General features: G+C 41.2%; 1 pseudogene; it reads left to right on the top strand.

Moving 5' to 3' along the window:
- The first annotated feature begins 33,468 nt into the window (after positions 1-33,468).
- Positions 33,469-50,272, top strand: LOC120035878 (annotated as a pseudogene).
- Positions 50,273-72,089: the final 21,817 nt, after the last annotated feature.

Raw genomic sequence — 72,089 nt, forward strand, 5'->3', positions numbered from 1 at the left:
AATCTATCATCCCTTATTGATGTCACTAGTTAAATCCCCTTCAATCAGTGTAGATGAAGGGGAGGAGACAGGTTAAATAAGGCATTTTAGGCCTTAAGACAAATGAGACATGGCTTGTGTATGTGTGCCATTCAGACGGTGAATGGGGAAAACAAAATATTTAAGTGTCTTTGAACGGGGGATGGTAGTAGGTCCCAGGCACCGGTTTGTGTCAAGAACTGCAACGCTGCTGGGGTTTTCCAGCTCAACGGTTTCCCATGTGTACCAAGAATCATCCACCCCCCAAACAGTGGTGTTTAAGATGAGGCAGAACGATTAGTTTTTTCATGAGCATGGCCTTAATTCTACTACAGCATATTGGATGACTGTCATTCATATTCCATTCACCCTGTTCAATGTAACAGCAATAGGTTTAGGCTACTACAAGATACTAGAATTTTCCCTATACCCATCATGAGATTGCTACAACCTAGCCTATGAATTAAAGTTTAGAACGTAGGTGCACACAGGTCGAGATAGGTTTTTTAGGTGAGAGACAGTCTTGAAAACATGACCAACTAATTATCATGGTCCAAACACACCGAGACAGTCGTGAAGAGGGCACGACAACAACTTTTCCACCTCAGGAGACTGAAAAGATTTGGCATGGGTCTCCAGATCCTCAAAAAGACTTACAGCTGCACCATCGAGAGCATCCTGACCGGTTGCATCACCGCCTGGTATGGCAACTGCTCGGCATCTGACCGTAATGCACTACAGAGGGTAGTGAACATCACTGGGGCCAAGCTTCCAGCCATCCAGGACAATTATAAAGAAAGCCCCAAAAATTGTCAGATGCTCCAGTCACCCAAGTCATAGACTGTTTTCTCTGCTCCCGCACGTCAAGCGGTACCGGAGCACCAAGTCTAGAACCAAAAGGCTCCTTAACAGCTTCTACCCCCATAAGCCATAAGGCTGCTGAACAATTAATCAAATGGCCACCTGGACTATTTACATTGACCCTCCATTTGTTTTGTACACTGCTGCTACTTGCTGTTTATTATCTATGAAATGTCACTTCACCCCGACCTACATGTATAAATTACCTCGACTAACCTGTACCCCTGCACATTGACTCGGTACCAGTACCCCCTGTATATAGCCTTGTTATTGTTATTTTATTGCGTTACTTTTTATAATTTTTTTATTTTGGTCATTTGCTCATTTTCTTAAATCTTCCTGACCTGTACTGTTAGTTAAGGGCTTGTAAGCAATTCACTGTAAGGTCTACATTTGTTGTATTCGGCACATTTGACAAATAAAGTTTGATTATATTTGACAAATTCAGGTATGTTTATCCCGTTTTTTTCTGTTTAAGAAACGTTTGTCTCTAGAGAGTTGAAAACAGCAGGTCTGGGACAGGTAGCACCTCCGGTGAACAGGTCAGGGTTCCATAGCCGCAGGCAGAACAGTTGAAACTGGAGCAGCAGCACGGCCAGCTGGACTGGGGACAGCAAGGAGTCATCATGCCAGGTAGTCCTGAGGCATGGTCCTAGGGCTCAGGTCCTCCGAGAGAGAGAAAGAAAGAAAGAGAGAAAGAAAGAGAGAATTCGAGAGAGCATACTTAAATTCACACAGGACACCGGATAAGACAGGAGAAATACTCCAGATATAACAGACTGACCCCAGCCCCCCGACACATAAACTACTGCAGCATAAATACTGGAGGCTGAGACAGGAGGGGTCAGGAGACACTGTGGCCCCATCCGATGATACCCCCGGACAGGGCCAAACAGGCAGGATATAACCCCACCCACTTTGCCAACAAAGTGGGTGGGGTTATATCCACAGCCCTCACACCACTAGAGTGATATCTTCAACCACCAACTTACCATCCTGAGACAAGGCCGAGTATAGCCCACAAAGATCTTCGCCATGGCACAACCCAATGGGGGGTGCCAACCCATGAATAAGGCTGCACAGTATTGTCTCTTCTCGATGGCGGTTATGATATCGTTTAGTACCTTGAGCGGGGTTGAGGTGCACCCATGACCAGCTCGGAAACCATATTGCACAGCGGAGAAGGTTCATGCTGAAAGAGCTCTGATAGGTTGGAGGATGTCCTCCGGAAGTTGTCATAATTACTGTTTAAGTCTATGGAAGGGCTTGAGAACCATGAGCCTCCTAGGTTTTGTATTGAAGTCAATGTACCCAGAGGAGGACGCAAAATATATGTTTTATTCAATTATTTGGTGATGTGATTATATTTAGCATAGTTTTATCCAAAAATGATTTTATTTTAATGTTTTACCAATTTATTTTCTTCTGAAACTCACTGAAAATCCCTTCCCACAATTATGTCATGTTGGCTCGATGTCCTTTGGGTGCAGTGGAGGCTTCTCAGAGGAGGGAGGGGAAGACCATCCTTCTCTGAGCAGCCTCCACTGCACCCAAAGGACATCCAGCCAACATGACACAATTGTGCGAAGCATTTGACTCAACATGTGCCAGCATCCCTGTGGAAGGCTTTGGACACTTTGAAGAGTTCATGCCCCAACAAATTAAGGCTCTTCTGAGGGAAAAGGAGGAGGTTCCTAGTCCATATTAGGACGTTTATTTCTCTCCAAATGTTTGGTATGATCAGTGTATATATATATAAAGAAAATATTGCATGACCAAAAGCACAATTATATATATTTTTTAAATGAGACAAGAGTACGAGCATATATGTGTTCTCTCAAGAACTTTAAGTAGCCTGTATTTGATGTGATATACTCCTTTCGAGACAGGATTGTGTCACGGCACAGATCTGGGGAAGTGTACCAAAACATTTCTGCAGCATTGAAGGTCCCCATCATCTTAAAAGGAAGAAGTTTGAAACCACCAAGACCCTTCCTACTGCTGGCTGCCCGGCCAAACTGAACAATCGGGGGAGAAGGGCCTTGGTCAGGGAGGTAACCAAGAACCCAATGGTCACTCTGACAGAGCTCCTCTGTGGAGATGGGAGAACCTTCCAGAAGGACAATCCTCTCTGCATCACTCCACCAAGCAGGACATTATGGTAGAGTTGCCAGACGGAAGCCACTCCTCAGTAAAAGGCACATGAAAGCCAGCTTGGAGTTTGCCAAAAGGCACCTAAAGGACTATCAGACCATGAGTAACAAAATTCTCTGGTCTGATGAATGCCATGGGTCACGTCTGGAGGAAACCTGGCACCATTCCTACGGTGAAGCATGGGGTTGGCAGCATCATGCTGTGGGGATGTTTTTCAGCGACATGGACTGGGAGACTCGTCAGGATCGAGGGAAAGATGAACGGAGCAAAATACAGAGAGATAATTTTTGAAACTTGCTCCAGAGCACTCAGGACCTCAGACTGGGGCAAAGGTTAACCTTCCAATAGGACAACAACCCTACGCACAAAGCCAAGACAACGCAGGAGTGGCTTTGGGAGAGGTCTCTGAATGTCCTTGAGGGGCCCAGCCAGAGCCCGGATTTGAACCCGATTTAACATCTCTGGAGAGACCTGAAAATAGCTTTGTAGTGACCCTCCCCAGCCAACCTGACAGTTTGAGAGGATCTGCAGAGAAGAATGGGAGAAACATGAGGCTCCTGCTGCTGTTGTCCTCAAGGACAAATTGACAGATTTTTCACCTAGTTGTCTTTGGGATTCAAACCAGAGATCTTTCGGTTACTGGCCCAAAACTAGTAACCGCTAGGCTACCTGCAGCAGGAGCCCCATGTTGACAGGAGAGCCCACATTTATTTTCCCTCATTATGAACATTCATATTGGTCAACAGTCAACCTATTGTGTGTATTGAACATTCATATTGGACTGTAGCAGCTAGTTAACTGGCTACCGATCAACCTATTGTGTGTATTGAACATTCATATTGGACAGCCTTACCTATATAGTAGCACCACCACCCATCAGCCCATTCTCTTCTTGATGTCAAAGCTGCAGTGTATTGTTGGTATAGGAGTATTAAATTAATGAATAATCCTATTTATTTAAAGCCACACTAAGATGTCACCATACTATTCCTTTAAAGTCCCTCTGTCAGATATAAATCATCAGAGTGGGAAACCAACTGACATGGAAACAATGGAGCAAATGGATCACTATCAGAGGGGTGTATTATGACATCATATAGAACTACTCAGACATTCCAAATATCACTTGATTATCAGAGGGATGTATTATGACATCATATAGAACTACTCAGACATTCCAAATCAGGCTTCATCCATATCATGAAGGTGGATATTGATCCAACCATTTCCAAAGTAATGACGGGGTTGACGGAAACAGGATATGTCTGTACACTTTTATAAATGCCGACAGACAATTTGTTAGTTTGTTTTACATGGTTGGGTCTTTTTGTGTCAGTAAAAATTTAGAAACGAGAGATGGGTGTGGAAACTCCTTTATGCACAAATATTTATATAATAACCATCACATCTTAGTTAACTTGGAGTCACATGATGATATGTTGTGTGGTCCTCCCACTATGACTTGGAAACCCATGCAGTTTATTAGGCTACAGATTAAATAAGTCATGAACTTCACGGGGTGGTGAAACTACATGTGATGAGCTTGATGCTCCTTTCCAATACATTTTGAGGGTTATTCTGGTGACATGATGATCGATGCTTGGCTGCCATTTGACAAATAAAATAATATCTCTCTTATCCATAATAATCTCATCATGTAGGTAGCCTACCAGCACTGTATCTGTGAGCTGCTGACTACAGTGCACGGGACAAGAGCACGTTTTCTATATAACGCAAAAGTTGAAAATGCGATGGAAACCCATTTAACTTGTATTTTTCATACGGTATATGGGATTTTCACAGCAAAAGTTTTTTTTATTTGTCACACAAAGCCTTATATCTGCAATTAGTCTGTTTGAAAGAAACATTTCTGGTGGGAAAATACACATATTGTTTTGTAAATATTTAAGAATATTCACATGAAAATCTGTCGCAAGTTGCACGGAAACTTAGCTACTAAGGTGGATATTGATTCAATCCAGCCCACTGGGCACAGACGTCAGTTCAACATCTTGTTTCTCTTTACATTTCTTTGAGTCGTCAACTAAAGTGAATTCAACATGAAATCAACACAAAATGTCACCTGTCATTGGATTTAGCTTACAAGTTGGGTGAAAAATAAATAATGTTGATGTTCATGGATTTTTACAAATCCAATCAGTTTTCCACATTAATCAAACATCATCACATGGATTTGTTTTGTTGAAATGACGTGGAAACAAAGTTAATTCAACCAGTGAGAGGCTTGTAAATGCCCCCAAGAAAGTAAAACAAAGAAGTCTTCATTGAGACAATGATAAACAGCAATCCGTGGGAGAGTTGTGGTGGATACTATAAAATAAGGATCTGCTGGAGTCCAAGTCAAACCAAGATTCTTTATTTCTGAGCTCAGAGAGAATAACAGAGTTACACAGCGCAGTGTAGACAGTCTGAATTCCTGAAGCATTGGGTGATGAGCACATATCTTTATAGTTTCCTGTTCCTGGGAGGGACTTTATTCATACAAGGGCACAGGTGCAGCTGGTTTGCAACACAGGATGATACTCCCAAGAACAGGAGATTATAATAGGACAGTTTCACAAGGTTAGTCACATACTCAGTTATGTGGACACATACAATTAAAATGTTCCATTACATTATATTTTCATGTCATTAAATCATCAGTGGGCCAACAATGCAAATGTAAACAATGGAACAAATGCATCACATCCAAATATCACTGTATTATCTGTAGTGCTGGAAGAATGACACACTCAGATAAAAACACACATAGAGTTTAAGAAATGACCATTTAAACACATGGAATCTGATCTACTCTATAATCAAACTGAAATACTCCATATTACCTTCATGTTTTCTAATAAAAACATAAGAATATATGTTTGAGTATACTTTGTACAATTCAATTTTATATGGTAAAAACAGGTAAACACATTCTCAGTCAACAATATAAGACAATTGGAGCACTGTGTATGTTCTCTGATGAATTTTAAGTCAATGTGCTGTGAAATATCAATATTCACACTAGGAGAAGTAATTCTTCTCTCCTGTGTGGATTCTCACGTGACTTTTAAGTGACTGTGAAGAGTAATATGTCTTCCCACAATCTGAGCATTTGTAAGACTTGTTGTTGTTGTTTCAAGTAGTTTTTAACCCCAAAACTCTTTCCACACTGGGAACAGTGGTAAGGCTTCTCCCTTGTGTGTATTTTCTCATGTTGTTTCAGGTCCCATAACCGGTTACAACTCTTTCTACAGTGGGAGCACTGGTGTCGTCTTGCTGGTTTGGACGTCCCTGGCTCTGGTTCCTCTGAGTCTGGTCTTTCTCCTGCCAAAGACAGTGTTAAAAAAAAATTGAGACCTGAATGAAACCTCCACATGATAAAACGGCCTTGCTACGAGTGTAAATCCTAATCAGATCCCTAAATAGCCCGAGGCCAGTTTTAACAATCTTGGTTTGATTTTAAAACAAATGTTGTAGAGCTTCCTGGTAATTACTAATAATATGTTCCCATTACTTATTTTATTCATCCTGTTTTACAAGTCAGAACACAAAAAAACTAAACAGTTCTATGACACTCAAGACACAGACATCGCTGGATTCCTATCAAGCAGGTGGTTCTAAATATATAACCTTCATAGTTGTATGATACAGAATGTGACCTACACACTTCCTTAACTTCTCTAGGATAGGGGGCAGAGTTTTCACTTTGGAAAAAATAGCGTGCCCAATTTCATTTTCGTTCTACTCATCCCCAGAATATAAGATATACATATTATTAGTAGATTTGGATGGAAAACACTCTGAAGTTTCTAAAACTGTTTGAATCATGTCTGTGAGTATAACATAACTTATTTAGCAGGCGAAACCCAGAGGACAAACCATTCAGATTTTTTTTTTAGGTCACTCCCTTTTCAATGATAATCCAGATTTCTAAGGGACCTTCTTGCAGTTCCTATCGCTTCCACTGGATGTCAATGTCTTTAGAAATTGGTTGAGGTTTTTCCTTTGTGTAATGAAGAAGTACGGCCATCCAGAACGAGGGTAACTTGAAGTGTACTGTTAGATAGAGGCGCGTGACCAGAAAGCTAGCTACAGTTTGTTTTCCTCCTGTATTTGAACTACAGTTAACAACCTTTCTGCAATTCCTAGATTATTGTCCAATCACCGTATTGCGAATACTACTCACATGCAGAGAGGTATTGTTAGTAGTAATCTTGTCCCCATAAAATTGAGCTCTGTCAATAGCTCGAAAATGGTTTATTGCTCATCCAGTGCAGCTTCAGGTGCTACCTTGGATACTCCATCTGATATGAATTCCCGTAGCAATGGTATTGGAATAATTCATTTGAATGCTAGAAGCCTGATCCAAAAGTTGGACTTTATTGAAATTTTGGTCTCACAATCAAATGTTGACGTTCTGATTGTATCTGAATCGTGGCTGTGTGATTCTGTGCCAGATTCAGATGTTCAGTTGATTGGATACAATATTTATAGAACTGATAGAGTTGGTAGAGGTGGTGGTATTGCGATTTATGTTAAATGCTGCTTAAATGTTTCTGTGTCCATATCAACCTCTGTCTCAAAGCAATATGAATGTCTAGTTTTAAACGTGGTACTTGGTAATAATGCTCATTTAACTCTAGCAGGGGTATATCGCCCCCCCTCAGCTCCTCCTTGTACTCTATGCAAATTATCTGATATACTGTCTAATTATGCAAACTCTGAATTACTAATTTTGGGAGATTTTAACCTGGATTGGCTCTCACCAGTATCCGATAAATTAAAAGGCATTTGTACTGAGCTAAATCTAACTCAGCTGATAACTAAACCAACCCGTCCCAACTTTAAGAACCCAGTAAAATCCACTCTACTAGACATTATTCTAACAAATACCCCCCATAAATACACAGCCAGTGGGGTTTTTGCAAATGATATCAGTGACCACTGCCCTATTGCTTGTATTAGAGATACCAGGCTGAAACACTCTGATCCCTGTATAATCTCTAAGAGAAATTATAAACATTTCTCACAGCAAGCTTTTATCCTTGACTTATATCACTCTGAGCTTTTATCCACTTGCTGCTTTCTGGACCCGGTTTTAGCCCTTGCTTTTTTCTCTTCTATTGTTACCTCTATGTCTGATAAACATGCCCCGCTTAAGAATCACAGAGTAAGAAACCGAACCAGTTCTTGGTTCTCTCCTGAATTGTCAGGTCTTTTCCTGCAAAAGAATCGGGCCTGGGCCTTGGCGAGGAAAACAGGTACTCCAGCTGATTGGCTGTTTTTTAGGCAATTGAGAAATAAATGTACTGCAGCTGTCAAAAAGGCAAAATCAAATTACTTCCTTAATGCTATGACAGATTCTGCAGGAGATCCTGCAAAATTCTGGAAAACCGTTAATTCACTGAAACGGGGGAATTCTGCTGTTTCTCTTCCTAAGCAAATTACCTCAGACTTCTGTATTCTAACTGAAAAAAATGATATTTGTGATGCTTTTAATAAGCATTTCATCTCTGCTGGTTTTTTATTTGAAAGGAAAAGTGGACTTTGTGGTACTGGCCAGTTAGTTGATTCTTCGTCTTGCTTTTCAACCGTTACTCTGAAAAATGGTAACCCTGTTTTTAGTTTCCAGCAAATAACTGAAGCAGAGGTTCTAATTGCCCTGTGTGCCATTGATACTAAGAAATCCTTAGGCGCTGACAATTTAGACCCGTACTTACTTAAGTGTGCTGCACCTATTTTTGCTGGTTCAGTAACACACATTTTTAATCTAACATTAAGCACAGGAAATATCCCTAAGGTGTGGAAAGCAGCTTTTGTTCTGCCATTACATAAGGGAGGTGACGGTAGTGATTTGGATAACTATCGACCCATCTCTAGGCTCCCTTGTCTGGTAAAGATTCTAGAATCTATAGTCAACAAACAGTTACAATCTTTTCTTTCTGCTAACAGTATTCTTAGTACCAATCAATCTGGTTTTAGATCTAAACACAGTACCACATCGGCCACTATGCTTGTTGTAAATGATATTGCAAATGCCTTAGACGATAGAAAGCACTGTGCTGCGTTGTTTGTAGATTTGTCAAAAGCTTTTGACACTGTAGACCATGCTATCCTTTTGAGTAAGCTGTCATCTATAGGACTGGGCACTGATGCCTGCCGATGGTTTTATGACTATCTTAAAGATAGAACTCAAGCCGTCATGGTCGATGGGGTCAAGTCTGACCCCTTACAGTTACTTAAAGGGGTCCCTCAGGGTTCAATAATTGGCCCACTATTGTTCTCACTTTATATAAACAACATTGGTGATGATGTCAGATATTGTAAATTCCATTTATATGCAGATGACACAGTGATGTACTCTATTGCTCCAACAGCGGACCAAGCTTTAATGCAGTTGGAGTCTGATTTTAGGATACTACAGGGGTCTCTTTTACAGCTTAAACTTGTTTTAAACGCTAAGAAAACAAATGTCATGTTTTTTTCTAGGTCTAAACTCTCAGTTAGAAACACGTTTGTAATCACTAGCTTGGATGGTACTCAAATCAATAAGGTCTCTGCATATAAATACTTAGGGGTATGGTTAGATGATAGGCTTTCTTTTAAAAAACATGTTACTGAATTGGGAAAAAAGCTCAAATTCAAGATAGGATTCCTTTACAGAAACAGGGCTTGTCTGTCCTCTGTAAATAGGAAAAAAATTGTGCAGGCTACTTTTATGTCCGTTTTAGATTATGGTGATATTATCTATATGCATGCATCGGCAAACACATTAAAACCACTGGATGCTATTTACCATTGTGCACTCAGGTTTATCACGGGTGATAGTTACAGAACTCATCACTGTATCCTATATCAACATGTGGGTTGGGTCTCTCTATCTGTGAGGCGAGAGCAACATGCTCTCTTGTTTATTTATAAAGCACTTCTTTTAAAACTACCTCCATATATATCATCATTAATTTCCACAAGATGTACTAATTTTAAAACCAGATCACAGATGTGGATTACATTAGAGACTCCTGCGGTCTCCACAGAGTTGGGTAGGACTGCCATCAGTTCCTTTGCACCTTATTTATGGAACAAACTGCAGATCCAACTTAAGTTAGACACTCTGGTGTCCCTTGCCCATTTTAAAATGTTTATGGAGGATCAATATGATGTTGTCTGTGATTGTTTCTGTTGAATTGTGTATGTTTTGAAATGTTCTTGTCTGTATGTCTAAAACTGTACATGTCAACATGTTTACACAGGGCACAGCCGTAAAAGAGATCCAGGTCTCAGTCTGTTTTCCCTGTTAAAATAAAGATTTAAAAAAAACAAAAAGAAAACACAGATCATCCCGTCTTCAATTTTATCGATTATATACGTTAAAAAATACCTAAAGTTGTATTACAAAAGTAGTTTGAAATGTTTTTGCAAAGTTTACAGGTAACTTTTGAGATATTTTGTAGTCATGTTGCGCAAGTTGGAACCGGTGTTTTTCTGGATCAAACACGCCAAATAAATGGACATTATGGATATATATCGACGGAATTAATCGAACAAAAGGACCATTTGTGATGTTTATGGGACATATTGGAGTGCCAACAACAGAAGCTCGTCAAAGGTAAGGCATGAATTATATTTCTATTTCTGCGTTTTGTGTCGCGCCTGCAGGGTTGAAATATGCTACTCTCTCTTTGTTTACTGTGGTGCTATCCTCAGATAATAGCATCGTTTGCTTTCGCCGAAAAGCCTTTTTGAAATCTGACATGTTGGCTGGATTCACAACACGTGTAGCTTTAATTTGCTATCTTGCATGTGTGATTTCATGAAAATTAGATTTTATAGTAATTTTTTTGAATTTGGCGCTCTGCATTTTCCCTGGCTTTTGGCCCAGATATCCCAGAGAGGTTAAACAAATCAAAATATATATTAGATTCTTCAAAGTAGCCACCTGTCTTGTTTTGCACACTTTGTACAAAATAATAAAATGCAGTACTACAGGATATTTCTTAACGTAGCTCTTTATTAGCTAGCTATAACTGGCATGTTAACGTATCGCCAACCAGGATCAAACTGACCATCACCTAACCATTTGGGTGGTCTTAACCAATCATAGCACAGTATGATATGGCGGTAAAATGCATCCAATTATAATTCAGTATGTTTACACATATGAATATTACACCACCCTTTGCCTTTATGACAGCTTTGCACACTCTTGGCATTCTCTCAACCAGCTTCACCTGGAATACTTTTCCAACAGTCTTGTAGGAGTTCCCACATATGCTGAGAACTTGTAGGCTGCTATCCCTTCACCCTTGCAATCCAAACTCATCCCAAACCATCTCAATTTGGTTGAGGTCAGGGGATTGAGTAGGCCAGGTCATCTGATGCAGCCCTCCATCACTCTCCTTCTTGGTCAAATAGCTCTTACACAGCCTGGAGGTGTGTTGGGTCATTGTCCTGTTAAAAACCAAATGATAGTGGGACTAAGCCCAAACCAGATGGGATGGCATATCGCTGCAGAATGCTGTGGTAGCCATACTGGTTAAGTGTAACTTGAATTCTAAATAAATCACTGACATTGTCAACAGCAAAGCACCCGCTTTTCTCTTCCTCCATGCTTCACGGTGGGAACCACACATGCGGAGATCATGCGTTCACCGACTCCGCGTCTCACAAAGACATGACAATTGGAACCAAAAATCTCTAATTTGGACTCATCAGACCAAAGGACAGATATCCACCAGGCTAAAGTCCATGGCTCGTGTTTCTTGGCCCAAGCAAGTCTCTTCTTCTTATTGATGTCCTTTAGTAGTGGTTTCTTTGCAGCAATTCGACCATTAAGGCCTAATTTACGCAGTCTCCTCTGAACAGATGATGTTGAGATGTGTCTGTTACTTTAACTCTGTGAAGCATTTATTTGGGCTGCAATTTCTGAGGCTGTTAACTTTGACGAACTTATCCTCTGCATCAGAACTAACTCTGGGCCTTCCATTCCTGTGGTGGTTTTCATGAGAGCCAGTTTCATCATTGCGCTTGATGGTTTTTGCGACAGCACTTGAAGAAACTTTCAACGTCCTTAAAATGTTCCTGATTGACTGACCTTCATATCTTAAAGTAATCATTTCCCTTTGCTTATTTGAGCTGTTCTTGCAATAATATGGACTTGGTCTTTTACCAAATAGGGCTATCTTCAGTATACCACCCCTACCTTGTAACAACAACTGATTGGCTCAAAAGCATAGAGGAAAGAAATTCCACAAATTAACGTCTAACAAGGTACACCTATTAATTGAAATGCATTCCAGCTGACTACCTCATGAAGCTGGTTGAGAGAATGCCAAGAGCGTGCAACGCCGTCATCAAGGCAAAGGGTGGCTACTGTGAAGAATCTCAAATATAAAATATATTTTGATTTATGTAACACTTTTTTGGTTACTACATGATTCCATATGTGTTATTTCATAGTTTTGATGTCTTCACTATTATTCTACAATGCAGAAAATAGTAAAATGTAAGAAAAACCCTTGAATGAGAAGGTGTTCTAAAACTTTTGACCGGTTGTGTAGAATAATATATCTGTAGATCAGATGTTAATGAAGCAATACAGACCACATTGAAGTGTCTGGAGTTTAGTTTGTAAAGATAGGAGGGGTTGACTGGGACAGACAATTTAACATCCATAATGTTTTGAGAATTTTCTTTTGTAAAACATGAACCTTACATCAGATCACCTTGAGACTTTCTCTCTAAAGCTAACTTTCATCAAGGTTTTATATGGTCTATTGGTTTCTCTCTTTTCATTGGCAGAATCCTTTTTCAGTGTTATATTCATAACATCCATATCCACCAGTCTATCTTCCTGTCAACTAACAGAACTCTGCTGGTTGTCCTGGTAACAGATACCAGTGGGCAGATTTATTGTATTTGTTCAAACTGAACTACAGCACTTACTTTGATGTGTCAAATCTGATCCTTTCTTCTCTTCTCCTCCTCTCACAGTTCCACTCAGCCCCGTTGTTTTCCTGCAGTCCACCAGCAGCACAGACAACCTCTTCATACCCAGCAGTAAGGTGCTACCGGGAGAGGCACGACACAGGGACTTCGGGAGGGAGGAAGGGCTAGCGTTGTCCTTGTAATCATAAAGAGGGGACACAGACACATATCATTATGGATGCTGATGTCACTGTTGACATGAAGTGCTTTACAGAAAACCAGCCCAGACCCCGATAGAGCAAGCTGTATGCTAGACCAGACCAAGCTGTACCATCTGGTGTTCTGATCTGGAGAGACTCTTCTCTGCCTCGTCAGCATCAGGATGTTGTTGAGGCTCCCCAAAGGATCCACGATAGTCACGTCTCTCTCCTGTGTGAACGAGAACAGCAAACAGACGTAAACTTATGACCGTCTATTACAATCAAGAGGCATGAATATGTCTAAAATGGCCACTTTCATCATGATTTTGTCAAATATTGTTTGTGTTGCAAATGTACATTTCCAAAAAATGGGTGCCTTTTTTTAACAAAGACCTGCAGTGAGTTTCAGAATGTGTGGCAAGGAATAAGTTAGTCCTAAATATTTTAGATTACCTTAAATTACATGGCCTACTATGCTAATTCTGTAGCGGTATTGTTAGAGGGGGGTAAAGATAAAGATTTTGTTGGGGAGCCAGGCAGGTATTAACCCTAGTTATTAAAGTTAGTTATTACCTATTATAACATTATTAATATTATTAAATATTATAACACATCCTAGATCTGAATGAATGAAATATTCTTATTAAATACTTTTTTCTTTACATAGTTGAATGTGCTGACAACAAAATCACACACAAATTATCAATGGAAATCAAATTTATCAACCCATGGAGGTCTGGATTTGGAGTCACACTCAAAATTAAAGTGGAAAACCACACTACAGGCTGATCCAACTTTGATGTAATGTCCTTAAAACAAGTCAAAATGAGGCTCAGTAGTGTGTGTGGCCTCCATGTGCCTGTATGACCTCCCTACAACGCCTGGGCATGCTCCTGATGAGGTGGCGGATGGTCTCCTGAGGGATCTCCTCCCAGACCTGGACTAAAGCATCCGCCAACTCCTGGACAGTCTGTGGTGCAACGTGACGTTGGTGGATGGAGCGAGACATGATGTCCCAGATGTGCTCAATTGGATTCAGGTCTGGGGAACGGGCGGGCCAGTCCATAGCATCAATGCCTTCCTCTTGCAGGAACTGCTGACACACTCCAGCCACATGAGGTCCAGCATTGTCTTGCATTAGGAGGAACCCAGGGCCAACCGCACCAGCATATGGTCTCACAAGGGGTCTGAGGATCTCATCTCGGTACCTAATGGCAGTCAGGCTACCTCTGGCGAGCACATGGAGGGCTGTGCAGCCCCCCAAAGAAATGCCACCCCACACCATGACTGACCCACCGCCAAACCGGTCATGCTGGAGGATGTTGCAGGCAGCAGAACGTTCTCCACGGCGTCTCCAGACTCTGTCACGTCTGTCACATGTGCGTGTGAACCTGCTTTCATCATCTTTCATGAAGAGCACAGGGCGCCAGTGGCGAATTTGCCAATCTTGGTGTTCTCTGGCAAATGCCAAACGTCCTGCACGGTGTTGGGCTGTAAGCACAACCCCCACCTGTGGACGTCGGGCCCTCATACCACCCTCATGGAGTCTGTTTCTGACCGTTTGAGCAGACACATGCACATTTGTGGCCTGCTGGAGGTCATTTTGCAGGGCTCTGGCAGTGCTCCTCCTTGCACAAAGGCGGAGGTAGCGGTCCGGCTGCTGGGTTGTTGCCCTCCTACGGCCTCCTCCACGTCTCCTGATGTACTGGCCTGTCTCCTGGTAGCGCCTCCATGCTCTGGACACTACGCTGACAGACACAGCAAACCTTCTTGCCACAGCTCGGATTGATGTGCCATCGTGGATGAGCTGCACTACCTGAGCCACTTGTGTGGGTTGTAGACTCCGTCTCATGCTACCACTAGAGTGAAAGCACCACCAGCATTCAAAAGTGACCAAAACATCAGCCAGGAAGCATAGGAACTGAGAAGTGGTATGTGGTCACCACCTGCAGAACCACTCCTTTATTCCATTTGCACAACAGCATGTGAAATTTATTGTCAATCAGTGTTGCTTCCTAAGTGGACAGTTTGATTTCACAGAAGTGTGATTGACTTGGAGTTACATTGTGTTGTTTAAGTGTTCCCTTTATTTTTTTGAGCAGTGTATATATATACACTGATCATACCAAATATTTGTTGAGAAAAAAACGTCCTAATATGGACTAGGAACCTCCTCCTTTTCCCTCAGAAGAGCCTCAATTTGTCGGGGCATGAACTCTTCAAAGTGTCCAAAGCCTTCCACAGGGATGCTGGCACATGTTGACTCCAATGCTTCCCACAATTGTGTCATGTTGGCTGGATGTCCTTTGGGTGCAGTGAAGGCTCCTCAGGGAAGGATGGTCTTCCCCTTCCTCCTCTGAGGAGCCTCCACTGCACCCAAAGAACATCGAGCCAACATGACATAATTGTGGGAAGGGATTTTCAGTGAGTTTCAGAAGAAAATAAATTGGTAAAACATTCAAATAAAATAATTTTGGGATAAAACTATACTAAATATAATCACATCACCAAATAATTGAATAAAAAAATAATTGAATAAAACATACTATTTTGCGTCCTCCTCTGGGTACATTGACTTCAATACAAAACCTAGGAGGCTCATGGTTCTCAAGCCCTTCCATAGACTTAAACAGTAATTATGACAACTTCCGGAGGACATCCTCCAACCTATTAGAGCTCTTTCAGCATGAACCTTCTCCTCTGTGCAATGCGGTTTCCGAGCTGGTCATGGGTGCACCTCAACCACGCTCAAGGTACTAAACGATATCATAACCGCCATCGAAAAGAGACAATACTGTGCAGCCGTATTCATGGGTTGGCACCCCCCATTGGGTTGTGCCATGACGAAGATCTTTGTGGGCTATACTCGGCCTTGTCTCAGGATGGTAAGTTGGTGGTTGAAGATATCCCTCTAGTGGTGTGGGGGCTGTGCTTTGGCAAAGTGGGTGGGGTTATATCCTGCCTGTTTGGCCCTGTCCGGGGGTATCATCGGATGGGGCCACAGTGTCTCCTGACCCCTCCTGTCTTAGCCTCCAGTATTTATGCTGCAGTAGTTTATGTGTCGGGGGGCTGGGTCAGTCTGTTATATCTGGAGTATTTCTCCTGTCTCATCCGGTGTCCTGTGTGAATTTAAGTATGCTCTCTCTCTTTCTCTCTTTCTTTCTTTCTCTGTCACGATCGTCTTTAGGTGAAAGAGAGGACCAAGGCTCAGCGTGATATAAATACATCTTCTATTTATTTGAAGATGAAACGAACACGAACACTAATACAAACTAGACAAAACAACAAACGACCGTGAAGCTAACAAACGAAAATGCAGACACAAGCAACTAACGTCAAGACATAGACAATTACCCACAACCTACCTAATGCCTATGGCTGCCTTAAATATGGCTCCCAATCAGAGACAACGATAGACAGCTGTCTTTGATTGAGAACCAATCCCGTTAACCATAGACTTACATAAACACCTACACTGAACACAACCCCATTAACTCTACAAACCCCCCTAGACAATACAAACACCCTAGACTAGACAAAAACACACAAACATCCCCCATGTCACACCCTGACCTAACTAAAATAATACAGAAAATAAAGATAACTAAGGCCAGGGTGTGACACTCTCTCGAGGACTTGAGCCCTAGGACCATGCGTCAGGACTACCTGGCATGATGACTCCTTGCTGTCCCCAGTCCACCTGGCCGTGCTGCTGTTCCAGTTTCAACTGGTGTGCCTGCGGCTATGGAACCCTGACCTGTTCACAGAACGTGCTACCTGTCCCAAACCTGCTGTTTTCAACTCTCTAGAGACAAATGTTTCTTAAACAGAAAAAAACGGGATAAACATACCTGAATTTGTCAAATATAATCAAACTTTATTTGTCAAATGCGCCGAATACAACAAGTGTAGACCTTACAGTGAATTGCTTACTTACAAGCCCTTAACTAACAGTACAGTTCAAGAAGAGTTAAGAAAATGAGCAAATGACCAAAAGTAACAAATAATAAAAAGTAACACAATAAAATAACAATAACAAGGCTATATACAGGGGGTACTGGTACCGAGTCAATATGCGGGGGTACAGGTTAGTCGAGGTAATTTATACATGTAGGTCGGGGTGAAGTGACATTTCATAGATAATAAACAGCAAGTAGCAGCAGTGTACAAAACAAATGGAGGTTCAATGTAAATAGTCCAGGTGGCCATTTGATTAATTGTTCAGCAGCCTTATGGCTTATGGGGGTAGAAGCTGTTAAGGAGCCTTTTGGTTCTAGACTTGGTGCTCCGGTACCGCTTGACGTGCGGGAGCAGAGAAAACAGTCTATGACTTGGGTGACTGGAGCATCTGACAATTTTTGGGGCTTTCTTTATAATTGTCCTGGATGGCAGAAAGCTTGGCCCCAGTGATGTTCACTACCCTCTGTAGTGCACTACGGTCAGATGCCGAGCAGTTGCCATACCAGGCGGTGATGCAACCGGTCAGGATGCTCTCGATGGTGCAGCTGTAAGTCTTTTTTAGGATCTTTATTTTTATTTTATTTCACCTTTATTTAACCAGGTAGGCAAATTGAGAACACGTTCTCATTTACAATTGCGACCTGGCCAAGATAAAGCAAAGCAGTTCGACACATACAACAACACATAGTTACACATGGAGTAAAACAAACATACAGTCAATAATACAGTGAAAAATAAGTCTATATACAATATGAGCAAGTGAGGTGAGATAAGGGAGGTGAAGGCAAACAAAATATATATATAAATAAATAAAAATATAAAAAGGCCATGGTGGCGAAGTAAATACAATATAGCAAGAAAAAAGTAAAAAAAGTAGAGATAGTAGAGATAGAAAAAAGTAGAGATAGAAATAATGGGGTGCAAAGGAGCAAAATAAATAAATAAATAAATACAGTAGGTAAAGAGGTAGTTGTTTGGGCTAAATTATAGATGGGCTATGTACAGGTGCAGTAATCTATGAGCTGCTCTGACAGCTGGTGCTTAAAGCTAGTGAGGGAGATAAGTGTTTCCAGTTTCAGAGATTTTTGTAGTTCGTTCCAGTCATTGGCAGCAGAGAACTGGAAGGAGAGGCGGCCAAAGGAAGAATTGGTTTTGGGGGTGACCAGAGAGATATACCTGCTGGAGCGCGTGCTACAGGTAGGTGCTGCTATGGTGACCAGCGAGCTGAGATAAGGGGGGACTTTACCTAGCAGGGTCTTGTAGATGACCTGGAGCCAGTGGGTTTGACGACGAGTATGAAGCGAGGGCCAGCCAACGAGAGTGTACAGGTCGCAGTGGTGGGTAGTATATGGGGCTTTGGTGACAAAACGGATGGCACTGTGATAGACTGCATCCAATTTATTGAGTAGGGTTTTGGAGGCTATTTTGTAAATGACATCACCGAAGTCGAGGATTGGTAGGATGGTCAGTTTTACAAGGGTATGTTTGGCAGCATGAGTGAAGGATGCTTTGTTGCGGAATAGGAAGCCAATTCTAGATTTAACTTTGGATTGGAGATGTTTGATGTGAGTCTGGAAGGAGAGTTTACAGTCTAACCAGACACCTAGGTATTTGTAGTTGTCCACATATTCTAAGTCAGAGCCGTCCAGAGTAGTGATGTTGGACAGGCGGGCAGGTGCAGGCAGCGATCGGTTGAAGAGCATGCATTTAGTTTTACTTGTATTTAAGAGCAAATGGAGGCCACGGAAGGAGAGTTGTATGGCATTGAAGCTCGCCTGGAGGGTTGTTAACACAGTGTCAAAAGAAGGGCCAGAAGTATACAGAATAGTGTCGTCTGCGTAGAGATGGATCAGAGAATCACCAGCAGCAAGAGCGACATCATTGATGTATACAGAGAAGAGAGTCGGTCCAAGAATAGAACCCTGTGGCACCCCCATAGAGACTGCCAGAGGCCCGGACAACAGACCCTCCGATTTGACACACTGAACTCGATCAGAGAAGTAGTTGGTGAACCAGGCGAGGCAATCATTAGAGAAACCAAGGCTGTCGAGTCTGCCGATGAGGATGTGGTGGTTGACAGAGTCAAAAGCCTTGGCCAGGTCAATGAATACGGCTGCACAGTATTGTTTCCTATCGATGGCGGTTAAGATATCGTTTATGACCTTGAGCGTGGCTGAGGTGCACCCATGGCCAGCTCTGAAACCAGATTGCATAGTGGAGAAGGTATGGTGGGATTCGAAATGGTCGGTAATCTGTTTGTTGACTTGGCTTTCGAAGACCTTAGAAAGGCAGGGTAGGATAGATATAGGTCTGTAGCTGTTAGGGTCAAGAGTGTCCCCCCCTTTGAAGAGGGGGATAACCGCAGCTGCTTTCCAATCTTTGGGAATCTCAGACGACACGAAAGAGAGGTTGAAAAGGCTAGTAATAGGGGTGGCAACAATTTCAGCAGATAGTTTTAGAAAGAAAGGGTCCAGATTATCTAGCCCGGCTGATTTGTAAGGGTCCAGATTTTGCAGCTCTTTCAGAACATCAGCTGACTGTATTTGGGAGAAAGAGAAATGGGGAAGGCTTGGGCGAGTAGCAGAGGGGAGGGCAGTGCTGTTGACCGTGGTAGGGGCAGCCATGTGGAAAGCATGGCCAGCCGTAGAAAAATGCTTATTGAAATTCTCAATTATAGTGGATTTGTCGGTGGTGACAGTGTTTCCTATCTTCAGTGCAGTTGGAAGCTGGGAGGAGGTGTTCTTATTCTCCATGGACTTTACAGTGTCCCAGAACTTTTTTGAATTTGTGTTGCAGGAAGCAAATTTCTGCTTGAAAAAGCTAGCCTTGGCTTTTCTAACTGCCTGTGTATATTGGTTTCTAGCTTCCCTGAAAAGTTGCATATCACGGGGGCTGTTCGATGCTAATGCAGAACGCCATAGGATGTTTTTCTGTTGGTTAAGGGCAGTCAGGTCAGGAGAGAACCAAGGGCTATATCTGTTCCTGGTTCTAAATTTCTTGAATGGGGCATGCTTATTCAAGATGGTGAGGAAGGCATTTTTAAAAAATATCCAGGCATCCTCTACTGACGGGATGAGATCAATATCCTTCCAGGATACATCGGCCAGGTCGATCAGAAAGGCCTGCTCGCTGAAGTGTTTCAGGGAGCGTTTGATAGTGATGAGTGGAGGTCGTTTGACCGCTGACCCATTACGGATGCAGGCAATGAGGCAGTGATCGCTGAGATCTTGGTTGAAAACAGCAGAGGTGTATTTGGAGGGCAAGTTGGTTAGGATGATATCTATGAGGGTGCCCGTGTTTACGGAATTGGGGTGGTACCTGGTAGGTTCATTGATAATTTGTGTGAGATTGAGGGCATCAAGCTTAGATTGTAGGATGGCTGGGGTGTTAAGCATGTTCCAATTTAGGTCGCCTAGCAGCACGAGCTCTGAAGATAGATGGGGGGCAATCAGTTCACATATGGTGTCCAGAGCACAGCTGGGGGCAGAGGGTGGTCTATAGCAGGCGGCAACGGTGAGAGACTTGTTTTTAGAGAGGTGGATTTTTAAAAGTAGAAGTTCAAATTGTTTGGGAACAGACCTGGATAGTAAAACAGAACTCTGCAGGCAATCTTTGCAGTAGATTGCAACACCGCCCCCTTTGGCCGTTCTATCTTGTCTGAAAATCTTGTAGTTGGGGATGAAAATGTCAGAATTTTTGGTGGTCTTTCTAAGCCAGGATTCAGACACGGCTAAAACATCCGGGTTGGCAGAGTGAGCTAAAGCAGTGAACAAAACAAACTTAGGGAGGAGGCTTCTAATGTTAACATGCATGAAACCAAGGCTATTACGGTTACAGAAGTCATCAAAAGAGAGCGCCTGGGGAATAGGAGTGGAGCTAGGTACTGCAGGGCCTGGATTCACCTCTACATCACCAGAGGAACAGAGGAGGAGTAGGATAAGGGTACGGCTAAAAGCTATGAGAATTGGTCGTCTAGAGCATCTAGAACAGAGAGTAAAAGGACGTTTCTGGGGGCGATAAAATAGCTTCAAGGAATAATGTACAGACAAAGGTATGGTAGGATGTGAATACAGTGGAGGTAAACCTAGGTATTGAGTGATGATGAGAGAGATATTGTCTCTAGAAACATCATTGAAACCAGGTGATGTCATCGCATATGTGGGTGGTGGAAATGAAAGGTTGGATATGGTATAGTGAGCAGGGCTAGAGGCCCTACAGTGAAATAAGCCAATAAACACTAACCAGAACAGCAGTGGACAAGGCATATTTACATTAAGGAGAGGCATGCTTAATCGAGTGATCAATAAGGGTCCAGTGAGTAGAGGTTGGTTGGGGTCACGGCGATCCAGACAGCTGGCCGGGTAGATGGCTATCGGTAGCAAGATAGCATAGGATGGAGGTCTATTTTTAGACACCTCGTGCGTTTCCGTCGGTAGATTAGTGGGGTTCCGTGTCTTGTAGAGGGGATCAATCCAATTGGCAAAATAGATATAGTGACCCAAGAAAAAAAATAAAATAAAAAATAAATAAAAAAATAATAATAATAATTGTCCGAAATACTTATTAAGATAGCAGCCGATAAGACAGCTAACGATTAGCGGGCCCCAGGTGAGCGTTCAGGTAACGTCGCGACGGAGGTGCCAGTTGGATAACTCCCTCGGGCAGATAACGTCGGCAGTCAATTGTGAAGGCCCGGTGGGGCTCCGTATCTGCAGCAAAAAAAAAAAAAAACCCGGGTCCGGATAGGTGACTGTAGCCCAGGAATGGTTGATGGAACTCCTCAGCTGGCTAGCTCCGGAATAATTTAAGTTTGCTCCGGGATCGACGTAAGCCAATAGTCACACGGTTTGCAGCTAGCTAGCTGCGAAATCAAGGTGCAAATGTCCAGAGCCTGCGGCTGAAATCCGGGGAAACTGAGAGAAAAAAAAAGGCCCGGTATGCTCCGGTCCGAGTCGCGTTGCACAAAAGTGCCGGTAGATTATCGAGCTAAAGGAATAGCTGATGACCACAAAACGTGGGCAGCTGAAACACCAACGCTAGCCAGCAAGCCGGCTAACTTCTGGGCAGCTTCAAATTAGCTTTCGGCTAGCTTTCGGCTAACTTCTGGTTAGCTTTCTGGCTAACTTCTGATTAGCCCCTGGTTAGCTTCACTGTGGATTTTCAGATTTGAGGTAAATAATACTTTTTTGTTGTAATTGGTGAGGCGGGTTGCAGGAAAGCTTTTGTAGTTGAGTTCTTGGATAATAAAAAAATATAAAAGATATGCGAAGAAGGTGTAAATATATATATACAGGACAAGACAGTACGAGGACAAAAATGACGTCTGAACTGCTAAGCCATCTTGGAATCTGGAGACCCATGCCAAATCTTTTCAGTCTCCTGAGGTGGAAAAGTTGTTTTCGTGCCCTCTTCACGACTGTCTCGGTGTGTTTGGACCATGATAATCAGTTGGTGATGTCTTCAAGACTGTCTCTCACCTAAAAAACCTATCTCGACCTGTGTGCACCTACGTTCTAAACTTTCATTCATAGGCAGGTTGTAGCAATCTCATGATGGGTATAGGGAAAATGTTAGTATCATGTAGTAGCCGAAACCAATTGCTGTTACATTGAACAGGGTGAATGGAATATGAATGACAGTCATCCAATATGCTGTAATAGAATTAAGGCCATGCTCATGAAAAAACAAATCGTTCTGCCTCATCTTAAACACCACTGTTTGGGTGGTGGATGATTCTTGGTACACATGGGAAACCGTTGAGCTGGAAAACCTCAGCAGCGTTGCAGTTCTTGACACAAACCGGCGCCTGGGACCTACTACCATCCCCCGTTCAAAGACACTTTTTCTTTTTTTTCTTTTTTTTTTTTTTTTTTTTTTTTTTTTTTTTTGGGGGGTGGATCAGCTTAATATTGCGGAAAGAATGTTGCTTCCAATGTAATTGTCTGCATCATTTCCAATCCCCCATATTTTTTTGGGTAAATATATATATCCATTCACGTATGCATACATATACACATATATACATACACATACCTACATAGACATACATACTTTTTTAAAGAGTATACCTTTATTATTATTCCCCGCAAACCCTACCACCGATCCCCCAATTGGAGTAAACTGATAAACATTTCTGTTTTTACCTTCAATTTATACATCTTATACACATTTTACAGACACAGTCTACTTTATAATAGTTCTCTCTTGTTTGTTCTTAGTCCTTCCTCTATTTCTGTTGTCCATCCAGTTTGATTTCCACTTGTAACTGTGCTATTTCACAATAGCTCCGCACCTATACACATTTCACAGATCCCGTATGCCCTACATTGTTTATCTTGTTATTAGTCCCACCCTTCAGCTCCACTCAACCTTTCCCATCTATCTTCCAACATCATCCATTTCGGATTTTTATTTGCCATATATTTTTCAACTGTGCTGTGATGCTTCACAAAAGATTTGAATCTTCCTATTCTCATAGCTTCCACGGATTGTAAATTAAAAATAAACATTTTTGCTAAAATAATTATTATATTATTGATTGATTGACTATGGCTTTTCAAATCCCCCAGTATTGCTATCTGTAGCGTTAGTTCTACGCAAATGTTGCAATTCTTCAACCATTCCTGGACCTGTGACCAAAAACGAGCTACATGCGGACAATACCAAAATAAATGGTCTAATGACTCTGCCTCCTCACAGCAGAATCTACAGAGCTGGGAAGATTGTATCCCCCATATATATAACATTCTATTAGTTGCAAGAATTTTGTACAATAATTTAAATTGAAAAATTTGAAGTTTTGAATCCGGCGTTGTTTTGCGTATCAATTCATACACCATGTGCCATGGAATGGGTACATCGAAAATCTCTTCCCAACTATTTTGCAATTTATATGGCACAGCTGTAAGTTTTTTGATCCTTAAATGAAATTGGTATATGTTTTTATTTATCACACTTTTCTTTAACCATTTATGTTCTTTAATATAAGGCCGACATACAAGTTCCTTACTTTTATCCCCTTCCACCTGCCTCTTCCATTTTTGTGGTAATGCTGCAATTAATTGGTTGTAATTTTGGGTAGAGCAGACATTTCCATATGTCTGTGTTAGCTGCATGTGTGACATTACTCCACCAGTCCTATTTATGATATCATTCACAAAAATTATACCTTTTTTAAACATTTCTTCGATAAATACAGTTTTTTTATCAATTACTATATTTGAATTTAACCACAAGATTTGTTGTACTATTTGTTCCGTCCTTTCAGGTGGATTAAACTGAAATTGCAACCAACTTTCTAAGGCTTGCTTAAAAAATAAAGATATTTTGGAGATTATTTCCTTTTCAAGCAACCGAAAGTGAGCAGGTGTAATCTGAATAAAGGGAAAAAGGCCCTTCTTGAACATAGGATGAGACATTCGTACCAATCTACTAGAGAACCAGTTTGGATTTAAGTATAACTTTTGTATGACTGATGCCTTTAGTGAGAGGTCTAATGCTTTAATATTTAATAATTTCTGCCCTCCGAATTCATATTCGTTATATAAATAGGCCCTTTTAATTTTATCTGGCTTGCCGTTCCAAATAAAATTGAATATTTTTTGTTCATATAATTTAAAAAGCAGGTCACTAGGTGTAGGCAAAACCATAAGCAAATAGGTAAACTGTGATATGATTAAAGAGTTAATCAGGGTGATTTTCCCACAAATAGACAGGTATTTTCCTTTCCATGGTAGCAAGATCTTATCTATTTTTGCTAACTTTCTATAAAAATTTATTGGAGTGAGATCATTTCTTTCTTTTGGGATTTGTATACCGAGTATGTCCACATCACCGTCAGACCATTTAATTGGTAAACTACATGGCAATGTAAAATGTGTATTTTTTAGTGATCCAATACGTAATATGGTACATTTATCATAATTTGGTTTTAATCCAGAGAGGATAGCAAATGTATCTAGATCCTCCTCGTTCAAAGACACTTAAATATTTTGTTTTCCCCATTCACCGTCTGAATGGCACACATACACAAGCCATGTCACATTTGTCTTAAGGCCTAAAATGCCTTATTTAACCTGTCTCCTCCCCTTCATCTACACTGATTGAAGGGGATTTAACTAGTGACATCAATAAGGGATCATAGCTTCCAGCCCCAGCTAACACACCAAACTCCAATAATCACCTAATCATAATCTTCAGTTTAGGATGCAGTTTGATTAATCAGCTGTGTTTGCTAGCGATGGAGAAAAAGCATGACACCAATCAGGCCCCCAAGGACTGGAGTTGCCCACCCCTGGTTTACAGGATGATTTGTATCTTAAAGAGCGTAGCTTTAATGGAATAGTACCGTCACATCTAGATAAAAACGAATGTGAAAAATTAACAGAGCAAATGTTTATTAAAACACTACCTATTCATAGAAGTATGTATTCATCATTTACTATACATCAGCTTATTGTTAAATTATTCTGACGTTTTTTCCAATACAAAAGTGTAGTAACTGTTGTTTCCAAACTGCGTTACCCACTCCAGCCAGCAGATGGCGATATGCGTCTTTCAGGTTTTGATTCTTGCGTGACGTATAATGGACTGGACGGGACGCTTCTTCAGGAACAACAACGCGGCTACTCTTTCAACCACCTCGGTAGCTTGCTAGCCAACATAAAACTGAAAGATTGACGCTTTAGACCATGTTAATGTACATTAGCTAATCTCAGTGTTGTTAACGCAGTTCAGTTGACGTATCAACTGGTTAACTTTAACCTAATTTGCTTGTTCAATTTTCAAAGTTGTTAAAACATTGATACTGAGCCTAGCGCTAGGCTAGTCGCTAATTCTAACATCCCAGACCATGAGCTCACTAAACTACTCATCCCCTGTTAAAGAAGAGGTCTGCTGTATGCAGAAAGAAGCTCTGAGGCTGAACATTATCGTGAAAGAAGAAGAGGATGTTATAGAGGAAAAAGAGGAAGAACCTTTCAGAGAGGAAGACGATGCTATCTCAGTAAAGGTGAAGGAGGAAGACGTCTTGGGAGTGAAAGAGTAGGAGACAGAATATCAGATTAACTCCAGTGAGTACTGTCTTAAACACAGAGTCACACACTATGCCGTTGTTGAACTAATGTGGGGTTTTAAAGGGGCATTCTACTGAAGTTCTACACTTGAATATATTGTTCAGTACTGTAGGAATTGTTAAAGAGGCCATCTGCCTTTGTTAGTTTTAATCTGCCATTGGTACATATATTTTGGGGACTTTTAAATTAGATTTATTAAATTATCCATGTGGTCTACATTAAAGTGCATCTCATCTAGTATAACAGGCTTTTAAAATGCAATGTTGGAGCATAATTTATACTTAAAATATCAAAGGGATCCAAAAGGCACCCATTTTGTGGAACGACCCTTTAACATTTGCATTTTAGGCCCTGTTTAGAGAGATTAATGCCTCTTGTAAGACCCTATGATTATAATAGACGGTCGTAAGTTCACTATCTGTTTGATGTTCTCATTCACACAGGAGAGAGACATGACTATTGTGGATCCTCTGGGGAGCATCAACAACATCCTGATGCTGATGAGTCAGAGAAGAGTCTCTCCAGATCAGAACACCAGATGGTACAGCTTGGTCTGGTCTAACATACAGCTTGCTCTATCGGGGTCTGGGCTGGGTTTCTGTAAAGCACTTCATGACAGCGGTGACATAAGCATTCATAATGATATGTGTCTGTGTCCCCTCTTTATGGTTACCAGGACAACGCTAGCCCTTCCACCCTCCCAGAGTCCCCATGTCGTGCCTCTCCCGGTAGCACCTTACTGCTGGGTATGAAGAGGTTGTCTGTGCTGCTGGTGGACTGCAGGAAAACAACGTGGCTGAGTGTAACTGTGAGAGGAGGAGAAGAGAAGAAAGGATCAGATTTGACACATCAAAGTAAGTGCTATAGTTTAGTTTGAACAAATACAATAGATCTGCCCACTGGTATCTGTTACCAGGACAACCAGCAGAGTTATGTTGACATGAAGATAGACTGGTATCGGTTACCAGGACAACCAGCAGAGTTCTGTTAGTTGACAGGAAGATGGACTGGTATCTGTTACCAGGACAACCAGCAGAGTTCTGTTAGTTGACAGGAAGATAGACTGGTGGATATGGATGTTATGAATATCATAACACTGAAAAAGGATTCTGCCAATGAAAAGAGAGAAACCAATAGACCAAATAAAACCTTGATGAAAGGTAGCTTTAGAGAGAAAGTTCTAAGATGATCTGATGTAAGGTGCTCGTTTTTCAAAAACATTTTCTCAAAATATTATGGATGTTACATTGCCTGTCCCAGTCAACCCCCCTATCTTTATAAGACAGAACAGGAAAACTAAACTCCAGACACTGGCAATTAATTAACTAATACTGGAGGAAAGCTGTGATCAGGCTGCCCACTCAAGAGAAAGCTTCAAACTGTAACCAGCGCCGTCAACCTTGTTCAGGTTATCAGTCAACCTACCAGGGTAGTTACAAACAGTAGAGGAATGAAATCATCCACATATTTTGGTCATATCTTTACTAATGCTGCAGAAATGTGTTTTAAAACAGTATCCAGATCCATCAGATGTAGTGATCACAATATAGTAGCCATGTCTAGGAAAACCAAAGTTCCAAAGGCTGGGCCTAATATTGTGTAAAAGAGGTCATACAATCTTTTGTAGTGATTCCTATGTTGTTGATGTAAATAATATATTTTTTTTAAACAAAGATAAATGACATAAAGAATAATTGTAAAAATCTTTGGAGCATCTTCAATGAAATTTTTGTTTAAAAAAAATCAACAATGACATGTCACCGGTGTTTAATTTCTATTTTAACTTTATTTAACTAGGCAAGTCAGTTCAGAGCCTTGGTACAGTGGGTTAACTGCCTTGTTCAGGGGCAGAACAACAGAGTTTTACCTTGTCAGCTCGGGGATTCGATCCAGCAACCTTTTGGTTACTGGCCTAATGCTCTAACCACTAGGCTACCTGCCGCCCCAGAGCTACCTGTCTAACAGAACACAGAGAGTGTTCATTAATGAAAGCCTGTACAACAAAATCAAGGTAGAATCAGGAATTCCCCAGGGCAGCTGTTTGGCACCTGCTTGTTCCAATCTTTACCAACAACATGCCAACGACATTTGAGTAAAGCCAGTGTGTCTATGTATGCGGATGACTCAACACTGTACACGTCAGCTATCACGGCAACTGAAATGACAGCAACACTTAACAAAGAGCTGCAGTGAGTTTCAGAATGGGTGGCAAGGAATAGTTAGTTAGTCCTAAATATTTCAGATTACCTTAAATTACATGGCCTACTATGCTAATTCTGTAGCGGTATTGTTAGAGGGGGGTAAAGATAAAGATTTTGTTGGGGCGCCAGGCAGGTATTAACCCTAGTTATTAAAGTTAGTTATTACCTATTATAACATTATTAGTATTATTAAATATTATAAAAACCGAAAGGATAAGAGTAGAATAGATAGAGTAGGGCTTCCAGACACATTCTAAACATGGAGTCATAAAGGAGGACTGTAGCATCTAATGATGAAACATTATGGAGTCTTAAAGGAGGACTGTAGCATCTAATGATGAAACATTATGGGGTCTTAAAGGAGGACTGTAGCATCTAATGATTATACATTATGGAGTCTTAAAGGAGGACTGTAGCATCTAATGATGAAACATTATGGAGTCATAAAGGAGGACTGTAGTATCTAATGATGAAACATTATGGGGTCTTAAAGGAGGCCTGTAGCATCTAATGATGAAACATTATGGCGTCTTAACTTCTTATGGCTAACATTCCGCTGAAAAGGCAGAGCGCGAAATCAAAAAATATTTTTTGCGAAATATGTAACTTTCATTCAAGTGCAATACTCCAAATTAAAGCTTAACTTCTTGTTAATATACCCATCGTGTCCGATTTCAAATAGCTTTACAGCGAAAGCACACCATATAATTATGTTAGGTCAGAGGCTAGTCACAAAAACACACACAGCCATTTTCCAGCCAAAGAGAGGAGTCACAAAAAGCAGAAATAGAGTTAAAAATGTTCACTAACCTTTGATGATCTTCATCAGATGGAACTCATAGGATTCATGTTACACAATACATGTATGTTTTGTTCGATAAAGTTCATATTTATATCCAAAAATCTCAGTTGGCGCTTTATGGTTGGCGCTTTATGGTCAGTAATGTTGTGCCTCGAAAACATCCGGCGAATTTGCAGAGAGCCACATCAATTTACAGAAATACTCATAATAAACTTTAATAAAAGATACAAGTTATATACACAGAATTATAGATATACGTCTCCTTAATGCCACCGCTGTGTCAGATTTCAAAAAAGCTTTACTTAAAAAGCAAACCATGCAATAATCTGAGTACGGTGCTCAGACACAAAAACAAGCCATGCAGAGACCCGCCATGTTGTTGAGTCAGAAATAGCATTTTAAATATTCACTTACCTTTGATGATCTTCATCAGAATGCACTCCCAGGAATCCCAGTTCAACAATAAATGTTTGTTTTGTTCGATAAAGTCCAACATTTATGTCCAAATACCTCCTTTTGTTAGCGCGTTTGGTGAACAAATCCAAACTCACGAGGCACGGGCAAGTCCAGGCGAAAGTTCCGATGAAAAGTTCAAACATGTATATTACAGTTCGTAGGAACATGTCAAACGATGTATAGAATCAATCTTTAGGATGTTTTTAACATAAATCTTCAATCATTTTCCAACCGGAGAATTCCTTTGTCTTGAGAATTGCAATGGAACGCAGGTCGCTCTCACGTGTAGGCGCGTGATCAGCTCATGCCACTCTGGCAGACCTCTGGTTGAAACAGCTCTCATTCCCCCCTCCTTCACAGTAGAAGCCTCAAACAACGTTCTAAAGACTGTTGACATCTAGTGGAAGCCGTAGGAAGTTCACTATGACCCCATAGACAATGTAAATTCGATAGGCAATGAGTTGAAAAACTACAAACCTCAGATTTCCCACTTCCTGGTTGGATTTTTCTTAGGTTTTCGCCTGCCATATGAGTTCTGTTATACTCACAGCCATAATTCAAACAGTTTTAGAAATGTCAGCTTGTTTCTATCCAATATGCATAATAATATGCATATATTAGCTTCTGGGCCTGAGTAGCAGGAAGTTTACTCTGGGCACGCTTTTCATCCGAACGTGAAAATGCTGCCCCCTATCCCTAACAGGTTATCTTCTCATGGCTGCAGTCCCGATATCGGGACCAATATGACAACAGCCAGTCCAAGTGCAGGGCGCCAAATTCAAAAACCAGAAATCTCATAATTAAAATTCCTCAAACATACATGTGTCTTATATCATTTAAAGGTAACCTTGTTCTTAATCCCACCAAAGTGTCCGATTTCAAATAGGCTTTTCATCGAAAGCACTACAAACGATTATGTTAGGTCACCACAAAACCAGAAATAATCACAGCCATTTTTCCCAGCTAAATATAGCTTCACAAATACCAGAATAGAGATAAAATGAATCACTAACCTTCGATTATTTTCATCAGATGACACTCATAGGACATCATGTTACACAATACATGCATGTTTTGTTTGATTAAATTCATATTTATATCAAAAAATCTGAGTTTACATTGAGGCTAAAAGATTCACTAAATGCAAAAACATCAAGTGACTTTGCATAGCCCATCGTTTCAACATGAATACTCATCATAAATATAGATGATAATACAAGTTATACACTTTGAATTATAGATATACCTCTCCTTAATGCAACCGCTATGTCAGATTTCAAAAGAACTTCACGAAAAAATAATTGCACGCTATAATCTGAGACGGCGCTCAAAGTAGCATACCACAGCTGCAAAGATAGCGTCGCTATAAACAATAAAATACATGATAAATATTTCATTACCTTTGTTGATCTAGATAAGAAAGCACAGCAGGAATCCCAGGTCCACAATAAATGTTTGTTTTGTTTGAAAAAATCCGTTATTTATGTCCAATTGTTAGCGCGTTTGGTAAACATGTCCAAACGCTAATTCTGGTCAGCTTCATATCGGACAAAAACTTCAAAATGTGATATTACCGGTCGAAGAAACATTTCAAACTAAGTACTGAATCAATCATTAGGATGTTTTTAACATATTGCTTCAATAAAGTTCCAACCGGAGTATTCGTTCTTGTCTGCGTGAGCAATGGAACATCAGTGCCTTGCATGAGGAAAAGGCATGATAAGCGCATGCCTGCTTGATGGACACCTGACTGATTCTGCTCTCATTCTCTCCCACAACATCATAGAAGTCTCATTGGAATTTCTATTGATTGCTGACATCTAGTGGAACCCCTAGGCAGTGCAACCTCAGTCATAAGTCAATTGGATTTCTTTAGGGACTCTGGTGAATACAGACAAGCTCAGATTTCTGACTTCCTGTTTTGATTTCAACTCAGGATTTTGCATGCCAATATGAGTTCTGTTAATCTCACAGACATAATTCAAACAGTTTTAGAAACTTTGGAGTGTTTTCTATCCAATACTAATAATAATATGCAAATATTCGCAACTATGACTGAGGAGCAGGCCGTTTGATATGGGCACCTTTCATCCAAGCTACTCAATACTGCCCCTGCAGCCATAAGAAGTTAAAGGAGAAGTTTACCCAAAATCCAGAAACTCCTAAGTGATTCCATACATTGAAACTAGTCCAGTGGATTTAGTCCCACTCCCCCTCTCTCTCCCTGTAGTGCTGTACTGAAACAGCTGCAAAACGTGACTCGTGACGTTGCTGGATGCGAGCTTCGCTCTGCTGCTTTGCCAGTTAATTTGTTATTTTATTACAGCTATGGCCTTTGTCTTTCACCTGGAGTTGTTTATTTATTCTGAGAAAAAAAACACTTTTCAACTTTTCAACATATACAAAATAAACTCAGCAAAAAAATTTACAGATCTTTTTCAGGACCTTGTCTTTCAAAGATTATTCGTAAAAATCCAAATAACGTCACAGATCTTCATTGTAAAGGGTTGAAACACTGTTTCCCATGCTTGTTCAATGAACCATAAACAATTAATGAACATGCACCTGTGGAACGGTCGTTAAGACACAAACAGCTTGCAGACGGTAGGCAATTAAGGTTACAGTTAATGAAACTTAGGACTCTAAAGAGGCCTTTCTACTGACTCTGGAAACACCAAAAGAAAGATGCCCAGGGTCCCTGCTCATCTCCGTGAACGTGTCTTAGGCATGCTGCAAGGAGGCATGAGGACTGCAGATGTGGCCAGGGAAATAAATTGCCATATCCGTACTGTGAGACGCCTAAGACAGCGCTACAGGGAGACAGGACGGACAGCTTATCGTCCTCGCAGTGGCAGACCACGTGTAACAACACCTGCACAGGACCGGTACATCCGAACATCACACCTGCGGGACAGGTACAGGATGGCAACAACAACTGCCCAAGTTACACCAGGAATGCACAATCCCTCCATCGGTGCTCAGACTGTACGCAATAGGCTGAGAGAGGCTGGACTGAGGGCTTGTAGGCCTGTTGAAAGGCAGGTCCTCACCAGACATCACCGGCAACAACGTTGCCTCTGGGCACAAACCCACCGTCACTGGACCAGACAGGAGCGGGATTGATGTGAAGGGGCAGTCATGGTCTGGGGCGGTGTGTCACAGCATCATCAGACTGAGCTTGTTGTCATTGCAGGCAATCTCAACGCTGTGTGTTACAGGGAAGACATCCTCCTCCCTCATGTGGTACCCTTCCTGCAGGCTCATCCTGACACGACCCTCCAGCATGTCAATGCCACCAGCCATACTGCTCCTTCTGTGCGTGATTTCCGTCAAGACCGGAATGTCAGTGTTCCTGCAGTACTTAATGCAACTGGTGGCCACACCAGATACTGACTGTTACTCTGACTGTTAATTTTGACACCCCCCCCTTTTGTTCAGGGACACATTATTCCATTTCAGTTAGTCACATGTCTGTGGAACTTGTTCAGTTTATGTCTGTTGTTGAATCTTGTTATTTTCCAACAAATATTTACACATGTTAAGTTTGCTGAAAATAAACGCAGTTGACAGTGAGAGGACGTTTCTTTTTTTTGCTGAGTTTAGATTGACGAGGGGGGAAAAACAATTTAATCAATTTTAGAATAATGCTGAAATGTAACAAAATTTGGAAAAGGTGAAGGGGTCTGAATACTTAACGAATGCACTGTGTGTGTATACTGAACCAAAATATAAACAACAATTTCAACGATTTACAGTTCATATAAGTCAGTCATTGCAAATAAATAAATTAGGCCCTAATCTATGGACTTTACATGACTGGCCAGGTGCGCAGCAATTGGTGGGCCCTGGAGGGCATACGCCCACCCATAGCGGAGCCAGGCCCAGCCAATCAGAATGAGATTTTCTCCACAAAAGGGCTTCATTACAAAGAGAAATACAACTCGGGTGGCTGGTCTCAGACGATGTGGAGGTCCTGGGCTGGCGTCGTTATATGTGGTCTGTGGTTGTGAGGCCAGTTGGATGTACTGCCAAATTCTCTAAAATGACGTTGGAGGCGGCTTCTGGTAGAGAATTTAACATACAGTTATCTGGTAACAGCTCCAGTGGATATTCCTGCAGTCAGCAAGGCAATTGCACGCTCCCTCAAAACTTGAGACATCTGTGGCATTGTGTTGTGTGACAGAACTGCACATTTTAGAGTGGCTTTTTATTCTCCCCAGCACAAGGTGCACCTGTGTAATATTCATGCTGTTCAGTCAGCTTCTTGATATGCCACACCTGTCAGGCGGATGGATTATCTTGGCAAAGAATAAATGTTCACTAACAGGGATGTAAAAATTTCTGCAATCTTTTTTTTTCAGCTCATGAAACATCCAACACTTTACATGTTGCAATTATATTTTTGTTTATTGTAGTTACTATCAGTTTTAGGAACATCTGTGAGCGTCTAAATAAGAAATTGGGCCATTTAAACAGCATATAGTTTACAGTTGGCTCATTCATCCCCCTCCTCTCCCCTGTAACTATTCCCCAGGTCGTTGCTGCAAATGAGAACTTGTTCTCAGTCAACTTACCTGGTAAAATAACGGTAAAATAAAAAAATAAAAAATATGTCGAACCCTATCGACAACGGGGAGATTCTTTTGATGTGCTTTGTGTCTTCGACGTAAAAACTATTTAACAAGTTTTAGACTTCCACAGAAAATTACTTCTTTACTTTTATGTTTAAGGAAGTGTGTAAATCACATTCTATATCATACAGCTGAGAATGAGAATTATATATTTAGAACCACCTGCCCGATTGGAATCTAGCAAAGTCTGTGTCTTCAGTGTCCTAGAACTGTTTTTAGTTTTTTGTGTTCTGACTTGTAAAACAGGATGAGTAAAATAAGTAATGTTAACATATCAGTAATTACCAGGAAGCTCTACATTTGTTTTAAAATCACACTGAGATTGTTAAAACTTGCTTCAGGTTATCGAGAGATCTGATTAGGATTTACCCTCGTAGCAAGGCCGTTTTATCATGTGGAGGTTTCATTCAGGTCTCAATTTTTTTTTTTAAACACTGTCTTTGGCAGGAGAAAGACCAGACTCAGAGGAACCAGAGCCAGGGACGTCCAAACCAGCAAGACGACACCAGTGCTCCCACTGTGGAAAGGGTTGTAACCGGTTATGGGACCTTAAACAACACGAGAGAATACACACAGGGGAGAAGCCTTACCACTGCTCCCAGTGTGGAAAGAGATTTAACCATTTTGATGACCTGAAAAACCATGAGAGAATACACATAGGGGATAAGCCTTACCACTGCTCCCAGTGTGGAAAGAGTTTTAACAGGTTATGTGACCTGAAACGGCATGGGAGAATACACACAGGGGAGAAGCCTTACCACTGCTCCCAGTGCGGCAAGTGTTTCAACCAGTCAGGGGTGCTGAAACAGCATGAGAGAATACACACAGGTGAGAAGCCTTACCACTGCTCCCAGTGTGGAAATAGTTTTGGCCAAGTAGGAACCCTGAAAGCTCATGAGAGAATACACACAGGGGAGAAGCCTTACCACTGCTCCCAGTGTGGAAAGCGTTTTAACCAGAAAAGATACCTGAACCATCATGAGAAATTACACACAGGGGAGAAGCCTTACCACTGCTCCCAGTGTGGAAAGATATTTAACCATTTTGATGACCTGAAAAACCATGAGAGAATACATATAGGGGATAAGCCTTACCACTGCTCCCAGTGTGGAAAGAGTTTCAACAGGTTATGTGACCTTAAACGACATGAGAGAATACACACAGGGGAGAAGCCTTATCACTGCTCCCAATGTGGAAAGTGTTTCAACCAGTCAGGGGATTTGAAACAGCATGAGAGAATACACACAGGAGAGAAGCCTTACCACTGCTCCCGGTGCGGAAAGAGTTTTAACCAGAAAAGCAATCTGAACCACCACGAGAGAATACACACGGGAGAAGCCTTACCACTGCTCCCAGTGTGGAAATTGATTTAGGCTTTTAGGAAACCTGAAAGTTCATGAGAGAATACACACTGGGGAGAATTCGTACCACTGCTCCCAGTGTGGAAAGAGTTTTGGCAAAGTAGGAACCCTGAAAGCTCACGAGAGAATACACACAGGAGAGAAGCCTTACCACTGCTCCCAGTGTGGAAAGAGTTGTAACCATTCAGGAAAGCTGAGAAAACATGTGAGAATCCACACAGTAGAGAATAATAATTACTTCTCATCGACTTGAAATTCATCAGAGAGCATACACATGTCTTATATTGTTGACTGAGAATGTGTTTACTTGTTTATACCATATGAATTTAAATTGTTCAATGTATACTCAAAAATATATTTGTATGTTTTTATTAGAAAACATGATTTGAGTACAATGGTTCGTCCTTTAAAAGTTGCAGCGTACTGCAGCACAGCTTGCAACGTTATTTAAGTGTCAACCACTGTCACCATTAATGCTAGTTAGTGCTAGTTTGACCACCAGATGGCATCTTTGGGAAGCATTTGATAGCCTTCAATAGTGGCAGTACTAGAGAATTTAAAACTTTTTGTAAGAACAATGTAAATGGGACTGATTTCAAGAAATGTTGCTTTATTAATTTGATTAGTATTATGGTGTTTCTATTCCAAAAAAAACAAAAAACCCTCTGGGTTTCCATTAGGATGGAACAGAAAATATGGCCCTGTACAACGTGATGGTCTGTAGTGGGCTACAGTACTGAGCTATTTAGCTAAAGAATCCCCGTGTCGTGCGGGCACACTGGAGAACGAGGTTCAATTCCCAGACGGGGAGGAAGGAGTAGGCTGCTGTAAATAAGAATTTGTTCTTAACTGACTTGCCTAGTTAAATAAAGGTTACACTAAGAGCATAACATTTCTACACCATAATTGTAGTCTAACCAATACCCAAACGGAGAAAACAATCTAATTGATTTATCAAGACCAGTTCCCTTGTCTCAGAGCAGCGATAAAACAGTGATAAAATAGTTGGAGGCTTTTGCTTCAAATCCTATTGCTTCTAGCTTCAAAATTTTCTTTAAATAAGACCTACACCACTTTAAACAGCACATTACTCAACACTAGTGAGACTCATGTCACCTGCGGTAAATAGAAAAATATGACCTGACTCTCCGCCAATAATTACATATGTATCGAACCTGCATCAGAGAGGTGTTGGTAATAATGGGCTATTATAATACTGTACATGGTGTCCAGGTCAGGATAACCAAAACATTTCTTTATTAAAGACTATCAGAAAGAATGTTGGTACTTATTTATTTTGATCCAAAGCGCTGAATGAGTGTCACTCAGCTTTATGTAGGTGCCGGTTATATGACTGTGTCATCAACTTGATAATATAGAACAATATTTTGGAGGTTATTTCGTTTTCAAAAAAACTAAAGTGAGCGATTTGTCATTTGAATAAAGACCAAAATAATATTTGTAAAGGCCAAAACATTTATTTCTGTTTTTAGAGGGAGAGAAACGCTGGGCCAGTTGTGCGCCTCCCTGTGGGACTCCCAATCACAGTCAGATGTGATACATAATAATACTTTTTGCTGTATTATTTGTTTTGTCTTTTCTGGTGGATTAAACTGAAATTGCAACCAATCACGGCCGGTTGTGATACAGCCAACCTAACTAAGAAATACATTTGATGATAGAAGTCTCCCCCTATCCTCCTTCTAGGCAAGTCTATTGTCCAGCCACCTGCTAATAGTCATAATGGCGCTGTACGACATGACCGTGTGTGTTTTGAAAGAGTATTTTCCAGTTAGCAACAATTTGTTTACCTTCATTTGACAACTTTGTTCCAATATTTCTGTCATTCATTGATATTTATTCCCATAGTAATTCGTTATGGATCCATAACTAAATAAACATCTGCATTTTGAAAGAGTATTTTTATCATTATTAACGAAAGCAGAAAGATGTTGATGATGAAATACTGTACTGCTGTTTTGAGTTAGAAATGTAACACTTAAGCATGGAATACATTGCAGGTAGGGGGATGTTCACACCTACAGTAGCCGGGATATAAAGAGTCTATTGTCCTGCTAATCGGGCTACAAATGTTTGAAAACCTGTTTTGAAAATGCCACCAGCTGTCCATCACTACTGTAAATAAAACACAGCATCTTGTTTACATCTTGTTTACATTCTTTATTGTAACCACGTCACAAATCCTTTGTATCTACCTTTCCAATGGCTTTTAGAGTTTGGGATTTACAAATCTGCGCTTTTCATATCATGTTTCGTTAAATCTGACTAACGCCTTTAGTGAAAGGTCTAATGCTTTAATATTTAATAATATCTGCCCTCCAAATTAATATCTAAGGGGCATTTTTAACGCCATTATTAGTTACATTGTTTTAGTTTGAACGTGCAGACAGGCACTAAGAACAGCTGGAGTGTTTCCCTAGTCAGCGCCATTATGAATGCAATGCCCCTTTAAAGTGTTGCTCTGTGCTACCCAGTGGGGTGGGGTGGGGGTCCATCCTCCTCCCTTTCCCATAGGCTAGGTCCGTCTACCTAACACCCCTGACCATGAGCTCACTAAACTACTCATCCCCTGTATGGAGAAAGAAGCTCTGAGGCTGTACATTGTTGTGGAAGAAGAAGAGGAGGGTGTTACAGTGAAAGAGGAGAAAGAACCTTTCAGAATGGAAGAGGTGGCTGTTAGGGTGAATTAACCTTTTAGAGAGGAAGAAGATGCTGTCTCAATAAAGGTGAAGAAGGAAGACGTTTTGGGAGTGAAAGAGGAGACAGAATATCAGATTAACACCAGTGAGTACTGTCTTAAACAGGGGCACAAACTGTTGTTTAAGGGTATAAATTGTTTAAAGGTCAATCTGCCGTTGGTACATACATTAGATTTTTTGAATCCCTACAAATCTGGATCCCTACAAATCAGCAGGGCTAGACAATCTGGACCCTCTCTTTCTAAAATTATCTGCCGAAATTGTTGCAATTCCTATTACTAGCCTGTTCAATCTCTCTTTCGTATCGTCTGAGATCCCCAAAGATTGGAAAGCTGCTGCGGTCATCCCCCTCTTCAAAGTGGGAGACACTCTAGACCCAAACTGTTATAGATCTATACCCATCCTGCCCTACCTTTCTAAAATCTTCAAAAGCCAAGTTAACAAATGATCACCGACCAGTTCGAATCCCACCGTACCTTCTCCACTATGCAATCTGGTTTCCGAGCTGGTCATGGGTGCACCTCAGCCACGCTCCAGGTCCTAAACAATATAATATCCGCCATCGATAAAAGACAGTACTGTGCAGCCGTCTTCATCAATCTGGCCAAGGCTTTCGACTCTGTCAATCACCGCATTCTTATCGGCAGACTCAATAGTCTTGGCTTCTCAAATGACTGCCTCGCCTGGTTCACCAACTGCATCTCAGATAGAGTTCAGTGTGTCAAATCGGAGGATCTGTTGTCCGGACCTCTGGCAGTCTCTATGGGGGTGCCACAGGGTTCAATTCTCGGGCTGACTCTTTTCTCTGTATATATCAATGTCGCCCTCTTGCTGCTGGTGACTCTCTGTTCCACCTCTACTCAGACGACACCATTCTGTATACATCTGGCCCTTCTTTGGACACTATGTTAACAAACCTCCAAACGAGCTTCAATGCCATACAACACTCCTTCCGTGGCCTCCAACTGCTTTTAAATGCTAGTAAAACTAAATGCATACTCTTCAACCGATTGCTGCCCGCACTCACCTGCCGGACTAGCATCACTACTCTGGACGGTTCTGACTTACAATATGTGGACAACTACAAATACCTAGGTGTCTGGTTAGACTGTAAACTCTCCTTCCAGACTCACATTAAGCATCTCCAATCCAAAATTAAATCTAGAATCGGCTTCCTATTTCGCAACAAAGCCTCCTTCACTCATGCTGCCAAACATACCCTCGTAAAACTGACTATCCTACCGATCTTTGACTTCGGCGATGTCATTTACAGAATAGCCTCCAACACCCTACTCAGCAAACTGGATGCAGTCTATCACAGTGCCATCCGTTTTGTCACCAAAGCCCCATATACTACCCACCACTGCGACCTATATGCTCTCGTTGGCTGGCCCTCACTACATATTCGTCGCCAAACCCACTGGCTCCAGGTGTTCTATAAGCCTTTGCTAGGTAAAGCCCCGCCTTATCTCAGCTCACTGGTCACCAAAGCAACACCCACCCGTAGCACCCGCTCCAGCAGGTATATTTCACTGGTCATCCCCAAAGCCAACACTTCCTTTGGCTGCCTTTCCTTCCAGTTCTCTGCTGCCAATGACTGGAACGAATTTCAAAAATCACTGAAGCTGGAGTCTTATATCTCCCTCTCTAACTTTAAGCTTCAGCTGTCAGAGTAGCTTACCGATCACTGTACCTGTACACAGCCCATCTGTACATAGCACACCCAACTACCTCATCCCCATATTGTTATTTATCCTCTTGCTCTTTTGCACCCCAGTATCTCTACTTGCACATCATCATCTGCACATCTATCACTCCAGTGTTAATGCTAAATTGTAATTATTTTGCTTCTATGGCCTATTTATTGCCTTACCTCCCTACTCTTCTACATTTGCACACACTGTACATAGATTTTTCTATTGTGTTATTGACTGTACATTTGTTTGTGTACCTCTGTGTTGTTGTTTTTGTCGCACTGCTTTGCTTTATCTTGGCCAGGTCACAGTTGTAAATGAGAACTTGTTCTCAACTGGCTTACCTGGTTAAATAAAGGTGAAATAAATACAAATAAATAAATACCTTCATGAGGTTCTATAGTAGCAAGGATCTGACACCTCCGGAGGGCTTGATGGCTCAATCCACCAGAGGTATGGCTACAACATAGGCATTGTTCAAAGGCATCTCTGTTCAAGAGATCTGTAATGCAGCATGTTGTGGTGATGTACCTTCATGAGGTTCTACTGACTGGACATCACTACACATACGGTGAGTAGAGTGGGGACCTCTGAGGGATGATCCTGTCTAGACTTGGCATCAGAGAGGATATGAGCTCTGTGGTAGTTGGTAGTTGACTAGGTTACCTTTCACACATGGAAGACAAACGTACTTAGATGTGAAGACGGGAGAGACTATGGCCCTTATATAGGAAGTGGAGTCATCTGCGATTAGCTGTTGCTTGACAGACGTTGTTTGATTGGATCTCCCTAGACCCCACCCCTAACGAGGCTTATAATATCATAGAACCGGGGTTATCTTAGGTAACCTTAAATTACATGTCCTACTATGCTAATTTCTCCGTATTAAATGGCCCATAAATTTAACACTAGCAGAGATCCTGGAACTAATATACCCTTAAAGTATATTATGTTCAACAATATATATAAAAAATCGAAACATTTATATTTTCTATATTAATAAATTCATGTAAGAAATGTATGAATTAAATCAAAATACAAATCAAATCAAATTTTAAGTGTCGACCTTACAGTGGATGCTTACTTACAAGCCCTTAACCAACAATGCAGTTTTAAGAAAAATAAGTGTTATGTATAAAATACAAATAATTAATATTAAAGAGCAGTAGCAAAATAACAGTAGCGAGGCTGTATACAGGAGGTACCGATACAGAGTCAATGTGCGGGGACACAGGTGAGTCGAGGAAAAATACTACTCCTATTACAGAGCAAGTGGTAAAGCTTCATATGACACCCATTGTTGGAGGACTGTAGCATCTAATGATGAAACATGTAGCATCTCCACAGAGGAGCTCTGTCATGATTGTTGCAGGTTTACTAACACGTTACTTATATTAGCTGTGTTGACTATGACGTTACTTTAGCTAATATGGTGACAACGATGCTGTGTGTAGCAGTTATGAAATGGTTTGGTTTGGAAAGGTTTTTTCTCCTGGTCACCTACAGCTGATATGTTGTTCATTGACGTCCACAAGCGAAAGGAAAAGGTGAGCGTATTGACGTGAGAGGAAATACAACGTGGCAGTTGTGAAAGTGAACTTTGTTTACGCGTCATCAGGGGTGAATTCATTCAGCCGATTCTGTTGACAAACGTTTCTTAAATGGAACAAAACCGGGATAAACATAACTGAATTTGTCCAATAGAATCTCTATTTCAGCTAGATGCAGGCGAGAGTGTACAAGGCAGTATTGAATGTGTCTGTCCCTGTCTGTCCCCTCAAATGTTTCTCTCGACCATTGTGCACCTACATTCTAAACTTTCATTCATAGGCTAGGTTGTAGCAATCTTATGATGGGTATAGGGGAAATGTTAGTATCATCTAGTAGCCTAAACCTATCGCTGTTACATTGAACAGGATGAATGGAATATGAATGACAGTCATCTAATATGCTATAATAGAAATAAGGCCATGAATAAACAAATCGTCCTGCCTCATCTTAAACTGTTTGGATGGTGGACCATTCTTGGGAAACTGTTGAGCTGGAAAAACCCAGCAACTTTGCTGTTCTTGACACAAACCGATGAGCCTGGAACCTACTACCATACCCCATTCAAAGACACTTAAATATGTTGTCTTCCCCATTCACCCTCTGAATGGCACACATGCACAATCCATGTCTCATGTCTCAAGGCTTAAAATTCCTTATTTAACCTGACTCCCCACTTCATCTACACTGATTGAAGTGGATTTAACTAGTGACATCAATAAGGGATCATAGCTTTAGCCTGGATTCACCTGGTCAGTCTAAGTCATGGAAGGAGCAGGTGTTCTTAATGTTTTGTAGACTCAGTGTAAAGCACTACAGATAATCAAGTGCTATTTGCATGTGATGCATTTGCTCTATTGTTTACAGGATGATTTGTATCTTATAGAGAGTGGCTTTAAGGGAAAAGTACCGTCACATCTAGATAAAAACGAATGTGAAAATAAACAGAGCAAATCTGTAAAACACTACCTATTCATAGATGTATTTTTTCATCATCTACATATTCATATTAAGCTTCTACGTCTGTGTACAGGAACGTATTATTTGTAAGACGTAAGAGAAAATATATCAGCTTATTGATAAATTATTATGACGTTCTTTCCAATACAAAAGTGTAGTAACTATTGTTTCCAAACTGCGTTACCCACTCCAGCCAGCAGATGGCGATTTGCATCTTTCGGGTGATGCCTCTTGCGTGACGTATAATGGACTGGACGGGACACTTCTTTTGGAACAACAAGGCGTCTACTTTTTCAACCACCTCAGTAGCTTGCTAGCCAACATGAAACCGATAGATTGACGCGTTACACCGTGTTTGTGTACATTAGCTAATCTCAGTGTTTTAAACACATTTCTGTTGATTTATCAATTGATGACATTTAGCCTAATTTGCTTGTTCAATTTGCAAACTTGTTTAAGATTGATACTGAGCCTAGCACTAGGCTAGTCGCTAATGCTAACTAACTAGCTAACATCCCCGACCATGAGCTCACTAAACTACTCCTCCCCTGCTAAAGAAGAGGGGGTCTGCTGTATGGAGAAAGAAGCTCTGGGACTGAACAATGTCGTGGAAGATGAGGGTGTTACAGTGAAAGAAGACGAGGCTGTTACAGTGAAGAAGAGGAGGCTGTTATAGTGGAAGAAGAGGAGGCTGTTATAGTGAAAGAAGAGGAGGCTGTTATAGTGAAAGAAGAGGAGGCTGTTATAGTGAAAGAAGAGGAGGCTGTTATAGTGAAAGAAGAGGAGGCTGTTACAGTGAAAGAAGAGATAGCATCCTCTTCCTCTCTAAAAGTTTCTATCTCAATAAAGGTGAAGGAGGAAGACGTTTTTGGAGTGAAAAAGGAGAAGACAGAATATCAGATTAACACCAGTGAGTACTGTCTTAAACAGGGGCACAAACTGTTGTTGATCTAATGTGGGGTTTAAAGGGGCATTCTACTGAAGTTCTACACTTGAATATGTTGTTCTGTACTGTAGGAATTGTTTCAGGGTCCATCTGCTGTTGGTACATATATTTTTGGGACTTTTAAATGAGATTAATCGAATTCTCCATGTGGTCGACATTAAAGTGCACCTCATCTAATATAGCAGGCTTTTCAAATTCAATATTGTTGCAAATTTTGTACATGAAATATCAAAGGGACACAAAAGGCACCCATTTCGTGAAACTACCCTTTCACATTTGCAACACAAACATTTTATAAAATCATGATGAAGTGGCCACTTTAGGCCCTTTTTAGACATATTAATGCCTCTTGTAAGACCCTATGATTGCAGTAGAAGATCATAAGTTTACCATCTGTTTGATGTTCTCATTCACACAGGAGAGAGACATGACTATTGGGGATCCTCTGGGGAGCCTCAACAACATCCTGATGCTGACGAGGCAGAGAAGAGTCTCTCCAGATCAGAACACCAGATGGTACAGCTTAGTCTGGTCTAACATACAGCTTGCTCTATCAGGGTCTGGGCTGGGTTTCTGTAAAGCACTTCATGACAGCGGTGACATAAGCATCCATAATGATATGTGTCTGTGTCCCCTCTTTATGGTTACCAGGACAACGCTAGCCCTTCCTCCTCCCCGGAGTCCCCGTGTCATGCCTCTCCCGGTATCACCTTACTGCTGGGTATGAAGAGGTTGTCTGTGCTGCTGGTGGACTGCAGGAAAACAACGGGGCTGAGTGGAACTGTGAGAGGAGGAGAAGAGAAGAAAGGATCAGATTTGACACATCAAAGTAAGTGCTGTAGTTTAGTTTGAACAAATAAAATAGATCTGCCCACTGGTATCTGTTACCAGGACAACCAGCAGAGTTCTGTTAGTTGACAGGGGGATGGACTGGTATCTGTTACCAGGACAACCAGCAGAGTTCTGTTAGTTGACAGGAAGATAGACTCGTATCTGTTACCAGGACAACCAGCAGAGTTCTGTTAGTTGACAGGAAGATAGACTGGTGGATATGGATGTTATGAATATCATAACACTGAAAAAGGATTCTGCCAATGAAAAGAGAGAAACCAATAGACCATATAAAACCTTGATGAAAGTTAGCTTTAGAGAGAAAGTTCTAAGATGATCTGATGTAAGGTGCTCGTTTTTCAAAAACATTTTCTCAAAATATTATGGATGTTACATTGCCTGTCCCAGTCAACCCCCCTATCTTTACAAGACTGTTGAACAGGAAAACTAAACTCCAGACACTGTTAATTAATTAACTAATACTGGAGGAAAGCTGTGATCAGGCTGCCCACTCAAGAGAAAGCTTCAAACTGTAACCAGTGCCTACAACCTTGTTCAGGTTATCAGTCAACCTACCAGGGTAGTTACAAACAGTAGAGGAATGTAATCATCAACATGTTTTGATCATATCTTTACTAATGCTGCAGAAATGTGTTTTAAAGCAGTTTCCAGATCCATCAGATGTAGTGATCACAATATAGTAGCCATGTCTAGGAAAACCACAGTTCCAAAGGCTGGGCCTAATATAATAGAAACAAAGATAAATGACATGAAGAATGATGGTAAAAATGTTTGGAGCACCTTCAATTCAATTTTGGTTAAAAAAAAATCAACAATGACATGTCACCGGTGTTTTCTATTTTACCTTTATTTAACTAGGAAAGTCAGTTAAGAGCAAATTCTTATTTTCAACGATGGCCTAGGAACAGTGGGTTAACTGTCTTGTTCAGGGGCAGAACAACAGAGTTTTACCTTGTCAGCTCGGGGATTCGATCCAGCAACCTTTTGGTTACTGGCCTAGCGCTCTAACCACTAGGCTACCTGCCGCCCCAGAGCTACCTGTCTAACAGAACACAGAGAGTGTTCTTTAATGGAAGCCTGTACAACAAAATCAAGGTAGAATCAGGAATTCCCCAGGGCAGCTGTTTGGCACCTGCTTGTTTCAATCTTTACCAACGACATGCTAATGACATTTGAGTAAAGCCAGTGTGTCTATGTATGCGGATGACTCAACACTGTACACGTCAGCTACCACAGCAACTGAAATGACAGCAACACTTAACAAAGAGCTGCAGTTAGTTTCAGAATGGGTGGCAAGGAATAGAAATTGTTCAGTTTATCCTTTTCTCAATAGGGGGTGCTGTTTACACTTTGTCGATTTTTCGTTCCCAGATTAAACTGCCTCGTACTCAATTCTTGCTCGTACAATATGCATATTATTATTACTATTGGATAGAAAACACTCTCTAGTTTCTAAAACCGTTTGAATTATTTCTCTGAGTGAAACAGAACTCATTCTACAGCACACTTCCTGTCAAGAAGTGAGATTTCTGAAATTGAGGTCTCTGTTCCAGGGTCGGTTTATAAATTCCCTTATAAGCTATGGGGCTACATGCACTGCATACGCCTTCCCCTAGATGTCAGTAAGCGGTGAGACTTTGAATGGAGCGGATAGCACCATCTGGGGGAGTATAAAACCTCTTGGAACGGAAGTACCGACCTTTTCGACGAGGCGCCTGACGCATGAGGGACACCGGCATGGCGTCTTCAAAAGCTTTCGGTTTAGCAGTTCTATATCTCCGGCTCTGATTTAATTTGTTTTTTTTGTCTTAAAAACCTCAAAAGGTAGTTAATTTAAACCGACTTATAGCAGTTTATAGCAGTTTATTGCGATTTTCTGGAGTTTCTTTGTCAGGCATTATCACGAGTTGGGCACCTCTCCGGTACATCGGCGTTAGCAGCTAATTTCTACAGGAGTAGAGGACATCTTTCAACCAAAAGACGATTGTTCTGGACAAAGGACCACTTGCCCAAGATTCTGATGGAAGATCATCCAAAAGTAAGAGCTATTTATGATGTTAATTCGTATATCTGTGGAAAGATGTAAAATTATTAGTCCGCCATTGATTTAGGCATGGTCTCGCTGTAACGCACGCTGAATGTCGAGTAACGTTAATTTTAAAAATCTAACACAGCGGTTGCATTAAGAACTAATGTGTCTTTCATTTGCTGTCCAACCTGTATTTTTTAGTCAAGTTTACGATTAGTTATCGATTAGATTAGGTGCCTCTCCAAGATGGCGCCGGCCAGATTGCCTGAAATGTTGCTACTAATCACATTGTATAACCACGATTTGTGCTGCTAAATATGCACATTTTCGAACAAAACCTATATGCATTGTGTAATATGATGTTACAGGACTGTCATCTGATGAAGTATATCAAGGTTAGTCAAAAATTATATATCTTTTGCTGGATTGTTACGATCGCTAACCTTTGCTGCTGGTAAATTGCTTGTGTTTCTGGCTATTGTGGTAAGCTAATATAAAGCTATATTGTGTTTTCGCTGTAAAACACTTTAAAAATCTGAAATATTGGCTGGATTCACAAGATGTTGGTCTTTCATTTGCTGTATGCTGTGTATTTTTCAGAAATGTTTTATGATGACTATTTAGGTATTTGACGTTGGTCTCTGTAATTATTCTGGCTGCTTCGGCGCTATTTCAGATTGCAGCTGCAATGTAGAACTGTGATTTATACCTGAAATATGCACATTTTTCTAAAAAAACATATGCTATACAATAAATATGTTATCAGACTGTCATCTGATGAAGTTGTTTCTTGGTTAGTGGCTATATATATCTTTATTTGGTCGAAATTGTGATAGCTACCTATGCAGGAAAAAAATGGTGGAAAAAAAAAGTTGTGTCTTTTGCTATCGTGGTTAGCTAATAGATTTACATATTGTGTCTTCCCTGTAAAACATTTTAAAAATCAGAAATGATGGCTGGATTCACAAGATGTGTATCTTTCATCTGGTGTCTTGGACTTGTGATTTAATGATATTTAGATGCTAGTATTTACTTGTGACGCTATGCTAGGCTATGCTAGTCAGCTTTTTTACTGTGGGGGGTGCTCCCGGATCCGGGATGGTGTGCAAGTAGAAGTTATGTATGTTGTTGAATCTTGTTATGTTCATACAAATATTTACACATGTTAAGTTTGCTGAAAATAAACACAGTTGACAGTGAGAGGACGTTTCTTTTTTTTACTGAGTTTAGATTGACAAGGGGGAAAAAACGATTTAATCAATTTTAGAATAATCCTGAAAAGTAACAACATTTGGAGAAGGACACGGGGTCTGAATACTTAACGAATGCACTGTGTGTGTGTGTGTGCTGAACCAAAATATAAACAACAAAATATAAACAACAATTTCAATGATTTTCAGTTCATATAAGTCAGTCATTGTAAATAAATAAATTAGGCCCTAATCTATGGACTTCACATGACTGGGCAGGGGCGCAGCCATTGGTGGGCCCTGGAGTGCATACGCCCACCCATTGCGGAGCCAGGCCCAGCCAATCAGAATTTGTTTTTCCCCACAAAAGGGCTTCATTACAAAGAGAAATACAACTCGGGTGGCTGGTCTCAGACAATGTGGAGGTCCTGGGCTGGCGTCTGTGGTTGTGAGGCCAGTTGGATGTACTGCCAAATTCTCTAAAACAACGTTGGAGGCGGCTTCTGGTAGAGAATTGAACATTAAATTATCTGGTAACGGCTCTAGTGGATATTCCTGTAGTCAGCATGCCAATTGCACGCTCTCTCAAAACTTGAGACATCTGTGGCATTGTGTTGTGTGACAAAACTGAACATTTTAATGGCCTTTTATTGTCCCCAGCACTAGGTGCACCTGTGTAATGATCATGCTGTTCAATCAGCTTCTTGATATGCCACACCTGTCAGGTGGAATGATTATCTTGGCAAAGAATACATGTTAACTAACAGGGATGTAAAAAATTCTGCAAATTTTTTTTCAGCTCATTAAACATCCAACACTTTACATGTTGCATTTATATTTTTGTTTATTGTAGTTATTCTCAGTTTTAGGAACATCTACCCAAATATTTCACTTTATTTTTTACTTTACCCAAAATATGACATCAGTGATAGTCAAAATGTTGAAAATCTGTGAACGTCTAAATAACAAATTGGTCCATTTAACCGCATGTGTCGAACCCTTTCAACAACGGGGAGATGTTACTGATGTGCTTTGTGTCTTCGACGTAAAAACAAGTTTTAGACTTCCACACAAAATTACTTCTTTACTTATTTTATGTTTAAGGAAGTGTGTAGGTCGCATTCTGTATCATACAGCTATGAAAGTTATATATTTAGAACCACCTGCTCGATTGGAATCCAGCGACGTCTGTGTTCTAGTGTCCTAGAACTGTTTAGTTTTTTGTGTTCTGACTTGTAAAATAAGTAATGTAAACATATCAGTAATTACCAGGATGCTCTACATTTATTTTAAAATCACACTAAGATTGTTAAAACTGGCCTCAGGTTATTGAGGGATCTGATTTGCCCTCATAGCAAGGTTGATTTATCATGTGGAGGTTTCATTCGTGTCTCTATTTTTAAAAACCACACTGTCTTTGGCAGGAGAAAGACCAGACTCAGAGGAACCAGAGCCAGGGACGTCCAAACCAGCAAGAAGATACCAGTGCTCCCACTGTGGAAAGGGTTGTAACCGATTATGGGACCTGAAACAACATGAGAGAATACACACAGGGGAGAAGCCTTACCCCTGCTCCCAGTGTGGAAAGAGTTTTACCACCTTACGTAACCTGAAAACACACGGGAGAATACACACAGGGGAGAAGCCTTACCACTGCTCCCAGTGTGGAAAGAGTTTTACCACCTTACGTAACCTGAAAACACACGGGAGAATACACACAGGGGAGAAGCCTTACCATTGCTCCCAGTGTGGAAATAGTTTTAACCACTTAAGAAACCTAACAAGGCATGAGAGAATACACACAGGGGAGAAGCCTTACCACTGCTCCCAGTGTGGAAAGGGTTTTAGTCAGTCAGGGGACCTGAAACAACATGAGAGAATACACACAGGGGAGAAGCCTTACCACTGCTCCGAGTGTGGAAAGAGTTTTACCACCTCACGTAACCTGAAAACACACGGGAGAATACACACAGGGGAGAAGCCTTACCACTGCTCCCAGTTTGGAAAGGGTTTTAATCAGTCAGGGGACCTGGAACGACATGAGAGAATACACACAGGGGAGAAGCCTTACCACTGCCCCCAGTGTGAAAAGAGTTTTAGCCGATTATGCTGGCTGAAAGAACACGAGCGAATACACACGGGGGAGAAGCCTTACCACTGCTCCGAGTGTGGAAAGAGTTTTACCACCTTACGTAACCTGAAAACACATGAGAGAATACACACAGGGGAGAAGCCTTACCACTGCTCCCAGTGTGGAAAGGGTTTTAATCGGTCAGGGGACCTGGAACGACATGAGAGAATACACACGGGGGAGAAGCCTTACCACTGCCCCCAGTGTGAAAAGAGTTTTAGCCGTAAAAGCTCCCTGAAAAAACATGAGAGAATTCACACAGGGGAGAAGCCTTAACACTACTCCCAGTGTGGAAAGAGTTTTACCCAGTTAGGAAGTTTGAAAGAACACATGGGACTGCACACAGGGGAGAAGCCTTACAAATGCTCAAACTGTGGAAGGACATATTACTCATCACAGTCACTTAACCATCATGTGCGAATCCACACAGGAGAGAATAATTACTTCTCCTTGTGTGTATATTGCTATTTCACATCACATTAACTGACAATTCGTCATGGTCTTATAATGTTGACTGAGAATGTGTTTACTTGTTTATACCATATGAAATTTAATTGTACAAAGTATACTCAAACATATGTTTTTATTAAGAAACATGAATTGAATATTGAGTATGTTAGTTTGAATATAGATTAAATCAGATTCTGTGTGTTTAAATTGTCATTTTTTAAACTCTGTGTGTGTTTATCTGGGTGTCTTTCCTCCAGCACTACAGATAATCAAGTGATATTTGGATGTGATGCATTTGTTCCGTTGTTTACATTTCAAGTTTCAAATCAAGTTTATTTTATATAGCCCTTCGTACATCAGCTAATATCTCGAAGTGCTGTACAGAAACCCAGCCTAAAACCCCAAACAGCAAGCAATGCAGGTGTAGAAGCACGGTGGCTAGGAAAAACTCCCTAGAAAGGCCACAACCTAGGAAGAAACCTAGAGAGGAACCAGGCTATGAGGGGTGGCCAGTCCTCTTCTGGCTGTGCCGGGTGGAGATTATAACAGAACATGGCCAAGATGTTCAAAATGTTCATAAGTGACAAGCATGGTCAAATAATAATCAGGAATAAATGTCAGTTGGCTTTTCATAGCCGATCATTTAGAGTTGAAAACAGCAGGTCTGGGACAGGTAGGGGTTCCATAACCGCAGGCAGAACAGTTGAAACTGGAATAGCAGCAAGGCCAGGTGGACTGGGGACAGCAAGGAGTCATCATGCCCGGTAGTCCTGACGTATGGTCCTAGGGCTCAGGTCCTCTGAGAGAGAGAAAGAAAGAGAGAAGGAGAGAATTAGAGAGAGCCAAGATTTTCAAAATGTTCATAAATGACAAGCATGGTCAAATAATAATCAGGAATAAATGTCAGTTGGCTTTTCATAGCCGATCATTAAGAGTTGAAAGCAGCAAGTCTGGTATAGGTAGGGGTTCCATAACCGCAGGCAGAACAGTTGAAACTGGAACAGCAGCAAGGCCAGGTGGACTGGGGCAAGGAGTCATCATGCCCGGTTTGCCGTGACGCATGGTCCAAGGGCTCAGGTTCTCCGAGAGAGAGAAAGAAAGAGAGAACGAGAGAATTAGAGAGAGCATACTTAAATTCACACAGGACACTGGATAAGACAGGAGAAGTACTCCAGGTATAACCAACTGACCCTAGCCCCCCGACACATAAACTACTGCAGCATAAATACTGGAGGCTGAGACAGGAGGGGTCAGGAGACACTGTGGCCCCATCCGATGATACCCCCGGACAGGGCCAAACAGGAAGGATATAACCCCACCCACTTTGCCAAAGCACAGCCCCCGCACCACTAGAGGGATATCTTCAACCACCAACTTACAAGGCCGAGTATAGCCCACAAAGATCTCCACCACAGCACAAACCAAGGGGGGGGGCGCCAACCCAGACAGGAAGATCACGTCAGTAACTCAACCCACTCGAGTGACGCACCCCTCCTAGGGACGGCATGAAAGAGCACCAGTAAGCCAGTGACTCAGCCCCTGTAATAGGGTTAGAGGCAGAGAATCCCAGTGGAGAGAGGGGAACCGGCCAGGCAGAGACAGCAAGGGCGGTTCGTTGCTCCAGAGCCTTTCCGTTCACCTTCACACTCCTGGGCCAGACTACACTCAATCATATGACCTACTGAGGAGATAAGTCTTCAGTAAAGACTTAAAGGTTGAGACCGAGTCTGCGTCTCTCACATGGGTAGGCAGACCGTTCCATAAAAATGGAGATCTATAGGAGAAAGCCCTACCTCCCGCTGTTTGCTTAGAAATTCTAGGGACAATTAGGAGGCCTGCGTCTTGTGACCGTAGCGTACGTATAGGTATGTACGGCAGAACCAACTCGGAAAGATAGGTAGGAGCAAGCCCATGTAACGCTTTATAGGTTAACAGTAAAACCTTGAAATCAGCCCTTGCCTTAACAGGAAGCCAGTGTAGGGAAGCTAGCACTGGAGTAATATGATCAAATTTCTTGGTTCTAGTCAGGATTCTAGCAGCCGTATTTAGCACTAACTGAAGTTTATTTAGTGCTTTATCCGGGTAGCAGGAAAGTAGAGCATTGCAGTAGTCTAACCTAGAAGTAACAAATGCATGGATTAATTTTTCTGCATCATTTTTGAACAGAAAATTTCTGATTTTTGCAATGTTACGTAGATGGAAAAAAGCTGTCCTTGAAACAGTCTTGATATGTTCGTCAAAAGAGAGATCAGGGTCAAGAGTAACACCGAGGTCCTTCACAGTTTTATTTGAGACAACTTTACAACCATCAAGATTAATTGTCAGATTTAACAGAAGATCTCTTTGTTTCTTGGGACCTAGAACAAGCATCTCTGTTTTGTCCGAGTTTAAAAGTAGAACGTTTTCAGCCATCCACTTCCTTATGTCTGAAACACAGGCTTCTAGCGAGGGCAATTTTGGGGCTTCACCATGTTTCATTGAAATGTACAGCTGTGTGTCATCCGCATAGCAGTGAAAGTTAACATTATGTTTTCGAATAACATCCCCAAGAGGTAAAATATATAGTGAAAACAATAGTGGTCCTAAAACGGAACCTTGAGGAACACCGAAATGTACAGTTGATTTGTCAGAGGACAAACCATTCACAGAGACAAACTGATATCTTTCCGACAGGTAAGATCTAAACCAAGCCAGAACTTGTCCGTGTAGACCAATTTGGGTTTCCAGTCTCTCCAAAAGAATGTGGTGAACGATGGTGTCAAAGGCAGCACTAAGGTCTAGTAGCACGAGGACAGATGCAGAGCCTCGGTCTGACGCCATTAAAAGATCATTTACCACCTTCACAAGTGCAGTCTCAGTGCTATGATGGGGTCTAAAACCAGACTGAAGCATTTCGTATACATTGTTTGTCTTCAGGAAGGCAGTGAGTTGCTGCGCAACAGCTTTTTCAAAAATTTTTGAGAGGAATGGAAGATTCGATATAGGCCGATAGTTTTTTATATTTTCCGGGTCAAGGTTTGGCTTTTTCAAGAGAGGCTTTATTACTGCCACTTTTAGTGAGTTTGGTACACATCCGGTGGATAGAGCCGTTTATTATGTTCAACATAGGAGGGCCAAGCACATGAAGCAGCTCTTTCAGTAGTTTAGTTGGAATAGGATCCAGTATGCAGCTTGAAGGTTTAGAGGCCATGATTATTTTCATCATTGTGTCAAGAGATATAGTACTAAAACACTTAAGTGTCTCTCCCGATCCCAGGCCCTGGCAGAGCTGTGCAGATCCAGGACAGCTAAGGCCTGGAGGAATACGCAGATTTAAAGAGGAGTCTGTAATTTACTTTCTAATGATCATGATCTTTTCCTCAATGAGGTTCATGATTTTATTACTGCTGAAGTGAAAGCCATCCTCTCTTGGGGAATGCTGCTTTTTAGTTAGCTTTGCAACAGTATCAAAAATAAATTTTGGATTGTTCTTATTTTCCTCAATTAAGTTGGAAAAGTAGGATGATCGAGCAGCAGTGAGGGCTCTTCGATACTGCACGGTACTGTCTTTCCAAGCTAGTCGGAAGACTTCCAGTTTGGTGTGGCGCCATTTCCGTTCCAATTTTCTAGAAGCTTGCTTCAAAGCTCGGGTATTTTCTGTATACCAGGGAGCTAGTTTCTTATGACAAATGTTTTTCGTTTTTAGGGGTGCAACTGCATCTAGGGTATTGCGCAATGTTAAATTGAGTTCCTCAGTTAGGTGGTTAACTGATTTTTGTCCTCTGACGTCCTTGGGTAGGCAGAAGGAGTCTGGAAGGGCATCAAGGAATTTATGTGTTGTCTGAGAACTTATAGCACGACTTTCGATGCTCCTTGGTTGGGGTCTGAGCAGATTATTTGTTGCGATTGCAAACGTAATAAAATGGTGGTCCGATAGTCCAGGATTATGAGGAAAAACATTAAGATCTACAACATTTATTCCATGGGACAAAACTAGGTCCAGAGTATGACTGTGGCAGTGAGTAGGTCCAGAGACATGTTGGACAAAACTCACTGAGTCGTGTGGCTCCGAAAGACTTTTGGAGTGGGTCTGTGGACTTCTCCATATGAATATTAAAATCACCAAAAATTTGAATATGATCTGCTATGACTACAAGGTCTGATAGGAATTCAGGGAACTCAGAGAGGAACGCTGTATATGGCCCAGGAGGCCTATAAACAGTAGCTATAAAAAGTGATTGAGTAGGCTGCATAGATTTCATGACTAGAAGCTCAAAAGACGAAAAAGTCATTTTTTTGCAAAAAATTTGCAATCGTAAATGTTAGCAACACCTCCGCCTTTGCGGGATGCACAGGGGATATGGTCACTAGTGTAACCAGGAGGTGAGGCCTCATTTAACACAGTAAATTCATCAGGCTTAAGCCATGTTTCAGTCAGGCCAATCACATCAATATTATGATCAGTGATTAGTTCATTGACTATAACTGCCTTTGAAGTGAGGGATCTAACATTAAGTAACCCTATTTTGAGATGTGAGGTATCACGATCTCTTTCAATAATGGCAGGAATGGAGGAGGTCTTTATCTCTCTAATGAGATTGCTAAGGCGAACACCGCCATGTTTAGTTTTGCCCAACCTAGGTCGAGGCACAGACACAGTCTCAATGGGGATGGCTGAGCTGACTACACTGACTATGCTAGTGGCAGACTCCACTAAGCTGGCAGGTTGGCTAACAGCCTGCTGCCTACATTTGCATTGTTGGCCCACTGATGATTTAATTAAATGAAAATGTTCACAGACTCTGTAATGGAAAATGGTAATTGTATGTGTCCACATAACTGAGTATGTGACTAACCTTGTGAAACTGTCCTATTATAATCTCCTGTTCTTGGGAGTATCATCCAGTGTTGCAAACCAGCTGCACCGGCGTCCTTGTATGAATAAAGTCCCTCCCAGGAACAGGAAACTATAAAGATATGTGCTCATCACCCAATGCTTCAGGAATTCAGACTGTCTACACTGCGCTGTGTAACTCTGTTATTCTCTCTGAGCTCAGAAATAAAGAATCTTGGTTTGACTTGGACTCCAGCAGATCCTTATTTTATAATATCCACCACAACTCTCCCACGGATTGCTGTTTCATCATTGTCTCAATGAAGAGTTCCTCGTTCCACTTTCCTGGGGTCATTTACAAGCCTCCCACTGGTTGAATAAACGTTGTTTCCACGTCATTTCAACAAAACAAATCCATGTGATGTTAGATCAATGTGAAAAACGGATTGGATTTGTAAAAATCCATCAACTTAAGGTATTTTCATGTTGAATTAACTTTAGTTGACGACTGAAAGACATGTAAATAGAAACTAGATGCTGAACTGACCAGTGGGCTGGCTTCCGGGATTAGCGTGCATTGTGTCAAGAAGCAGTGCGGCTTGGCTGGGTCGTGTTTCGGGCTCTCGACCTTCGCCTCTACCGAGTCTGTACGTGAGATGCAGCCATGGGACAAGACTGTAACTGCCAAAATAAACTTTTGCTGTTAAATTCCCATGTACCGAATGAAAAATAGAAGTTAAATGGATTTCCATTACATGTTCAAATCTACTATGGTTTATTTTTTTAACATTATATAGAAAACTGCACTGTAGTCAGCAGCTCACAGATACAGTGCTGGTAGGCTACCTACATGATGAGATTATTATGGATAAGAGCAATATTATTTTATTTGTCAAATGGCAACCAAGCATCAATCATCATGTCACCAGAAGAAGACCATCAAAATGTATTGGAAAGGAGCATCAAGCTCATCACATGCAGTTTCACCACCCTGTGAAGTTCATAACTTATTTCATCTGTAGCCTAATAAACTACATGGGTTCCCAAGTCGTAGAGGGATGACCACACAACACATCATCACGTGACTCCAAGTTAACTAAGATGTGATGGTTATTATATAAATATTTGCGCATAAAGGAGTTTCCACCTCCATTTCTCATTTATACATTTTTACTGACACAAAAAGACCCCACCATGTCAAACGAACTAACAAATCGTCTGTCTGCATTTATAAAATTGTAAAGGCATATCCTGTTTCCGTCAGCCCGGTCATTACTTTGGAAATGGTTGGATCAATATCCACCTTCATGATATGGATGAAGCCTGATTTGGAATGTCTGAGTAGTTCTATCTGATGTCATAATACATCCCTCTGATAATCAAGTGATATTTGGAATGTCTGAGTAGTTCTATATGATGTCATAATACATCCCTCTGATAGTGATGCATTTGCTCCATTGTTTCCGTTTCAGTTGGTTACCCACTCTGATGATTTATATCTAACAGAGGGGCTTTAAAGGAATAGTATGGTGACATCTTAGGGTGGCTTTAATTAAATAAATAGGATTATTAATCATAAACTTCTACAGATACAATACCCTGCAGCTTTGACGTCAAGAAGAGAATGGTCTGATGGGTGGTGGTGCTACTCTATAGGTAAGGCTGTCCAATATGAATGTTCAATACACACAATAGGTTGATCAGTAGCCAGTTAGCTAGCTGCTCCATCTTAACACAGCTAGTAAGTCTGTACAGTCCAATGAATGTTCAATTCTCACAATAGGTTGACTATGGAGGTGATGTACCACAGTCAAAGTCCTGCAATAAAAGCTAAGACGCTAATATTTGTGTAAACTATACATAGTTGTGTTCTGTGGTTGTCACTGAGTTGGCTGATGCCCCTTTTCATGGGGTCACTCCATAGTTAAAGCTGAACAGTGTTCTGTGGTTGTCACTGAGTTGGCTGATGTCCCTTTTCATGGGGTCACTCCATAGTTAAAGCTGAACAGTGTTCTGTGGTTGTCACTGAGTTGGCTGATGTCCCATTTCATGGGGTCACTCCACAGTTAAGGCTGAACAGTGTTCTGTGGTTGTCACTGAGTTGGCTGATGTCCCATTTCATGAGGTCACTCCACAGTTAAGGCTGAACAGTGCCTATAGAACATCTACACGCCTTTTAACTTTTTGACACGTTTTGCTCCTTAAAATTAAATCTATAAAGGGATTAAATTAGATTTAATAGAAAATGTTGAACAATTTTTTTGTTTACATCATAATTGGATAAGTCCGTCCCCCGTCCAAGTTAATACTTGGTGGAAGCCATTACAGTTTCATTAAGATTCCACCAACTTTGTGCAAAATACATCCATAGTTTTTGTTAAAACTGCTCATTGGTGGACAGTGATATTTAAACCAGATGGGTTTTTTCAGTACATTTAAGTCAGGACTGAGATCAGACCACTTAGGAACACTCAACAAGTCTCGCCATTCTGGTGTGTTTTTTGCATAAAAAATTGTGTAATTGCAGAAACATAAAACCCTATCCCAGCCCTCCAGGCCTGGTGGTGGCAGCAGTGTAAACATCTGTGTAATTGTCCTTCAGAAAAATTAAACAATGTGGCAGGGTTTCAGAAGACTGAGGTGGGTTTTAACTTTTTACCTGGGCTTTGCTCCTTTCATATTTATTTTGATCCTGACAAACTCCCCAGTCCCTGCCGGTGACAAGCATACCCATAACATGATGCTGCCACCACAATACTTATTGTGTGGTTAATGTGTGGTCTATCTCCAGATCATCAGACTGTTAAATAGTCACCTCTAGCCGGCCTCCGCCCAGTACCCTGCCCTGAACTTTAGTCACTGTTACACTGCCGTCTACCACCCAGTACTCCACCCTGTATTCTAGTCCAGGCTCATCCTGTATAATTACTGCTGTACACACCTTTTCTATTCATATACAGTCCATAATGTCTATACACACCATCATATACATTGTAAACTAACTGTATATATATTTATATTCCGGACTCTGACATTGCTCGTTCTACTATTTCTATATTTCTTCTTCCTTGAAATAAATTGTGGGGATTTGCATGTATTGTTTTGTATTGTTAGATATTACAGCACTGTTTCGATACAACAGGGATGACATCAGAGAAATATGTGTATGAGACCAATAACATTTGATTTGATCTGGTCAGAGGTGTGCAGACAACAGATGGTGTTTATGGTGGAGAGGACTGTGGACTCAGTGGAGGACATCCCAGCCACTTGGCAGTGTTGACACGCCTACTTCCTACCTGACTGGTAGTAGGACTTCACTGCTACTTCCTATCTGACTGGTAATAGGACTTCACTGCTACTTCCTATCTGATTGGTAATAGGACTTCACTGCTACTTCCTATCTGACAGGTAGTAGGACTTCACTGCTACTTCCTATCTGACTGGTAATAGGACTTCACTGCTACTTCCTATCTGACTGGTAATAGGACTTCACTGCTACTTCCTATCTGACTGGTAATAGGACTTCACTGCTATTTCATAGTTTTGATGTCTTCATCTATTATTTGGATTATAAACATGTAAATAAAATACAAATTACTAAAAAATATCTTGTCATGTCATATACATCATAACCCAAGGGTGGTCAAATTGATGTTCAAATGTTGCATATAAAATCTTTAGTTCCTAGGCATTGTTTTATATGTTATAATGTCTAATAAACAACTATATTGTATACATTAACAATATTGTTTTGTCAAAATGAACTGCTTCCTGCATCTGTATGCAGACGATACAGTTGTGTACTATATTGCCCACCCTGCTGATCAGTCTCTCTGTAACGGTTGCTCTCCTCCTCTTCGACTGAAGAGGAGAAGCAGGGATCGGACCAATATGCATCGAGGTATGCAGTCATAATGAATTTATTTAAAGTAAAAGACGAACACGATAAACACTTGAGAATATACAAAACAACAAAACGACGTAGACAGACCTGTACTGGAAAACATACATAAACACGCAGAACAGGAATAGACTACACAAACCGAAACAGTCCCGTGTGGCGCGACAAACACAGACACGGAAGACAATCACCCACAAACAAACAGTGAGAACATCCTACCTTAATATGGTTCTCAATCAGAGGAGACGTAAAACACCTGCCTCTAATTGAGAACCATATCAGGCAACCCATTAACCAACATAGAAACACATAACATAGAATGCCCATCCCAACTCACGCCCTGACCAACTAAACACATACAAAAATAAGAGAAAACAGGTCAGGAACGTGACACTCTATCTGAACTACAGTATGCTGTCATTATTTTACAGAAAACCTTTGTTGACCTTACATTGTTATTGAATCTGTGTAAAACTAAGTATATTTTCTAGAGTGAACAAAAATTATTCTAATGATTAAAGTATATAGTATGTACCTTGTATGGTGTATCTGACGTTAAGCTGTCTTTTAAAAACCATATTGATGAGTTAATTAAGATGCTGAGTTTGAGTTTTAGGCTGGGTTTCTGTCTAGACGTTAAGCTGTCTTTTAAAAAACATATTGATGAGTTAGTTCATTAAGATGCTGAGTTGGTGTTTTAGGCTGGGTTTCTGTATAGACATTAAGCTGTATTTTAAAAACATATTGATGAGTTAGTTAATTAAGATGCTGAGTTGGTGTTTTAGGCTGGGTTTCTGTATAGACATTAAGCTGTCTTTTAAAAACATATTGATCAGTTAGTTAATTAAGATGCTGAGTATGAAAAGGGTCTTCTTCTATAGAAATAGGTCAGGCCTCTTGCTTAATAGTACAAAGGAGATCATTCAATCGATGTTCTTACTGGTCCTAGACTATGGTGACATCATCACAGTGGGGCAAAAAAGTATTTAGTCAGCCACCAATTGCGCAAGTTCTCCCACTTAAAAAGATGAGAGAGGCCTGTAATTTTCATCATAGGAACACTTCAACTATGACAGACAAAATGAGAAAAGAAAATCCAGAAAATCACATTGTAGGATTTTTTATGAATTTATTTGCAAATTATGGTGGAAAATAAGTATTTGGTCACCTACAAACAAGCAAGATTTCTGGCTCTCACAGACCTGTAACTTCTTCTTTAACCTTTCACGAGCCTCAACCCCGGATCCGGGATCACCCCCCACCCCCCCCCCCCACACTGATTAGCATCGCTAGCATAGCGTCACAATTAAATAGTAGCATCTAAATATCATTAAATCACAAGTCCAAGACACCAGATGAAAGATACAGATCTTGTGAATAAACCCATCATTTCTGTTTTTTAAAATGTTTTACAGGGAAGACACAATATGTAAATCTATTAGCTAACCACGTTAGCAAAATACGCCATTTTTCTTTGTCCACCATTTTTTCTCTCCACCACTAGCTATCACCAATTCGGCCAAATAAAGATATTGATAGCCACTAACCAAGAAAAAACCTCATCAGATGACAGTCTGATAACATATTTATTGTATAGGATAGGTTTTGTTAGAAAAATGTGCATATTTCAGGTAGAAATCATAGTTTACAATTGCACCCACCATCACAACTCGACTAGAATAAATACACAGAGCAACGTGTATTACCTAATTACTAATCATAAAACATTTCTTAAAAATACACAACTCACAGCAATGGAAAGACACAGATCTTGTGAATTCAGACAATATTTCAGATGTTCTAAGTGTTTTACAGCGAAAACACAATAAATCGTTATATTAGCATACCACATATGCAAACGTTACCCGACCATTGATTCAAGCCAAAGAGAGCGATATCGTTATCATCGCCAAAATATATTAATTTTTTCACTAACCTTCTCAGAATTCTTCCGATGACACTCCTGTAACATCATATTACAACATACATATAGAGTTTGTTCGAAAATGTGCATATTTAGCCACAAACAACCGTGGTTATACAATGACAATACTAGCAAAACTAGCCTGAAAATGTCGGACGCCATCTTTCACAGTGATCTTGTCTCATGGATAACTATTCATAAACTTGACTAAAAAAATATAAGTTGGACAGCTATCGAAAGACAAATTAGTTCTTAATGCAATCGCTGAATTACATTTCTAAAATTATCCTTACTGTGCAATACAGGGTTCGCCAAGCGAAGCTATACCAAACAAAATGGCAGAATATGCGTTTAAAAATTTTCGACAGAACAACGATTTATCATCTTAAATATTTCTTACTGTGAGGTGATCTTCCATCAGAATCTTGGGCAATGTATCCTTTCTTGGGTCTAATCTTCTTTTGGTCGAAAGATGTCCTCTGTCCGTCGAAATGCCCACTAACGTTCGACCGGGACCCCGAAACGTGCCCAAAGCTTCAAAGAGCATCACATAGAACTGCCTCAAAATCGCACTAAACGGATATAAATTGCTATAAAACGGTTTAAATTAACTACCTTATGATGTTTTTAACACCTCTAACGAGTAAAAACATGACCGGCGATATATAAGTGGCTAAACCAAAGCCTGGAAAGAGAGGAGGTCCAACGTCCATCGTGCGTCAGGCGCAGGGAGCAAAGGGACGGTACATCCGGTCTTTGCCGTTTTATACAGGCACTGATTGCGCAATCGACTCCATTCAAATTGTCACCACTTACTGACATCTAGAGGAAGGCGTGGGCAGTGTTTGTATCCTCATACGATTTACAGGGACTTTAAAACTGATCTGGAACCAGAGGCCAAGATTTCTAAAATCTCACACACTGGGGGGAAAAGTGCTGTAGAATGAGTTCTGTTTCACTCAGAGACATAATTCAAACGGCTATAGAAACTAGAGAGTGTTTTCTATCCAATAATAACAATAATATGCATATTGTACGAGCAAGAATTGAGTACTAGGCAGTTTAATCTGGAGAGCAAATTATGCTAATGCGAAACAGCTCCCCCTATAGTTGCAAGAAGTTTTAAGAGGCTCCTCTGTCCTCCACTTACCTGTATTATTAATGGCACCTGTTTGAACTTGTTATCAGTATAAAAGACACCTGTCCACAACCTCAAACAGTCACACTCCAAACTCCACTAGGGCCAAGACCAAAGAGCTGTCAAAGGACACCAGAAACAAAATTGTAGACCTGCACCAGGCTGGGAAGACTGAATCTGCAATAGGTAAGCAGCTTGGTTTGAAGAAATCAACTGTGGGAGCAATTATTAGGAAATGGAAGACATACAAGACCACTGATAATCTCCCTCGATCTGGGGCTCCACGCAAGATCTCACCCCGTGGGGTCAAAATGATCACAAGAACGGTGAGCAAAAATCCCAGAATCACACGGGGGGACCGAGTGAATGACCTGCAGAGAGCTGGGACCAAAGTAACAAAGCCTACCATCAGTAACACACTACGCCGCCAGGGACTCAAATCCTGCAGTGCCAGACGTGTCCCCCTGCTTAAGCCAGTACATGTCCAGGCCCGTCTGAAGTTTGCTAGAGAGCATTTGGATGATCCAGAAGAAGATTGGGAGAATGTCATATGGTCAGATGAAACCAAAATAGAACTTTTTGGTAAAAACTCAACTCGTCGTGTTTGGAGGACAAAGAATGCTGAGTTGCATCCAAAGAACACCATACCTACTGTGAAGCATGGGGGTGGAAACATCATGCTTTGGGGCTGTTTTTCTGCAAAGGGACCAGGACGACTGATCCGTGTAAAGGAAAGAATGAATGGGGCCATGTATCGTGAGATTTTGAGTGAAAACCTCCTTCCATCAGCAAGGGCATTGAAGATGAAACGTGGCTGGGTCTTTCAGCATGACAATGATCCCAAACACACCGCCCGGGCAACGAAGGAGTGGCTTCGTAAGAAGCATTTCAAGGTCCTGGAGAGGCCTAGCCAGTCTCCAGATCTCAACCCCATAGAAAATCTTTGGAGGGAGTTGAAAGTCTGTGTTGCCCAGCAACAGCCCCAAAACATCACTGCTCTAGAGGAGATCTGCATGGAGGAATGGGCCAAAATACCAGCAACAGTGTGTGAAAACCTTGTGAAGACTTACAGAAAACGTTTGACCTCTGTCATTGCCAACAAAGGGTATATAACAAAGTATTGAGATACACTTTTGTTATTGACCAAATACTTATTTTCCACCATAATTTGCAAATAAATTCATTAAAAATCCTACAATGTGATTTTCTGGATTTTTTTTTCTCATTTTGTCTGTCATAGTTGAAGTGTACCTATGATGAAACTTACAGGCCTCTCTCATCTTTTTAAGTGGGAGAACTTGCACAATTGGTGGCTGACTAAATACTTTTTTGCCCCACTGTATATGAATGCAGCTGCCACTTCATTAAAGCCATTAGATGCATTTGACCATAGTGCACTTTGTTTTATTATGGGTACAGGTTCAGTACACATCCCTGTATTCTCCATCAGGAAGTAGGCTTGACCCTCTTTGTGGTCACGTAGGTCCATTCATTGCTCTCTTTGCATTTATAAAGCTCTTTGACAGTAACTCCCTCTGTAGCTAACATCTACAATAACCATTAGAGGTAAGAGTTGGTGTTATCAGACACAGTCTCAGGGATGGCTACCTCTGGGAATTCCTTTGGTCTGTACAGAGTTAGGTAAATAAGCTCTTTGCACCTTACTTGTGGAATAATCTCTAAACGTTTGTTTTGGTGACTCTAGGTTAATTCAGACTTCTGAATGAGGACCTGTTACAATTTACTTACAAAACCTTTAAAGAAGTTCATGAAACCATTCAGTCAAGTATGTACAGTGGGGAGAACAAGTATTTGATACACTGCCGATTTTGCAGGTTTTCCTACTTACAAAGCATGTAGAGGTCTGTAATTTTTATCATAGGTACACTTCAACTGTGAGAGACGGAATGTAAAACAAAAATCCAGAAAATCACATTGTATGATTTTTAAGTAATTAATTTGCATTTTATTGCATGACATAAGTATTTGATACATCAGAAAAGCAGAACTTAATATTTGGTACAGAAACCTTTGTTTGCAATTACAGAGATCATACGTTTCCTGTAGTTCTTGACCAGGTTTGCACACACTGCAGCAGGGATTTTGGCCCACTCCTCCATACAGACCTTCTCCAGATCCTTCAGGTTTCGGGGCTGTCGCTGGGCAATACGGACTTTCAGCTCCCTCCAGAGATTTTCTATTGGGTTCAGGTCTGGAGACTGGCTAGGCCACTCCAGGACCTTGAGATGCTTCTTACGGAGCCACTCCTTAGTTACCGTGGCTGTGTGTTTTGGGTCGTTGTCATGCTGGAAGACCCAGCCACGACCCATCTTCAATGCTCTTACTGAGGGAAGGAGGTTGTTGGCCAAGATCTCGCGATACATGGCCCCATCCATCCTCCCCTCAATACGGTGCAGTCGTCCTGTCCCCTTTGCAGAAAAGCATCCCCAAAGAATGATGTTTCCACCTCCATGCTTCACGGTTGGGATTGTGTTCTTGGGGTTGTACTCATCCTTCATCTTCCTCCAAACACGGCGAGTGGAGTTTAGACCAAAAAGCTCTATTTTTGTCTCATCATACCACATGACCTTCTCCCGTTCCTCCTCTGAATCATCCAGAACGTCATTGGCAAACTTCAGACGGGCCTGGACATGCGCTGGCTTGAGCAGGGGGACCTTGCGTGCGCTGCAGGATTTTAATCCATGACGGCGTAGTGTGGTACTAATGGTTTTCTTTGAGACTGTGGTCCCAGCTCTCTTCAGGTCATTGACCAGGTCCTGCCGTGTAGTTCTGGGCTGATCCCTCACATTCCTCATGATCATTGATGCCCCACGAGGTGAGATCTTGCATGGAGCCCCAGACCGAGGGTGATTGACCGTCATCTTGAAAATCTTCCATTTTCTAAAAGTTGCGCCAACAGTTGTTGCCTTCTCACCAAGCTGCTTGCCTATTGTCCTGTAGGCCATCCCAGCCTTGTGCAGGTCTACAATTTTATCCCTGATGTCCTTACACAGCTCTCTGGTCTTTGCCATTGTGGAGACGTTGGAGTCTGTTTGATTGAGTGTGTGGACAGGTGTCTTTTATACAGGTAACGAGTTCAAACAGGTGCAGTTAATACAGGTAATGAGTGGAGAACAGGAGGGCTTCTTAAAGAAAAACTAACAGGTCTGTGAAAGCCGGAATTCTTATTGGTTGGTAGGTGATCAAATACTTATGTCACGCAATAAAATGCAAATTAATTACTTAAAAATCATACAATGTGATTTTCTGGATTTTTGTTTTACATTCCGTCTCTCACAGTTGAAGTGTACCTATGATAAAAATTACAGACCTCTACATGCTTTGTAAGTAGGAAAACCTGCAAAATCGGCAGTGTATCAAATACTTGTTCTCCCCACTGTATGTAAACATATTTACCAGGTATTGCTTGTTACAGAAGACTACTGTTGTACATTGAACAGCCATTCATCACTGTTACACCTCCTTGATGTGATGGTTTTCTATGTCTGTACATAGTGTGAATAGTGGTTTCCAAAAAGTTATTTCTCCCTAAACCAGAATGTTAAATGACCTTTAGGATCTTTTGTACCACTATTACTTTGGGGTTCGAATCCCCCTCTGTCAACATCCGCACTGTGAACACATCTTTAACATTCATGAACCTTCACTATCTTCATTCCTAAACTAGCAACAATAACTATTGTCTATTGTTATTCTCAATGACCTTCCTGGCCATATGAAAGTCTTGCTAAATACAATGTTTTCATGTCTTTGATTATGCAAACATTTGTTTATTATATTATATTTTCTCATTTAAGAATAATATTGTTTTAATTCTATATGGGTCACGCCTTGCTTTGGTCAGGTGTTCTCTTATGGGTCAATGATTTTAATTCGAATATAGCAATGACGCTCTCTTCTCAACCACTTCCAGTGCCTTTGGAAAGTATTCAGACCCCTTGACTTTGTCTTATTCTAAAATGGATTAAATAAAACTATTTCCTCAGAAATCTACACACAATACCTCATAATGATAAAGCGATAAAAGACTTTTAGACATTTTAGCAAATTTATTAAAAACAAAAAACATACATCTTATTTACATAAGTTTTCAGACCCTTTGCTCTGATACTCGGGAATTGAGCTCAGATGCATGTTTCCATTGATCATCCTTGAGATATTTCTACAACTTGATTGGAGTCCACCTGTGGTAAATTAAATTATTATTGGCTATTGTGTGTCGATTGATGAGGGAAAATTTTGAAAAAGTCAAGGGGTCTGAATACTTTCCGAATGCACTGTACAAACATCACATTGAATATTCACCTCACTTTTGAAAAGCTCCATGAGAAAGAAAGGATTCCCAGATGATCTTTTAGATGTTCTGTCTGCAGGATGTTCTGGGTTGATGGCTGTTGGAGAGCGGAGGGGCAGTTGAGTGAGCTGGGGCCTTTTATTGCCCTGCCCCTGGGAGCCTCTCAGCTTGTGACATGATGAGAGAGTGAGAGATGGCCTACATGTAAGATATGTTGTGCTATAAACGTACTTCTATTTGAAGAGGTTTTTGACCATTCAGGGACATAATCTTTAATCAATATTTCGTTTTTCAAGGTTTCTGATTGTCGCTGTTTTTCTGTTTTTCGCTTCCAAAATCACACTGTTAATAGAAAAACAACAACATTGGATGTTCTAAGTCCACAACAATAATTAAACCACATCAGGAGACCACTTTTGAAGTCTGAGAAAAATATTTGAGATATCTGAGAAGATATTTTCATTTTTTGGGTGTAGATAACGACAACTTGCAGGCAAGGTTCAGAATAACTATGGCAAAAATGAATACAAATTATACCACCAGATGAGCCTTGGTCAATTTAGCTAGGAATATGCCATCCTCTTCAATCTGTCACCTAATCCTGCCTATTGGGCAGACCAGCCCTGGAGGAAAGTATTGGCTGTAAGAAGGAAGAGAAAACATAACAGCTGGTTGTTTTTAAATTACTTCTTATGACATTGCTTGCCAGAATAAACATTGTAATGGGGATTTTTTCCCAGTCTGCGTTACCTACTCCAGGCAGCAGACGGCGATGTGAGTCTTTCAGTTGATGGTTCTTGTGTGACGTATAATATAGTGGACGGGACGGGAGGCTTCTTCAACAGCGACAAAAGGCTTCTGATTCACCCACCGCGGTGGTTTGCTAGCGAACCTAAAACCGAACCATTTAAGATCTTTAGACCAATTTTGTGTATATTAATCTTAGTTTTTAGAACATCATTCTGTTTACGTATCTACTTGTTCATTTAAACGCAATTTGCTTATTACATTAGCAAATCTGTTACATTGGTACTGCACTAGGCTAATCTCCAGGAGCATTTTTTATTTTTATTTATTTCACCTTTATTTAACCAAGTAGAGTAGTTGAGAACAAGTTCTCATTTACAACTGCGACCGGAGCATGAGCTCACTAAACTAGACGGAGAAAGAAGCTCTGATGAAAGGAGAGGAAGAAGCTTTCAGGATGAAAAAGGAGGAAGAGGAGGCTATCTCATTGAAAGAAGAGGATGATATTACAGTGAAAGAGGAAGATGGGAACGTTGTCAGAGTGGAAGAGGAGGAGGTAGAAGCTTTCAGAACCAAAAAGGAGGAAGATGCCATAACATTGAAAGAAGAGAATGTAGTGAAAGAAGAGGAAGAACCTTTTGGAGTAAAAGAGGAAGAGGAGGCTATCTCAATAAAAGAGGAGGAAGACGTTTTAGGAGTGAAAAGGGAGGAGGCTGAAGATCCGTTTAACTCCAGTGAGTACTGTCTTAAAAACAGGGGCACAAACTATGCAGTTGTTGAACTAATGTGGGGTTTTTAAGGGGCATTCTACTGAAGTTCTACACTTGAATATGTTGTTCAGTACTGTAGGAATTGTTAAAGGATCGATCTGCCATTGGTACATATATTTTTGGGACTTTTAAACGAGATATATTGAATTCTCCAGGTGGTCTATATTAAAGTACACTTCATCTAAAATAACAGGCATAAACTTAAAATATCAAAGGGACGTAAAAGGCTCTTAGTGTTGTGACTCTTTCACATTTACAACACAAACAATATTTGACAAAATCATGATGAAAGTGGTCATTTTAGGCCGTTTTTATACATGTTCATGCCTCTTGTAAGACTCTATGATTGTAATAGATGGTCATAAGTTTACCATCTGTTTGATGTTCTCATTCATACAGGAGAGAGACATGACTATTGTGGATCCTCTGGGGAGCCTCAACAACATCCTGATGCTGACGAGTCAGAGAAGAGTCTCTCCAGATCAGAACACCAGATGGTACAGCTTGGTTTGGTCTAGCATACAGCTTGCTCTATCTGGGTCTGGGCTGCGTTTCTGTAAAGCACTTTATGACTACAGTGACATCAGCATCCATAATGATATGTGTCTGTGTCCCCTCTTTATGATTACCAGGACAACGCTAGCCCTTTCACCCTCCCGGAGTCCCCGTGTCATGCCTCTCCCGGTAGTGCCTTACTGCTGGGTATGAAGAGGTTGTCTGTGCTGCTGGTGGACTGCAGGAAATCAACGGGGCTGAGTGGAACTGTGAGAGGAGGAGGAGAGAAGAAAGGATCAGATTTGACACATCAAAGTAAGTGCTGTAGTTTAGTTCTAACAAATACAATAGATCTGCCCACTGGTATTTGTTACCAGGACAACCAGCAGAGTTCTGTTAGTTGACATGAAGATAGACTGGTGGATATGGATGTTATGAATATCATAACACTGAAAAAGGATTCTGCCAATGAAAAGAGAGAAACCAATAGACCATATAAAACCTTGGTGAAAGTTAGCTTTAGAGAGAAAGTTTCAAGATGATCTGATGTAAGGTGAATGTGTAAAAGTATAACTTTAGTCCGTCCCCTCGCCCAGGCACGGGCGCGAACCAGGGACCCTCTGCACACACCAACAACAGTCACCCACGAAGCATCGTTACCCATCGCTCCACAAAGGCCGCGGCCCTTGCAGAGCAAGGGGAACCAGTACTTCAAGGTCTCAGAACAAGTGACGTCACCGACTGAAAGGCTATTAGCGCACACCACCGCTAACTAGCTAGCCATTTCACATCCGTTACACATGTTTTACAAAATCTTTCCCTAAAAACATTATGGATGTTACATTGCCTGTCCCAGTCAACCCCCCTATCTTTACAAGACTCTAGAACACACAAACTAAACTCCAGACACTTCAATGTGGTCTGTATTGCTTCATTAACATCTGATCTACACAACAAATGTATTGTTTAAAACAAACTCTGTAAGCCTTTTCTAAAAGCCATGAAATATGTATAAATGAAAAGCATTTTTTGTGAGACTTGGCCTCCGTCTCTGTAATGGACAAAATTAATTTCATTTCCTACTTTATCAGGTCAAGTGAAGGCTGAACTCCAACATAGACTTTAAAGAACATTGTTTCATTTGGAAATTACTAACTTTTTTGACATCAATGTGCTGCTAACAGTTTAGCTTCCTCCTCTGTCCCCATACTTGGCTCAAACTAGTGATCCTCTGCTTCTCAACACACGTGACCGTCCTCCTTGACATTGAACCGATTGAAGATATACAAAAGGTACCTGTTGGTTATCTCCATCTGTGACGTTTCAAGCTCGCTGTGGAGTGAGTTTACGGCCCGTTCTCACCCCCGTTACACATGTTCAGTTTGACTTTCCCACGGAATCGACCATATATGAATGCTGCCCTGCATCCCCAACATCAATTACTGTTGTTGTTTACGCAACCAAAAAAAACGCCTTTTGCACCTTGACTTGGCGCTCCGGTACTGCTTGCCGTGTGGTACCGCTTGCCGTGTGGTACCGCTTGCCGTGTGGTACCGCTTGCCGTGTGGTACCGCTTGCCGTGTGGTACCGCTTGCCGTGTGGTACCGCTTGCCATGTGGTACCGCTTGCCATGTGGTACCGCTTGCCGTGTGGTACTGCTTGCCGTGTGGTACCGCTTGCCGTGTGGTACCGCTTTCCGTGTGGTACCGCTTGCCATGTGGTACCGCTTGCCGTGTGGTACCGCTTTCCGTGTGGTACCGCTTGCCATGTGGTACTGCTTGCCATGTGGTAAAAGAGAGAACAGTCTATGACTAGGGTGGCTGGAGTCTTTAACAATTTTTAGGGCCTTCCTCTGACACCGCCTGGTATATATGTCCTGGATGGCAGGAAGCTTGGCCCCAGTGATGTACTGTAGTGCCTTGTGGTCGGAGGTCGAGCAGTTGCCATACCAGGCAGTGATGCAACCAATCAGGAGGCTCTCGATGGTGCAGTTATCAGGCCTACCACTGTTGTCATCGGCAAACTTAATGATGGTGTTGGAGTAGTGCCTGGCCGTGCAGTCATGAGTGAACAGGGACTACAGGAGGGGACTGAGCATGCACCCCTGAGGGGCCCCCGTATTGAGGATCAATGTGGCTGATGTGTAGTTACCTACCCTTACCACCTGGGGGCGGCCCGTCAGGAAGTCCAGGATCCAGTTGCAGAGGGAGGTGTTTAGTCCCAGGGTCCTTAGCTTAGTGATGAGCTTTGAGGGCACTATGGTGTTGAATGCTGAGCTGTAGTCAATGAATAGCATTCTCACATAGGCGTTCCTTTTGTCCAGGTGGGAAAGGGCAGTGTTGAGTGCAATAGAGATGGTATCATCTGTGGATCTGTTGGGGCGGTATGCAAATTGGAGTGGGTCTAAGTGTTACTGGGATAATGGTGTTGATGTGAGCCATGACCAGCCTTTCAAAGCACTTCATGGCTACAGACGTGAGTGCTACAGGTCGGTAGTAATTTAGGTAGGTTACCTTAGTGTTCTTGGACACAGGGACTATGGTGGTCTGCTTGAAACATGTTGGTAATACAGACTCGGTCAGGGCATGCTCGGAGTACACATCCGGGTAATTCGTCTGGCCCTGCGGCCTTGGGAATGTTGACCCGGAACAGCTGATGCTCTCATGCATGCTTCAGTGTTACTTGCCTCGAAGCGAGCATACAAGTAATTTAGCTCATCTGGTAGGTGTCACGGGGCAGCTCGCGGCTGTGCTTCTCTTTATAGTGTGTGATAGTTTGCAAGCCCTGCAAATATCCGACGAACCTCGGAGCCGGTGTAGTACGATACGATCATAGTCCTGTTTTGACTCTTTGCCTGTTTGATGGTTCGTCGGAGGGCATAGCGGGATTTCTTATAAGCTTCCGGATTACTACCCTTTAGCTCAGTGGGGATGTTGCCTGTAATCCATAACTTCTGGTTGGGGTATGTACCGATTATGATTTTTCAACGCCGATACGGATTTATTGGAGGACCAAAAATAGCCAATACCGATTAATCGGCACATTTTTATATATATATTTGTAATAATGACATTTACAACAATACCGAATGAACAATTTTATTTGAACGTAATATAATACATAAATAAAATCTATTTAGTCTCAAATAAATAATGAAACATGTTCAATTTGGTTTAAATAATGCAAAAACAAAGTGTTGGAGAAGAAAGTAAAAGTGCAGTATGTGCCATGTAAAAAAGCTAACGTTTAAGTTCCTTGCTCAGAACATGAGAACATATGAAAGCTGGTAGTTCCTTTTAACATGAGTCTTCAATATTCCCAGGTAAGAAGTTTTAGGTTGTAGTTATTATAGGAATTATGACGCGTCGACTATGTCTCTCTATACCATTTGTATTTCATATACCTTTGAGTATTGGATGTTCTTATAGGCACTATAGTATTGCCAGCCTAATCTCGGGAGGCTTGAAGTCATAAACAGCGCTGTGCTTCAAGCATTGCTAAGAGCTGCTGGCAAATGCACAAAAGTGCTGTTTGAATGAATGCTTACGAGCCTGCTGCTGCCTACCACCGCTCAGTTAGACTGCTCTGTCAAATATCAAATCATAGACTTAATTATAATAAACACACAGAAATACAAGCCTTAGGTCATTAATATGGTAAAATCCAGAAAGTTTAATTTAGAAAACAAAACGTTTATTCTTTCAGTGAAATACGGAACCGTTCCATATTTTATAAAACGGGTGGCATCCATAAGTCTAAATATTGCTGTTACATTGCACAACCTTCAATGTTATGTCATGATTACAGTTGAAGTC

The sequence above is a fragment of the Salvelinus namaycush genome, unplaced genomic scaffold, assembly GCF_016432855.1.
Source record: "Salvelinus namaycush isolate Seneca unplaced genomic scaffold, SaNama_1.0 Scaffold113, whole genome shotgun sequence".
NCBI classification, from domain to species: Eukaryota; Metazoa; Chordata; class Actinopteri; order Salmoniformes; family Salmonidae; genus Salvelinus; species Salvelinus namaycush.